Consider the following 65,285-nt stretch of genomic DNA (forward strand, 5'->3'; position numbering starts at 1 on the left):
ACCTGGCATCCTGACAATACCACCCACTTGTCCCTTCCACGCTTGACATCCTAACATCCACCGATTGACCCTCTTCTCCCTTTACCCACTTATGTTAATTCTGCATTCTCTCCACAAATGCTATCAGACCTGCTGAGTTTTTCCAGCAATTTCTATTTTATTTCAGGTCTGGATATTCATGCTGATTTGGGGTGAATGGTCAGATAAACAGTTGGAGTGGGAATGATGATTGTGGAGTTATCCAGCTACTAAACCAGGTGTTAAACCTTCTTAAATTTCCTGGTAGATATTCGGGGAAGTCATGTGTATATAGCCCAAGTCTCTGCCCCCATGTTCAAGGTCACAAGCATTTGCAGAGACGCAGCCGGGAAACAGCCCTACAGAACTGTAAACTTCCCACACAATTCCCATTAAGTCTGTGTGTCAGGAGGTCCATCAGGTCCTGGCATAAATCATCCATCACGTGTCTGGCGTCTGTTAATCCAGAGACTGTAATATTTGAAGTATTATCAATGAGACATTGTTCTGTAGACACAAAAATACAATAAAGAACTATGGTGCTGGAGATCTGAAACAAAAGCAGAAATTGCTGGTGAAATTCATCAGATCAGGCAGCATCTGTGGGAAGAAAGCAGGTCTGGTGAAGGATCATCTTTTGATATACACTTTCCAGTCTGCTGCCGGAGGATTAAAATGTGAAAGGTACACAGCCCATAATCATTTCCATCTTCCATGAGTTTATGTCTCCTCCTTTTACTGAATGATGGTTGAAAGATATTTCCCTCAGTTTCTGCAGAAGTCCCAAACCACCTAGCCGCTGTCACACCTGCTCCTTGGGCTTCCTTTCTCCCTGGCAAGTAAAGAACAAATCACCCAGCATCTTTAGATTGTCACAGAATATATCTCTTCAACCAGAGATTGTGTTCCCTTCAAAGATATACCTCACAGGTATGCTGCAATGTAGCTGTGACCTCATTAGTCATGTGAGACAATCTCTGTTAGAAGGGTGAATTAGAGGGGCTTAGGGCAAAAGATTGCTTACTGCAAGATCCAACTATATTTGATGGAAACAAATACTCTTTGGAGGGACACCTTGAGATCTGATTTTAATTTATCCAAATGGGCAAATCCAGATTGAAACATTGCTTCCTACATTCTGACTGGCTGTACAGAGAAGCACAGTACATTCCCCTTGCTGCAGCATGTTTTTCTCTTTGAAAGAAACCCCACCACCACCGTTTCTCTCTCTCGCTCCATCTCATTAACAAAATAATTCAGAGACAGGATGTCTGTCTACAGTTACCATAGCTACTCTTGCCTTTGTTTCAGAAATGAACATTTTGCACCTTGCACTTGGAAAGTCTCACCTTGGCCCTCTCTGTTCCCATGGTAACCATGCCATCCAAGCATGTTTTAAGATGAACTTAAAACTAAGCTTTCAACCACCTACCTTCCCCTAGTGTTTGACTTGGGTCAAACACTATTGTCTGCATGATATGGTCTGAGTGCTTCCCTACGTTATCATCTCTGCTATTATCAGACTTATGAACAGACCTCTCATTTATTAGAGTTGACCTTTCTCTGCACTTTCTGCATTCTGTTCCATTACCCTAATGTACGGCATAAGATATGATTTGTCTAGTTAGCACACTAAATAATATTTTTCACTGTATCTTGGTACATGTGACAATAGTAAATAAATCAAATCAAATGTGCCAGATCAGGGTTTTAGTTATAGCGAGAGGTTGAATAGGCTGGGGCTTTTCTCCCTGGAACCTCAGACTGCGGGTAACCTCACAGAGGTTTATAAAATCTTGTAGGGCATGGATAAGGTATTTTTTTCCCAGTGCAAGGGAGTTCAAAACTTAAGGGCATAGATTTAAGGTGAGAGGGGAAGATTTAACAAGGACCTAAGGGATAACATTTTCTGCACAGAGGATGGTGTGTGCATGGAATGAGCTGCCATATGAAGTAGTGGGTATAATTACAACATTTAAAAGGCATCTGGATGGGTACATGAATTAGAAAGGTTTAGAGGAATATTAGAGGGGTATTCAAATGCTGGCAAATGGGACTAGGTCAGATAGAGATGTCTGGTTAGTGTGGATGAGTTGGACCAAAGGATCTATTTCCATGGTATATGACTCACTGACTTGATATAACATTTACCCCAAATCCCTTCTCACCCTAAAAAAAGTCCTCTAGTTTTGAATTCCCCTAAGCTCATAAAATGACCTTTGCTATTCACTTTATCTATGCCCCTCATGATTTTATAAACCTCTGTAAGGTCACCCCTCAACCTCATATTCTCCAGGGAAAAAAATCCAGCCTGTGCAGCCTCTCCTTATAACTTAAAGCCTCCAGACCTGGTAACATCCTGGTAAATCTTTTCTGCACCCTTTAAAAAACAAAATTACTTGATCCATATCATTGTTCATGAGTCACTGAAAATAGCTTGCAGGTAGAGCAAACAATTAGGAAATAAAATGATATGTTGGCCTTTATTAAAGAGAATTTGAGTATAGGAGTAAAGATGTCTTATTGCAATTATATAGAGCCTTGCTGAGACAACACCTGGAGTATTCTGTATAGCCTAGGTCTCTTTACCCACGGAAAGGTGTACTTACTATAGAGGGTATGCAACAAAGGTTCATCCAACTAATTCCTGGGATGTAGGGATTGTCCTATGAGTAAAGAACTCTGGAGTTGAAAAGAATGAAAAGTGAGCTCATTCATACATATACAATTCTTACAGGGATTGCCAAGGTACATGCAGGAAGATGTGTCCCCTGGTTGGGAGAGGTGGTGGTCTAGAGCTAGGGGACCCAGTCTTAGAAAGAGGAAGACCATTAGAGATGAGGAGGAATTCCTTCACTTAGATGATGGTGAATCTTTGGAATTCTCTACTCCAGAGGGCTATGGAGATTCAATCGTCGAGTATGTTAAAGACTGGGATTGGCATTGACATGCTAAAAAAATTAATGGATTTGATATAGTAGAGGAAAATGGTGTTGAAGCAAAAGATCACATTGTGGGTAGTTGGACAGTCGAATCGTCAGATGGTAGATGCTGATTCGGGGGAGATGGGGGGGTTTGAGTCAGAAGTAATCGCTTGGTCAAGGTGGCAGTCAGTGAGTAGGAGTCAGTTGTGTAGTTAGTCAGATATTAAATTAGGTTTGTCTGTCTAATAATATCGAGTTTCTATCTGGGTAAGTACTACAGAACTGTCTGAAATCGATCTCTAACTCAAGAGTTGGAGACACCCATGGGCACGGGTGTGTGTGTGTGTAGTAAGTAGGGGAATTGCCCACCAGAAATTGAAATTTCCAGGAACATTTCTAAAAGATCAGCATGAGCAAATATCCAAAGAACCCCAATCCATAACTTCAGTCCTGCATCATTGTTCCAACAATATGGAAACCATAAGATTTCAGAAACTTTTTCATATCCCGTGACTTTTCTCCAGAAGATGAATCTTTAATTCCTGGAGTCTTCAAGACAATCCTGGATTGTTGCCAAGCCTAATTTGCCCATTACATCTGTAACAGTACTGGCTCCAGTCTAATCTGATTTCTCTGCTCTTTCCCCATATCCTTTAGATGTTATTTAATTTTTACTTAAATGTTCCAATAATCTGAACTTTCAAAAGCCACTTGTGGTAATGTATTTTATAGTCTAATAAGTACTTACATGAAAATCTTCTCCAATTCCACAATTCCATTCCCCTCCTACTTCTAATACTAATTCTAAATTCAGATGTAATTCCTAATGGTTTACTGCCCAATGGAAATAATTTTGTGCTGTAAACCTTCACAAACCTTTTCAAAGCATTGGACACTTCTACAGATCCCCTGTTAATATTCTGCTCTAATGAATACCATTTCATAGTTTACTCATTTTTTTTCTCGGATCATCTTGGTGAATCTGTCTTGCAATTTTTTTAATGTAATAGGATTCTAAAACCTCACTATTGGAAGGATATGTTTGCACTGGGGTTGGTGCAGAGAAGATACACCAGGATGTTGCCTGGGATGGAAAGTTTCAGTTATGAGGAGAGACGGGATAAGCTGTGTTTGTTTTCTTCTGAAGCAGAAGAGGCTGAAGGGGGATCTGATTGAGGTTTACAAAATTATGAGAGACACAGCTCGAGTAGATTGTGAGAATCTCTTCCCCATTACAGACGTATCTAAGACTGGAGGGTGTAAGTTAAGGTGAAGAGTAAGTGGTTTAGAGGAAAATATTTTTCACTCAGAGGGCGGTAGAAATATGGAACTCGTTACCTGAGAGGGTGGTGAGGCAGATACTCTTACAACATTTAAGAAGCATTGGGATGAGTACTTAAAATACCACGGTATTGTAGCCTATGGACCAAATGTGGGTAAATTGGATTAGTGTAGTTTGGTGCTTGTTGGTTAGCATAGGCATGGTGGGCCAAAGGGCCAGTTTCCTTGCTGTATGACTCTATGACCTTGTTTTCATACAATTCGTTCAATAGTTTCAATGTTGTTTTGTTATCTGAGTCAGAATCTTGGGGAGAATGCCAGAAGTTGAAATCCATATCACAGCTGAGCTCTATCAATGAGGGTCAGTGTGTAAAGTTACAGGACTGCAACTTACAATGCTGTGCACGCTGTGGCAAATTGTTGGGCTGTCATCCTAAATTATGATTGACTGAATTGAATTGGTCAGTATAATATATTGTGGAATTACTTCTTTGTTGTCCACTCTGTTTCTAGCTTAGAGGTGTAAATACCGTGGCTGAATCTCTCAATATGAACACCTAGAGGATCATAAATCTACAAATCAACCATCAGCCCACCACACCCAACTGCCCACCTCTCGACTTACCCACTCACCCATTCACTGCTCTCAATCATTCATTAAAGACTCAGGGTTTTAAAACCATCACTGGCTACAGCTGCAATGATAAGAGGACTAGTCCTCTCCTTCCTCCCTCTCTACTCCACTAATTGACATTAGAGAGGATGTGCTGCTTAGTCCACTTCTCTGTCAGCAGGCATTGGAAGATCCTTGAAGAATTGGATAGTAGTGTCAAGTCAGTAATTCAAAACCATTGCTTTTAGTTTTATTTTGTTACAATAAAAAGTCTTAAAACTTGAAATCCTGTTGTGAAATTCACTGAATAGGTCCCTGGAAATTCAAATATCTTTTTAAAAGTTATTGATCTCTGCAGGGATTGTATTAAGGTATTGTTTAAAGGTTGAGTATAACTTGCTTGCTTTTGTACTCTCTGTATCTACCAATAAAAACAAAAATTCAATCTGCCTTTAGCAGGTTTCTTAACTTACCTTTATATATTCAAAGATTTGTATTCATACACTCTCAGTTCTTTGTATTCCTGCATTCTCTTAAAAATTGCATTGTATAGTGTATCATGACTCTCCATACTCTCCTAACAAATGTATCACTTTATAGTTCTCCGTATTAAAGTTCATGTGTTGCAATTGGGATTTCTCAAATCTCATTCCAGAATTTGCTTCAACACACTAAACAAATACAAAGGACTCACTCCTATGTCAATTAAGCTTCCTAATATTTATTTAGTTTGTACATAGGACATCACAAGAAGTAAATCAAAAGTTGCCCCTTCTAGAAGTCTTGATTTCCCTAACTAATATCAGTTCTGAGGAAGTCACCAGATCTGAAACATTCATTTTGATTTCTCTGCACAGATGCTGCAAGACCTGCTGAACTTTTCCAGCAACTTCTGTTTTTATTTCTGATTTTTAGCATCCGCAGTTCTTTCAGTTTTTATTTAGTCTTGATTTTCAACTTGGTGTATACTATTCGCTCGTCCACTGTAAGTCATGGGCCCCGCAACCTTTCATGTTAGTCTGTTTGCTCTTGGAGCTACAACATTGGTTAGGACCGTAATCTGGTCATTTGGTAAAACAGAACTTTAGCATTGCTCAAAAAAACCACATTTTTTGAAGTTTGTTTTAGTAGTGCACTCATCCAGACAATTTACCAGAATAGAAATTCAAGGAAAAAAAATCAACATTTATATTGCTTGAGAGTATAGTACTGATTGATTAGCAAATGGACTCTGATTTATACAGGCATTGCCTTGAAGAATGCATCGATTATTGATGAAATCACGGGAGCTTTGTTTGGCTCTGTTTAGTCAGGGCATTGCCTTGAGCAATGAACCAGTGAATGTTTGACACCTATTTTGTTGCATGAAACAGACACAGTGTGTGTACATGTTCTGTCTATAGCAAAGAACAGGGCCCTGTGGATTAATTTATAAAGCACTACACTATCAGCCCAGCTGACAATCCTAAATTAATTGTCAGCATAATTATTTGAAGACTCGGGAATATCCAAAAAATGTTGTCCAATTTCAGAATTGCTACAATTGACTGTTCAGTGAGCTTTAAATTGGTCTGTGTGACCAATTGAAAACTTCGCAATAGGCCGCACCATAGTTCCTCACAGTATCTTTCAAACTGCCTGTTTCTCAAATGTTATAATATTCACATATTGCAGGCTTGCACAGTACAAAATGGATTTCATCATATGGTCAGTTACAAAACCAGAGGGATTCCCTGCATTGGTGAGATTTGGTCTCTGCGCCATAAGATTGTCAGCCACTGCTTTAATTCTACTATTCTAGCACTGTCTGCCACTATCTCTTGGATTAGAGCAATCTAGAGTTGCTTTTTGTACATTATATGTGGGGGACACTGGCCAGATCAGCATTTATTGCCCATTCCTAACTGCCTTTGAGAAGGTAGTGGTGAGCCTCCATCTTGAATCACTGCACTCTTTGTGTATAGAGAAATCTACAATGCTGTCAAGAAGGAAGTTCCAGGATTTTGATGAATCAACAGCGTGGAAACAGTGATCTGCTTTCAAGTCAGGATGGTGTGTGACATGGAAGGAAACTTGCAGAAGGTGTTATTCTCATGTATTTGATATCATTGCCCTTCAGATGGTAGAGGGTTTGGAAGGTGTTGTCAAAAGAGTTTTGGTGAGCTATTGCTGTGCATCTAATAGATGGTCCATGCTGCTGTCACTTTGCATTGGAACAAAGGGAATGAATATTGAAAGTGGTGGATGGGGTGCCAATCAAGCAGACTGCTTTGTTCCTGATGCTGACGAGCTTCTTGAGTGTGGAGAATGGTGCTGAATATTGTGCAATCATCAGTGACCTTATGCATCACTTCTGACCTTATGATGGAGGAATGGGTACTGATGAAGCAGTTGAAGATGGTTGGGCCAAGGACATTACTCTGAGGAACTCCTGCAGAGATAGCCCAGGACTGATACAATTGGTCTTCAAATATCACAATCATTTTCCTCTTTGTCAGGTATGACTCCAACCAGTGGAGACTTTGCTTCCCTGATTCCCATTGACTCCAGTTTTGCTAGATGTCCTTGATGTTACACTTAGTCAAATGTACCCTTGATGTCAAGGACAGTCACTCTCACCTCACCTCTGAAATTCAGCTTTTTGTTCATGTTTGAGCCAATGCTGTAATGAGGTCAGAAGCTGAGTGGCCGTGGCAGAACCCAAACTGGGTGTGACTGAGCAGGTTATTGCAGAGCACTGTTGATGACATCTCTTCTTAGTTTACTGATGATCGAGAGTAGACTGATGGGGCGGTAACTGGCCAAGTTGGATTTGTGCTGCTTTTGCAAAAAGGGCGTATATGAACAATTTTCCACATTGTCAGGAAGATACCTGTGCTGTAGCTGTTCTGGAACAGCTTTGCTAGGGGCACAGCTAGTTCTGGAGCACATTTTCATTACTATTGATGGAATGTTGTCAGAGCCCATAGCCTTTGCAATATCTACCATCTTTGGCTATCACTTAATATCATATCAAGTGTAACAAATTGGCTGAAGACTGGTACCGCTAATGCTGGAGATCTTTGGAGGATCAAGATGGATCATCTACTTGGTACTTCAGGCTGAAGATTCCTGCAAATACTTCAGTCTTATCTTTTGCAGTGATGGGCTGGGCTCCAGCACATTGATGATAGGGAATCTCCTCCTCGAGTGAATTGTTGAATTGTCCACGACCATTCATGATTGGATGTGACAGGACTGCGGAGTCTTGATCTGTGGAATTCCTTTGGTTGTAGAATCCCTTAGCTCTATCTATGGCATGCTGCTACTTCTGTATTCATGTGTTGCAGCTTCACTAGGTTGACACCTTACTTTTAGGTATGCCTGGTGTTACCCCGAGCATAGCTTCCTGAACACTTCATTAAACCATCTCTTGGCTTGATGGTGACAATGGACAGGGGGATAGACTGCACAATGAAGTTGCAGGTTGTGGCTAAATACAATTCTGTGGCTGAGATGGGCCCACAGTACCTCGTAGATGCCCAGTTTTGGGTTGTCTGATCTACTTGAAATTTGTCCCATTTCACAAAGTGATAATGCCACACATCATAATGGAGGGTACCATCAGCAAGAACACAGCACTGCAGATCCACAATGATTGTGTAGTCATCACTCCTACCGTACTGACCATGATCATATGTTTTGGTGACAGGTAGTTTGGTGAGAGCAAGGTCAAATAAGTTTTTGCCTTTTGTTCATTCTCATTGAGAATGCCTACATGGACCAGCTTTTAATTCCAGATTTTATTGAATGTGAATTTCCCCATCTGCTCGGCCATCATGGGATTTGACCAGGGCTTTGGATTTCTAGTCCAATGTCACTGTGCAACTGTGTACTAACTGTAACATCAGAGCAGTTTCTGGATTGCTCAGAGTGTATTTAACAGCTAACCAAGAAAATCAACAAAGAAACTAGCATTCACAATGCATCTATCACAACCACTGAACATTGCAAGTTGCTTCACCGCAAGTGAAGTGCTCTTGAAGTGTAGGCATTAATGCAGTCAATGAGCAAACCATTTGATACATTGCAAACTCTCGCAAATGGCAATGATCAAATAATTCTCCTGCTCCTCTTCAAAATAATGCCATGAAATCTTTCATATCCTCCTTGAGAGGGCAAAAAGAGCCTAAGTTAAATGTCTTATTCAATTGCCAGTACTTCTGATGACACAACATTGAACTGAAATACCAACCTTAATCTTTGTGCTCCTGTCCATGAGGTGCTGTGGGCTAGCAGCAGCAGAATCCTGAACATTCTAATACAGGGACAAGTGTGCTACCAACTCAGCCACAGCTAACACAGTGAACTTCTATTACATAAATTCATTTTTGTAACAAACTTCTAAAAAAAGTTCAAATGCACTGCTGCAGTGACTCCAAATCAAACTTATTTGTAAAGCCATTTGTAAGAAATATCTCTGTTAGTGCGCATTTTCCTGGTGTCAGCAAGCACAGCTTTTAAAAATTTATAGCTTTCAGCACCAAACGAAAACATTGTTTTAAGGCAAAAATAACTGTCCAACTGCACTTGAACGCTCATTGGTAGTTGAGATTAAACTCCAAACTCCTTCACACTCTGAGATTCAGCTACTGCTTTTCATGAATTCTGTCTGTGTCAATATATACAATGGCCCAATGGCACCAGAATAATTGTCAAGCAGACAATTGAACCTCATTGTACCAATTTAATTACCTATTACGAAAACAAATCAGCTCACATTTAAGACAGCAAATAGACATCAATAAACAGCCCCTTGTACTTTCTTTAAAAAAAACTTACCCCATATCAGTCAAATAATTATTTATCAAAAACAATTAACACACAAGAGGAATGGTTAGTAAGTTTGCAGATGACACCAAAATCGATGGTGTAGTAGACATTGAAGAAGTTTATCTCAGAGTACAACAGGACCTTGATCAGATTGGCCGAGGAGTAGCAGATGTAGTTTAATTTAGACAAGTGTGAGGTGTTGCATTTTGGTAAGGCAAATCAGGGCAGGACTAATGCTCTTCATGGTAAGGTCCTGGGAGTGTTGCTGAACAGAGACCTTGGGGTGCAGGTTCATAATTCCTTGAAAATAAAATCACATGGAGTTAAGATAATGAAGAAGATATTTGGCACAATTGTCTTTAATGGTCCGTGCATTGAACGTAGGAGTTGGGGAGTCATGTTGTACCTATACAGGACATTGGTTAGGCCACTTTTGGGATACTGTGTTCAATTCTGGTCGCCCAGCTATAGGAAAAGTGTTGTTAAACTTGAAAGGGTTCAGAAAAGATTTACAAGGATATTACTGGGGTTAGAGGGTTTGAGCTATAAGGAGATGCTGAATATGTTGAGGCTATTTTCCTTGAAGCATCAGATGCTGAGGGGTGACCTTATAGAGGTTTATAAAATCATGAAGGGCATGGATAGGATAAATAAACAAGGTCCTTTTCCCAGGTTAGGGAAGTCCAAACTACAGAGCGTAGGTTTAAGGTGAGAGAGGAAAGATTTAAAAGGGACCTAAAAAGCAACCTTTTCACACAGAGGGTAGTGTTGGAGGAAGTCGTGGAGGCTGGTACAATTACAACATTTAAAAAGCATTTGCAGTGTATTTGAATAGGAAGGGTTTAGAGGTATACGACCAAATGCATGCAAACAGGACTAGAATAATTTAGGATATCTGGTCAGCGATGAGCTGAATAGCCTGTTTCCGTGCTGTAGGATTCTATGATTGACCACTGGGAGCAGTAGCAATAAATGATTAAAATGAAAGTTAAATTTAAAACATGGTAAAACTTAATTGTGAACACTTCACGAATCCCCTCCCTCTCTCCCTCACCTTTGGCATTATTACATTGCTTTGAATATAAATTAATCAATTGGTACATGAGTGATTTAGTGGTGGTGGTTAATAGATAAAGAATACCATGATTGATTTGGTGACAGGAAAAAAACTATTTAGTTGTTCATGATATCATCTCTTGATAGAAAAATAAGAAAAAAATTATATCCCAAGAGATCACACTGAGGCCACAATCCACTCTTTCCTGGCTTGCCACATTCTTCACTGGCTTCTCAAATCTCGGGACTGCTATTACCATATACACAACTACAAACCTTTTTAGCAAAGAATCAGCTGACCATTCTCTTAACTCCAACTGGTGTCTTTGACTAGTTTGTTCTTTGTTTTCAAACTGTCTTACCTTCTGAGAACTTATTGAATTCTGCATTGTTGACATAGTGTTGTATGGATAATGGATACGCAAGGATTAATCTATGAGCTGAATTGAGGAGCTGATGAAGGGCTTATGCCTGCAATGTTGATTCTCCTGCTCCTCAGATGCTGCCTGACCTGCTGTGCTTTTCAAACACCATGCTCTCAACTCTGATCTCCAGCACCTGCAGTCTTCACTTTCTCCTGAGTTGAAGAGCTGCCTATTCTGAAATATAACACAGCTACTGGATGGAGTAACAGGCAGTTGGGGCAGACAATAGTTGGTCACAGTCTACTAATGGAGATGCATGAGTCTTTTCCATCTCTCGTTAGTAATAGTTAATATACCTCAGGATTAATATAATCATGTAACCTTGCCTTGTTATAAGAGATAGGTGACTCTTCTGCTGATACTTACATAAAGTCATCCCATTGCTGCCACTATTTTATAATATGATGTGATGATCAGGTATAAACCGCTGGTGGCTTGTGTTCGGTGCAGAGTGCTACCTCCTTCCTAAGCTTTTCCAAGTGGCTGTTTCAGTCACCTATGGTGGTAGACAGATTGAGTCTCTGCAGAAGAGGTAACTATCTTTTGATCAGTACCATATCAGAGCTTTTACATTTCAAAAAGGATATATATTTGTGAATATCTATCCAAATTGTTATAAGCAAATCCAGGGAAAATCACAGACAAATCCTGAGAGCAGAAAAGCTATGCCTTAGAATACCAGACTTGAAACGTTAACTCTATCTCTCTCCACAGGTGCTGAGAGACCTGCTGAGTTTGTACAGTATTCTCTATGCATATAACAGATTATAAGAGTCAGCATCAAAGTTGTGATATAAGAACACCTTACAAGCAAAAACAATGGCCAGCTATGTTTGAAGAATGTCACTTCTGTAATAAGACTTGCCATTTCCAAAAATATATATCGACATCAAAAACTGTTTGTGAACAGTAGCAATATGACTGAACATCACTGGAAGAAATATCCTTGTCTGATGGTAGCTCTCCTTTTGAGAAAATTCCAGAGGCCTTCATCAGAGAAATTGGTAAATCATCAGAAACAGATAATGACCAAACTTATTTATGTCATGGGCATCTCACTTGAGTTAGGCTTGCCACAGGAGCAAGTGTCACTTCTTTAGACAACCAAATATCTTCCTTAAAATGCACAAAATTACTGCTGACCAATCTAGAGATATATGGTGCAGATGGAATGTCAACTAATATTAAGGAAATGTTAGAGGTATCATGACAACATTAAGAATACCAGATGTTCAAGAATATGGATGGTATCTAGAACCAATGAACCTCACTCTTGACTAAAGAAGCACTCAACATCATGCATTTGTGAAAATTGGTCTGAAGCTTAGACTCATAGCGTCATACAGCATAGAAACATCACCTCATCTGCGCCAATCAGACATCCCAATCTCACCTAGTGCTTTTGCCAGCATTTGACCTATATCCCTCTAAACCCTTCCTGTTCATTTACCTATCCAGATGTCTTCTAAATGTTGTAATTGTATCAGACTCCGCCACTTCCTCTGGCAACTCATTTCATACATGCACCATCCTCTGCATGAAAAGGTTCCCATCAGGTTGTTATTAAATTTTTACCCTCTCACCTTAAACCTATGCCCTCTAGTTTTAGACACTCCAACCTTAGGAAAAAGACCTTGACTCTACACCTTATCCATGCTCCTCTTTATTTTACAAACTTCCATAAAGTCACTCAGTACTAGCCACTAACCTCAGCAAACACAACCAACAAAACAGAAGACTTTATAGACTTCCCAAGATTAATGGTTGAATCTCAGAAGAAGCTTCAACCAATGGAAATATATTTTACTGGAGTTTGAGAACTATTTCACACTATCAGCATAGGAGAAGTTCAGAATTCATGGACTACAGGAAGTTTTTCCATCCCTGTTACTATTAAATTTTTTCAAATGATAACCATCAGCATATATGGGAATAACCAAACAGTGAAACGGAACATATAGTCAACCTGTGATCATTGGTGAAATTTTAATTTATCAATTGTAACAGCACAGTATGTGCAACACACAGGGGTGGCATAACACAATCAATACCTTTGATGGCATGAGTGCAGAAATAATCTAATCCACCAAGCAAGAACATATATCCTGACAGAAGACATTCAACACAGCCACTGGCTTGAGAAAGTTCAGTCACATGGCCAGTACGTGGTAAAAAAGATGAAACTACTTCTTTCATCAGCTGTCTTCCATGATGGACGTTTGTGGAATCAAAGGTCATCTAGTGAAGGTGATGGACCACCACCAACATCATCAGTAAACAACCAAGTGCTCCGTGAAAGATATCCATGAGATAAAGGGTCCTTCAGAGGAGAAATAATCTAAAGATCAATATCAAGATCAACCACCCTCAAACTAATAGTTTATCAGTGTGGATGCTCCATATCTAATGAATTATATTCTTGAAGAATTGTCCGAACGCCAGTTTGTTTAAATTTGTGAATCAAAGAAGTCCTATAGCGCAGACACAGGCCATTCAGCCCACTGAATCCACACCAATCCTCCAACGAGCATCCCACCCAGATCCACACCTCCACCCTATCCCCATATTTCCCATGGGTAGCCCACCTGACCTGCAAATCCCTGACCACTATGGGGTAATTGAGCATGGCCAATCCATCCTAACCTGCACATCTTTGGACTGTTGGAGGAAACTCTAGCACTGGCAGAAACCCATGCAGACACGAGGACAATATGTAACCTCAACACAGATAGTTGCCCAAGGTCGGAATCAACCCGGGTCCCTGTGTCACCCATGTGAAGACAGAGAAGAAAAGGAGTCATGATAAATGGAATGTAGTGGCTTATACAATTGTTTCATAAGTTAACTAAGAGAGAAATAGCTTGGAAGGAGATGTTATATAAAGGTCATGGATACAAAAGGATCAACCTATAAGCTAACTTGGAGTCCACCCATTCAGGTATTTAACACACACTGATGGGAATATCTGTCAATTCAGGCAGATAATAGTTGGTCACAGTCTCCTCATGGAGTCATGTGTCTTCTTTACCTTTCACTGATAATAGTCAAATGCCTTAGCATTAGTGTAGTCTGCATATAGTTACTAGGATAAGGAGGTGGTGCCGGTGTTGGACTGGGGTGGACAAAGTTAAAAATCACACAGCACCAGCTTATAGTACAATAGGTTTATTTGGAAGTAACAAGCTTTTGGAGCACTGCTCCTTTGTTAGGTAGCTAATGGAGCAGGATCAAAAGACATAGAATTTATATCACAAGATCATAGTGTCACGCAACTGATACGATTTATTGAACAGAACTAGACTGCTGTTAAATCTTTCATCTTTTAGAATGGATTGCAGGTTTCAATCCATTCATATGTAAATCCCAGAACTTGTCTCAAGTCACATTCCTGAGATAACTTGAGGTTTTATTAAAAAAAAGCTACATCTCAGCTCAGACTATGTATTAAAGGTGTGTATTCCAATTTTGAGTCAGACTGGTTCTATTTCCAAAGTAGGAAATTATAAAATGTCAAAGTGGGCTGACTACCTACAGATTGTCTGCTTTTAAAATAGAATGTATCTGTAAATACAATTCTGCAAAAGCAAATTCACCCCATAGACTTATATGTGTGTGTGCATGCATGTGACGGAAAGAGAGAGAGAGAGACTGTGTGTGTGAAGGAGAGAGGGCAAGTGTGAGTGTGTGTGTACATGTGAGCATGGAAGCCTTGTCTTGTACTGAAAGGTAGGTGATTCTTTTGCTGATACTTACAGTCCATTCTCCACCATAGAGTACTGAACAGCCCAATTGACTCATAAACAAAGATAGATTTGTGCTAGCACTACACAATAAGCTGCCAGTAATTAGTACCCAAGGTTCACATTACATTATGACATGGTGTAAGGTATATACTACCTTATACTGGGTACTTTCACAGGGTTTCTTACCTTTCCTGCTCTTTGCTAATCATCTGGTGATATTCCATTGACTCGATTTCCCTCACCACTTAGCATCATATGACAGTGCTGTTCGAGTGTCCTGCTTTCCAACTCTAATCCCTAAGGGTTTGCTCTAGGGCTTCAATGCTATCCTGGCCTAACCCAAAACAGACAATGTTTGATCCCTGCACCCTTTTGGTTTTACTTTTATGTTCAATTCTGACAATGGTATCTCTCACATTTGAATTCTCTCAAATGCTCTGTTTTTAATAGATTACTTAATTAAGATACAGCCCTTTTATGATTTTGTTCAGTGATCACAGAATCCTCACAGTGTGGAAGCATTTGGCCCTTTGAGTCCACACCACCCCTCTGAACAGCATCCACCCCAGACCCACCTGCCTACTGTATCCCTTTAACACTGCATTTCCCATAGCCAATCCACCTAGCCTGTACATCTTTGGACAGTGGGAGGAAACCGGAGCACCTGGAGGAAACCCATGCAGACACGGGGAGAATGTGCAAACTCCACATACAGTCACCCGAGGGTGGAATCGAACTCGAGTCCCTGGTACTTTGAGGCAACAGTACTAATCACTAAGCCACTGTGAGCAGTTTTGCGTTGGTGCAGAAATTAACTTTGGAGCACAATGTAAAAAGGTTCCTAATTTTAAATTTTAATACCTGATATATTTTGAACCAAGAGCCTTGGGACATGATGATGTGCAGCATTAAAACCCTCCTGTAACTGTCAGCAAGTCTCCTCATATCAAATTCACTTACAACAGCTGTTAACTTAATCCTATTCAGTCAAACTAGCATTTCATATGAAATTTTAATGTACTGTCACGGCATATTGATCACACTGGATGGGTCACTAGATTTACTTTCTTCAACAAAACAATAGTTGAATTAAAGAATGTGTCATCCTTCTAATCCAATGCACAAGCTCAGTAATAAGCAAGGTCGACATATTGCTACACTGCATTCATTGGGACCTGCAAACTAACCATTTTACAATCAAATTAAAAAGATCCCACTCAAAACAAATGGTGCAGCCAAAATTACTGGGCAAATATGGGATTTAGGAAATGATACTCATTTCTTAAATATTTCCATCCTCATTCAGTTACTGCATCAATCCCTTAGTGAAATCATAGTTAAGCAGCCCACGCCTCTGTTTTTAACCAATATCATTCTTTGTCCCCCAAAATAGGGTTCACATGCATGGCACCTCCTCCTGGTAGAAATGGGGGGACATTGCAACAATAGACATGAGGCTGATTTTTAGGTCATATGAGGAATGGAGAGAGAAACAGGAGGGCTTTCCTGCACTAAAAGTTGGAAAATGAACGGTGACTTGAGATGGTATTGGGTGTAAACGGTGCATAATGGTTGAATCTAGAAAGTTACCATTAGATTTCAAGCTTCCTCTCAATATCTTTAAATCATCTTTACAGTAAAATGCAGTTTCTATAAGGAAACCTATGTCTCCCAGAAGCATAAACATACAATTGTTTGACTTGTTTCCCAGGTCAAAAATCTATTCGTTTGCCCAGTTTTCAGCAGAGACATGAAGGGTTTTCCACAACATAGTGCCTGCTCCAAAACAGAGAGAACACTTGGCTGCTTGGCCATAGTGTTGAGGCTATGATGTGTACTCCAATTACTCCACATAACAGGAACAAACAAGCAGCAGCCACTTATTTTCCAACAGCTAATACCCAATAAAGTTTATCCAGGTGGAAACTTTGCCATCTACATCATCATTTTCTTGACACAATAGCGGATGTCATCAGGATCTTTCAGTCATCTTCCTGCCATCAAATCTGAAGCTGTAAACTGAAGAGTTAACTGATGTCCATTTGGTATAAATGTTCTTCGGAATCTCAGCAACCAAGGTCACAAGTACGGATTTATTAGTTTTTGTTGTTGTTTGTTTTCTGGTTTAATATTCTTACTTTTTCTACAGTTCCTGAGAATAGCAAGTACTGTAACCTGCAAGGCTATGCACCAGGTGCTGGAAAGCAGGATTAGAATCGGTAGATAGTTTGTTTTTCACCTGACGCCAACATGATGGGGCTGAGTGGCTTGCTCTGGTCCTAAGGTAATCAATACTTTAAACAGGTGCATTTTAAAGACAATATGCTTTGTATTCAGAAGCATTAGCCCTTTAACAGTGTTTAGTGTGATAGTGAAGAAGGTCATCACTTAATTGCAGTTCATTTGACCTGCTCATGATTACTGTGGTGTAATTAAAACCCACGTTCTATTTTCCCATGAGAATAATGTATCAGAAAATAATTTAGTGTGTAAAGACAATACAGCAAAATGTAAACATGGGTACCAGCTGTTGGGAAAAATAGTCTTGTGTATTACCAGTCCAATGGTTTACAAGACCAAATGCATCTTTTAAAATATTTTCAATTTGCTAGCCTTTTTCCTCTTCTAAAAGGGTACCTTCATGTAAAATAATTCAACATGTTTTGGTAATTTAGTTTCCACATTATGGGGTATTGAAATTCATCTTCAAGTTATTAATATGAATTTTTAAATGAATCTTGTTTCTTTTTTGGCAAACATTTATTTTTATGAAGATGGGGTCCTCCTAGGTCTCCATCTGCCCCTCCCAGGCCTCCGGCAGAGCTGCTGGATGTTATATGAGAGCAGATCTGCATGGAAAGTATTCTGATTCATCCATAACCCTTGTGTACATCATGCTGCTAAAAGCAGTCATGTTGTATTAGCATCAAGCATTCACAAATCAGATCCAACTTATCGGATGCAGCATAAACAAAGAATGCCCATTCTGTACCCAGAGTGCATGGTAGGAGTATTTCAATGTTGGCTTCAGTCAGTGGTCAATTCGGGTTTTCCACAGATGAGGAGGACCCAATTGATCTGGTTTCTCTGACTGAGAGAATATCCTCAGGGAATTGTACATTGATTGAACTCAGAAGGAAGCTGTTCAGTTCATCATACTTGAGCCTGACAGACTATAACTGATATTACATTCACTCTGCCAAGTTGGCTCAGTGCCAGTCAGTGCTGAAGTTTGTCTTCATTTAGATGCACCAGTATCTTCCTCCTTGTGCTTCTAGTTAGTGTTGTTTTAACAGTGTGAGTTTGTAAACATACACTGTAATAGAAGGAAACACAGAACAAAAGCAACTATTGGTTGCATTTGCATTGACATATACACTAAATATTTTGCTTATAAAATGAACCTATTAAAAAATACAAGAGGATAGGACCAGAACAGGTTATTCAGTCCATCATTCACAGATTTTTCAGCTTATGGAGCTTCAGGTACAGGTATCTTTCACACAAGTTCAGGGTTTCTGCCTCCACCATCAAAATCAGGCAGTACATTCTCCTCATGTCCCATCCAATCACCTTACATCTGTGCTCCCTGGTAATTGACCTCTCCACTGGAGGAAGCAAGTTTTCCCTGCCCACTCTAACCATGCCTATTTTTATTTTGTACACTCCAACTAAATCAAATCTCAGCCTCCTCTGGTCGAGAGAAAATGATCCTTGCCTATGCAATCTGTTCTCATAGCTGTAACTTTCAAGTCCTGGCAACACTGGTGTAAATCTCTTCTGTATTCAAAGCAATTACTTCCTTCCTGTAATGGAGTGACAAGACCTGTATACAAAGTTCCAGCTGTGACCTAACCATCATTTTATGCAGTTCCAGCATCACATCCCTGTTTTGCATTGTATACCTCATCCAAAAAAGGATTTGCTAGCTTATCTACCTGTGCTGACACCTTCAGGAACCTGTGAGCATGCACTGCAAGGTCTCACACTTCCTTTACCATTCTCAATATAATCCCATTTATTGTACTTTCACCTGCTTTGTTTTGCTCACCAAATTCATTATTAAACACCTCACCTGACTGAATTCAATTTGTCACTTGTCACTCAACCAAAATGTTAACATAATTCTGGAGTCAACAGATACCTTCTTCATTATCAACAGACCAACTATTGTATCACCTGTGAAGTTCCCAATCATGCCTCCCACATTTATGACTTAAAAATTAATTTACAACTAATAGCAATCTTTCAGTCCTGGGGAACACTACAGAAAACAGTTTTGCATTACCTTTAGTGTTTGTTGCCAACTCACAACATTCTCCTGCATACCTGGGCTTTCATTTTTTTCTGACCAGTCTGCCATTTAGGGCCTTGTCAAATGACTTATTAAAATCCATGCAGACAACATCCACTGTATCACCCTCAATTGTACCTATTAATTCATCAAGGAATTCAACTCAGTTAGTAAGACATGACTATCCATTAACAAAACTATGGTTCGGCCACAGCTGGAACTTTGTGAACAACTCTTGTCACCGTATACAGGAAGAAAATAATTACTTTGAATACAGAGGGGATTTACACCAGTGTTGCCAGGACTTGAATACTACAGCCATGAGGACATGCCCACAGGTCCCTGAAGGTATCAGCACTGGTAAATTTATTAATCCATACCATACAAAGTGACAGTTCATCCATGTCTGTCAGAATTGATCTAAAAATTTGCCTACCACTGAAGTTAGACTGACTGGTCTGTAACTATTTGATGTATCCCTCACACCCTTTTTAACCAGGCCTCCAAATCCCTGTACCTGACCTATAACAGGTGGGGATTGAAAAATTATCCTCAGAGCAGACGTAAATTCCTCACAGACGTCTTCAACAGCCTGGGACACAATGCATCTATCCCTGGTGATTTATCCAACTTCAAAGAAGTCAGTCCCTCTAGTATTTCTTTCTGCATTATGCTTATTGTAGCTTATGCTTCCTTGTCCTCCTCATCCACTGGACTGTTTGTCATTCTTTGTAAAAACAGAGACAAAATACTCATTAAGAGCCCTGTCCACATCTTCTGCACAAGTTATATATTCTGATAAGCAATACCCTTCCTTACTTATCCTTTTAATACACTGATCTTTGAGTTTTCTTTGATTTTATCTGCCAATATTTTAAATCCTCTCTTTCCCTTTCTATTACGCCTCACTGTGGTAGTACGTTGGAAATTAAGGCCCGCTATTCCTGGAATGATTACAAAAATTAAAGATTTTATAAAAGTAGACAGAATTCACCACCTTACCAGCCTTTTACACCCAGGATGACGGCAAGCACAGACTATACTTCTGTACTTTAAAATGAAGTACTATTTATTACAGGTAAATAGAATCCAGCTTTAAAACCAACAATTATGAACTGTCAGCATTGAACTCTTAATTAAAGCTCTAGTACCCTTTTAAACTTCTCCCTACACAGCACACAGACAAAAAATGTGTCATGAGCAGAGGGAAAGGCTGGAATTGTCCCTGTCTACAGGGTTTGCTCAGATAGTCCTTTTGCTTTGTCAGAAGCTGCTGTGCCTCATTAATTTGTTTTGACAAGTGGTAGGAATGTTAAACTTACTCCTACAGCAGGTATTCGAGGCAAATAATCTAAAAAATTTTTAAACAAATCTAGATAAGCGCATGGGCAAGAAAGAATAAAGGTTATGCTGCTAGAGTGAAATGTTGTAGGGTTGGAAGATATAACAGCATAGAATAGTAGGGCTTCATGGTCTTTTCTGTTTTAAACTAAACAGTTCTATGTGCTGTAATGTAATATGGAACCTCAATATTTTCTCACTTCAACATATTATTTAATCTATTAATTTTAAGCTGCATACAGTCAGCATGGAGAGGAACATGACTGACATTCCACATGAGATCCAGTGATCAATAATGAAATGAGGGAGTAACTACGACACAATCCCAGATGTACCACTAACAATAGCTCAGGTTTTGGATTACAGGAAATGCATTAGTTTGTTCATAGAAACCACCCATTTGCTATTAGACAGAAATACTGCAAAAAACAAATGTTCAGAAATCAAGTTAATTCTCTTCAAGTAGCTTTCTCCTCACAGCCCACATGAAAAAAAACTGGTATCTAGTTTAAACATATAACATGGTGTGCAACACATAGTTAAAGAAATATAAGTGTGTACATTAAAAGCAGTGTTCCTCTGATTAGGTTTTCAGGCAGACATTTTTGTATTTATTTTGTTGAGATCATCTAAGAGATTTTATGTCCTAACAATCCTTCTCCACTTCTGACAGATAATATAACTCCTTGTGGATTCAAATTCTTCACATCACCTTCAGCACAGTTGACAACTCACAGATCACTTTGTGCATTTTTTGTCTCAATAAAGTCATTAAGTCCACGACTTAACTGCAAAAAACAATTTCTACCAGTTCAAGTTGTACAAATTGCTTTCAACTTGATGGAACTTTAACATACCAGCCAAAAGTGAAATTAACCGCAAGTAAAATTATTCTTTTACCAGTCTTTCTGCACAGAAGATACTTCATTCTTCCTCAGTCTCATCCTTTAATTTCACATCAATATGTCGGTAGAACCTCCAAGCCTTCAGGTTGCAGTTTTTCAACATGGTCCCAAGCTGGGTCCCTGGGCCTACCTCATAGGTATCTGGAAAATCAATCCCTTGTTCTCGTTCATACATAGCATGCATAGTTTGTTCCCATTTTACAGGCATCACCAGCTGTTTCACCAACAGTTGCCGAATGTGTTTACTGTTCACGTATTTTTTGGCATCCACATTGGAATAGACAGATATCAGTGGTTTCTCAATGTTGATTCCCTTCAAGATATCCTGGAGTGGCTGAGTTGCTGATGTCATGAGGCGAGTGTGGAAGGCACCGCTGACTGGTAGCAGTTTAGTTCGCAGAAAGTGGAACTTACGGCAATTCTGCTGCAAATATTTAAGAGCCTGTGTCAAAAGAAAAGTACTTTTTGAATCTCATCATTGCAGTTACTTCACCCAGAATGTATTTTTTACTGACCATGAAAGTGGTGATGAAGATCAATATCACGGAAACTTGGTTTGTCATTTGTGAATAAATCCTAGATTGTTAAAAGTAGCAAAGATGAAAATAACAGAAGTAAAAGTCACAACCTTTCAATCCTCTTTGCGAGAAGGTTCAGAGCATGAGGCGGGAAGGATTGTTTTAAATCACTATTAAAGAAAAGGAAGCAGGATTAAACAAGGAGAAAAAGATTGTCTATGGAGGAGGAATGGAAATTACAGCTGAGCACTGCCCCCACTCAATCTAATGTTCACAAATAAACTTTCAATTGGCAGTCACTGGATAGCCAGCAGTCACAAGAACCAAGAGTAGTTTTCCTCTTTCACTCATCATGGTCAAGATAAAATAACTCAACACTGGTTGCAGGCTGAATATGGGAGTTTTCAGCTCTCAATGACTTGCCTGTTTGTACTGCTTGAGGTAAACTTTAAAAAATCACATTAAACATGCAATCAAAACATTGAGTGTTGTGAGTGAGTTGAAATCCTGTAGTACAGATGAAGTGTAATAATATCAGAAAACCAAATACTGATGTTAATTCTGAAGCGATCTAGTCATCCTGGTAAAATGCAGGGTAGATTATTTTACATTTTGAAGCAGAGATCTGAAATACCACAGTTACAGAGATCACTGATAGGCTGGATTTTATGCACCTCCTTGGCTGGGTTTAAAGGTAGAGGGAAAATCCTAAAATTTAGGCGGTGGCCTTGCAGCCACTTTCCTACACCCCCGGGACTTAAACTTTTAAAGGGCTAAATGGCATCAGCCAGCCAAAAACCGCCTCCCCAAAAGTCTATCCATAAAGATTGAAAGATGAAGAAAACGAAGACAGAATGGCAACCTGCTTCTGAACTCCACTTTTGTGTAAATTCCCTCAATGCCAGCTCAGAGTGGCCATCACCAAAAGAGAACATGTTGTCAGTGCAGTCAAAACCATCAGCCCCATTACCCTCACTTTCCTGGGACCAGAACCTGGAGCCTCATCTTTATCACGCTGTAACTCTGCTGCTCAAATGAGGTTGCAAAGAAAGGTTCTACCAGTTAGCAATTTCTTGGAATATGATGATCATTTTCAGTTACTGCACATATATTTAAATGAGCAATTTATGTAAAACTTGAATTTTTTTTATAATCATATTTATTGTTGTAATAAACTTTATATTTCCTAAGTTTTCTCAATAGCCTGTGAGAGAGAAAACTCAAATGTGCTCCCCATGCAAGAAGGCTGGATCACACTGTTCTAAACATTTGAAACACAGTCAAGCATTCATAATAACCACAGCTGTGAAAACAGACCGTTCCAAATAAAACAATGCATTCTATTGTAACTGAAAAAAGAGATGCCCCTTGTTTTTTCCCCTTTACGTTTCACCAGATGGCCTGTCAAGGACTGCAGCCCGGAAGCAGTGTCTGCTTTTTCTAACGTGAAGTCACAAAATAGTTTTTGTCTTCCAAAATTTAAAGGACTTTTGGATTTTTAAATATTTTCAAATTATGAGATCAGAGTTCCCAAGCAATGTTTCCTTCAATATCAAATGCATTAAAGCACCTACCTCATTTGGAAAATATCCTATAACCTTTCAACATTTACAGAACACTGATCAATGGCAGTTCAGTGGTTAACACTGCTCTCTCATAGTGGCAGTGTCCCAGGTTCAATTCCATCATTAATTGACTGTCTGTGTGGAGTTGGCACATTCTCCCCATATTTGTATGGGTTTCCTCTAGGTGCTCTAGTTTCCTCCCATAGTCTAATTGCCCTCAGTGCCTGGGGATATGTAGGTAAGATGGGTTAACCATGGGAAAAGCAGTGTTACGGGAACAGGGTAGGGAGGTGGGTTTTGGTGGGACACTCTTCAGAGGATCAGTGTGGACTCGAATGGCCTGCTTCCACACTGTAGGGATTCTATGATTTGATGGTCAAGCTACTTTTGGAGGACACAGCCCTATAATTAACCACAGCCACAAAAACATATCTAACCTGTGATAGAGAATCCAACTACTGAAATGGAAAAATCTGAGTTTTTTTTCTACTTCAAAGCTTATCAAGCAAAGAATTGCAGATGAATGTTTTTGGTATCCTCACTTGGGACTAGGGCTCCTCCATGACTCAGAGCTCCTTTGAGAGGCCCTGACCTATGTGTTCTAATGGAAGTAGGGACTCTTCATACAAACTGCAAAGGAGTAGGTTTAACCTGCTCTGCCTTGGAATGGAAACAGAAAGGGCAGGAATGCTGCATGCAGACTTACTGTCGTATCCTTATCTTTCACCGGCAAACATTCCTGGAAACAGGAATAGGAATAGAAACGAGATTCCCACAATCGGGTCTGCTCATCAGTTTAAAAGAGCTCCCAAATCATTCAACCTCTTTGAAAATCCAGACCACCTGGTCACCGTTGAATAAAATGAATGCACTGAGCAAACCAAAATACTTCGTAATCATTTTAGATTCTGTCAAGTGTTTTCTGATGTAATAACATTTTGTGATCATCAGATGGCAACACTGCATCAAGAGTAGATTTAGATAACTTCTTTTTCCACAAAGAATAATGCCTTGTAGAATTTATTTGCTACGTTTTGATGAGGGCCTGAAATTACTTTGCCTCACATCCAAAGATAGGTGTTTAAAAAAAGCATTTTTGGGATGTGCTCCATTGCCCTCAAGATGAGCCATCTTCTTGAACCACTTCAGTCCATGTGGTGGGCACCAACCTTCTGTGGGTACTACCACTTTTCTCTGTCACTTGTTGAAACAACGGAGTGACTTGCTAGATCATTTCAAAGGGCAGTTAAGAATTGAATTCCTTGCTCTAGATTTGGAGTTACAAGGAGGCCAAATCAGGTGAATTCCTTCCCTGAAGGAAACCAGTGAACCAGGTGCATTTATGACAATTTCATCATGATGAAATAATCTGAATGTTAAATTCCCCCAGAGTTAAGATCTATACATTACCAGTGGCATTGCCACAACGTTGCTGTCCTCCTGTCAACGGCCAGATTAGTAACTGAGTTCCTTCCAGCAAGGAGGAAGGTGATCCTGCACCATTCAAGTGAAGAAACTAATAAATGATACTAACAGCAAAATATTGGACTACGACAATCAATACGATTGAACTGGGGAGTGAAAATGATGACAGCACTGTAAAAATTACTTTCAAAAGCCATAATTGTCAGCTATTGACTGAAATAGCTGGGCACCAATGTCATTCTTTGAAAGTTTGTGTGTGGCCATCTTCATATATCTGAAAGTCATCTGATGCTACATAGTACTTAAATACAGTTTTTCACTGTGAGTTAAAGATTTAAAATGTCTAACAATTTTTTCTCATACTTGTCATCAAATATGGTGAAATAATGATAAATTGCATAGCCATTTGCATCTTTAGTCCAAACAATATTATTTGGTCATGGCTTTATTTGACCTTAAAATCACACTGATATTTGAGGCGAAAGTGCTGAATTATGCTCTGATTCAACACTGTATGTGTGAATGTATGTGTGATTCATCCAGAAGACAAGCATTTCACATTTCCTCAACTTACCTGTAAATTTCCAGCAATCACACGTCCATTGGGAAAGAGGTAGTTAGCCACTTCACACACAGGATCCTCTATTCCCAATGTCTTGCAATGTTCGCGAGCCTCCAGGCAGGCATACTTGAATCTGGATCCAGCTTGCCCCACAACAGATAACATGCCACTAGGAATAGATTCTGATGCCTCCTGCATAGCCTCTGCCCGCACTTTCACAGCATAGAGAGCTGTAGTGGAGAACAGCACTGGTAAACACAACTTCAATTCCAAATTATTCATTTTCACCTACGTTCACAAATATATTTAACCAATTGGGAACACAGAAAAGTCTAAGTTGGGTGGTTGATAAAGCATTAAGGTTCATAGAAGAGAATTTACATTTACAGGGCTAATATTAAAAAGAAAATGAGAACCCCAAATACAGCAAAGTTACAAAAATAAAGATTAAAGGTTTAACAGGAAGTATTGAATAAAATTAAGCAAAATAAACACATGAATATATTTTCAAAAAACGCATTAATTAAATCCAAGTTAGGCCATTCAGAGGTTAAATACACTATTGCCTCAATTTTAAAGGCATGGTGACTGAGATGTTAAATCAAAAGTGGGTGTAAAACAAGCAGTGCAGGGTACTATTTAAAGAGAAGTGGTTTAAGTAAATTACTTAAACTACATACAGACAAATGACATGGATATAGATTATATCCAAAGATTATGGTGTAGTAAGGCAGGTAATAGTGTAGGATCTGACTACAATGTTCCAAAATTCTAAGCTTGTATTTACATAGTACCACTCATGAGTCCCGAGCTATAAAGGGGTGGTGAACTGTGCATATTTGTTACAATGTTGGAAAATGCAGTAGCCAATTTCCACACAATAAAAGGTTCCCATACAGCAATGAGAAAAATGATGAATTAAAGTGTCGTTGGAGGGATAGATATTATCTAACACATTAGAAAGATCAACTTACTCTTCTTTGAATAACGTCATGGAATTTATTTGCATCCACTTGAAAGGAGAGGTGGTACCTGTGCTGTTAAAGTGCAACACCAGTATGATGGTGGGGAGTCAGTCTGCATTACTTACTTAAATGTCGAGGATGAGTTTGAATCTACAAAACTTTTGATTGCAGGCCTCCTGGCTCAGAGATAAGGAAACTACCACTGGACCACAAGAGCCCTTTCAAACTCAAGAATGAGAATGCTTCCAACTGAGCAGAAGTGACACATAATTTGGGTAATTTCACTGTTTACAAACTACCAAAGTCCAAATCAAAGACTGCAATTCCTGACCAAATGGAGAAATAACAGTTAGTTAGTTCAGATTTCTGAAAAAAATAACTTTGGCTTGACTAATCGTAGAAAACTTTCAAGAAATCAGAGTAAATAAAGGAAATATCATGGTTGTGGTCAATGTGATTTCTTTTTCAAAAACCCATTTACCAATGCATAGACAAAGAATCAGCACAGATTACCCAATAATCCCACCCTCATTTTCTTCAGTCCTGTTAAGGGCCTCTCTTTTCTACGTGTTTCAGGCTCTGTTGAAGGGTTCACACCTGTAACTTTTCTCAGTGCAGCTAGCGATAGGTCTCATATGTATTTCCAACTTTTCCATTTTCTTATATTTCCAATTTTTGTTGGATTAGCTTATATTCACAGAACACAATTTAAAATGATTTATTGAATCTGCTCTTCAGCACTGATCTGTATTTTGAATTTCTGAGCTCAGGTAGGACTCATCCTGAATGTTGTAAATGGGAATCTCATTTATGCACTACTCATATAGTCTCACCTTCAGCAAAGTCCATTGCTCCTGCAAAGACCAAGGCAGCAAACTCTCCCACACTGAATCCTGCTGCTCCAACACATTTCTCAATGGCCTATAGACATAAAAAGACAGTTAGAACTTAGCAACATGAAAAATACAAATCCACAATAGGTAGTGCACTGTCCACTAGTTATCTTCACAGTTCCAAACCCAAAATTAACTTTTAGATAGATTAGATTACTTACAGTGTTGAAACAGGCCCTTCGGCCCAACAAGTCCACACCGACCCGTCGAAGCACAACCCACCCATACCCCTACATCTACCCCTTACCTAATACTACAGGCAATTTAGCATGGCCAATTCACCTGACCTGCACATCTTTGGAGTGTGGGAGGAAACCGGAGCACCCGGAGGAAACCCACGCAGAAACGGGGAGAATGTGCAAACTCCACACAGAGAGTCGCCTGAGGCGGGAAATGAACCCGGGTCTCTGGCGCTGTAAGGCAGCAGTGCTAACCACTGTGCCACCGTGCCGCCCACTTTTACCTTAGATTATGGTGGCAACAATATTGTTAGAGTTCACAAGTGTCTGCGTTTATAATAAACCACAAATTAACAACAAAGCAAAAGGAAAATTAAGTTAATTCCAATCCCTTCAACGTCTATCAGAAATGAAAGGCTACAAAGTGTACCAACACCAAAATTAGCTACTGTCTCCCTCACAAAGCAAAGGAAATGAATACCTCTTCCTATCACCATCACCCACAACTCCAAAGTCATAAACTAACACCACTTTATTCTCACCTGCCTAAATACCACGGATGCACACAGACCAGCATGATCCAGGATAAACCTCCAGTTCTATGTTCACTTAGTAAGCTTAGCAAAAAGGTAGGAATAGAAATGTTTTTTTACTGACATTAGTGACTTTGAAAAGGAGAAATAATGAGCTTGAGTTTGTGTTCCTAATAGAGCTTCAGTAATGTTGTTGAACATGGGTATCAAACATGTGCTTGTCTGGTTTAGTTCTGATATTCATTACAATCAAATAGCCCAGGTGGTATTTATAATCTGGGCTCATAAACAAAGGATGAAGTAAAATACCTCAGGAAACATATGGGAGTATGCTCAGTTACATATACTGCTGGCTGCGCAACATTCTAAAGAGCTGCAGTAAGAATGTCCACCTAAATAGACAGCACGGAGTTGTTGATTGCAGCCAGATTAACATGCTGTACAATATGAGGAGGAGGAAGAGCTATAAGATGGATGAGTTATCAAACATTATTTTTAATGAACCTACTGACCTACTGCCACCTGAGCATGCGCTTACACCAAATGCAAAAACAGAATTTCCAAAACGTGGAGATTGGAAAACCACCCAATATTGAATTTTCTGCATTTAGTCTGTCTGCCTCTGACCTGAATCTCTGTACAACTACCACACCTTTCGTTTATACAGCACATTTAATGTAGTAAAACATTCTTTACAATGTTTCCTCCAAAATGTCATAAACAAAAGCAAACTCTAATAAGGGGCAGGTCTGAGCATTAGATCTAAAGAGCAAAAGTACGAGAAATTGGAGAAAACTTGAGGTAATGTGGAGCTGTGAATTTAGGAGAAGTAAGTGCAGTAAAGAATAATGAAAGCTGAATGTGAATGGGACAGGTATATTGGAATGTACATGAACAGAAAGAGAATGGAACAAGTGAGTAGAGAAATAAAGTGAGTCAAGTGTGTCAGAGTAGAAATAGATTGGTCTTGGTGGGTAAAAGGCCAGAAATGGAGGACAATAGTGATGAAATTACGGAGTTTATACAGATACGGAGGGGGAAAAGCAGGAGAGAGCTAAAAACAGTGGAGGCTTCATCACACTGCAGGATAATGTAGGGCGGTAAGTAAGGTACAAGAAGAGAATGGGGATTGATGCGAGTTAAGACAGGAGCCACATAGATTTGGATACGTTCAACTTTACAGGCGGTGCACAGTGAGAGTCTAGTTATGGGAGCAATGGAATAGTTTGGTCTGAGAGGTCATAAAGGTATCAGTGAGGGTTTCAGTAGCAGATAGCATCAAGGCAGACAGTGTTATCGAGGTTGAAATTGACAGCCTTGGTGTTTAAGCAGAAATGGGACCAAATGTATGGCACAGAGACAAGCAGAAAATTGCCAAAATTCCAAACAATCTAGTTTTTTTTTCGTGAAGGTACTGACTATTGTTTTCAGTCTTAGACTCAGAGGTGGTGTGAGAGGACAAGGGAATTGCAAATGTTACAATCTTGTTGAAAAAAGGCTGTAAAGATCAGCCCAGAACTACAGGCCAGTCAGTTTAACTTTAGTGTGGGGAAACTTATAGAAAGAATATTCAGAACAAAATTATACTCATGTAGTCAGTTAATTAAGGAAAGCCAGCATGGATTTATAAGGGAAAATTATTTTTAATTAACTAGTTGAGAGCTTTTTCAAAGAAATATGGTGTCTGATACAGTGCCACACAGATTTGTGAAGAAAGTTACAGCTCATGGAATAAAGTGGATATTAACAACGAGGATTTGCTGAGTGACAGGAAGAAGATAGTAACAGTTAATGGATAATTTTCAGACTGGAGGAACATCTGTAATGGAGTTCCCAGATTCAGTGTCGAGACTCTTACTTTTCTTGATAATATATTAATAGCCTAAAGTTTATTGCAAAAGATATAATTTCACACTTTGTGATTGGTAGCACTGTGAAATGTAAGGAAGATAGTGTAGAACATCAAACAGGACGTAGACAATTTGACGAAGTGGATGGATAGATGGAGATGAAGTTCAATGTGGAGAAGTGATTCATTTTGTTAGGTAGAACATGAAAAGAAAATGTAAAGAATGTAACCATCTAGGGGGCACAGAAGCAGAGGGGTCCTGGGTGCAAACGTACATAAAACATTAGAGGTGGCAGGATTGATCCTGAGCGAATAATAAAATATACAGCATCCCTGGCTTTGTTAATAGCAGCAAACTGTACAAATGAAGTTATGTTCGAATCTGTATAAGTCACTAATTCAGCCTCAGCTGCAGTATTAGGAGGTGCATTTTAGGAAGGATGTGAAAACATTGGAGACAGTAGAGAAAAGATTCTCAAAGAGCCAGAAACTTCAGTTATGTTGACAGGTTGTAGAAGTTGGGACTCCTTTCCTTTGAGGCGCTTTAATGTAATTATTCAAAATCATGAAGGGCCTAGACAGAGCAGATAGGGAGATATTGTTCCTGTTTGGAAAAGTATCAATTGAAAGCAAAGTACTATGGATGCTGGAGATCCAACATTAGAAACAGAAACTTCAGAACCAGAGTTACATTGGACTCAAAGCAGATGCTGCCAAATCTGCTGATTTCTCCAGCATTTTCTCAACAGATTTATTGGGAAAAGAAGCAAGACTGCAAAGAAAAAAAACACCCTCTACTTCAACAAGTGGTTAAGATCTAGAATGCACTGCCAGATAATGTCGTGAAAACAAATTCAATTGAAGCATTAAAATTGAGTTATAAAAGGAAATGCCATAGTCATAGAGATGTATAACACAGAAACAGACCTTTTGGTCCAACTTGTCCATGCTGACCAGATATCCTAACCTAATCTAGTTCCATTTGCCAGCACTTGGCCCATATCCCTCCAAAACCTTCCTATGCATATACCCATCCAAATGGCTTTTAAATGTTGTGATTGTACCAACTTCCACAACTTCCTCTGGCAGCTCATTCCATACATGTACGTGGAAATGTTGCCCCTTAGGTCCTTATATCTTTCCCACATCACGCTAAACCTATGCCCTCGAGTTCTGACTCCCCCACCCCAGGGAAAAGATCTTGTCTATTTATCCTATCCATGCCCCTCATGACTTTATAAACCCCTATAAGGTCACCTCTCAGTCTCTGATGCTCCAGGGAAAACAGCCCCAGCCTATTCAACCTTTCCCTATAGCTCAAATCCTCCAACCCTGCAATATCCTTGTAAATCTTTTCTGAACCCTTTCAAGTTTCAGAACATCCTTCCAATAGGAAGGCAACCAGAATTGCATGCAACATTCCAGAATTGGCCAATCAATGTCCTGTGCAGCCGCAACATGACCTCCCAACTCCTATACTCAAAGCTCCATCCAATAAAGGAAAGCATACCAAACATTTTCTTCACTATCCTATCTACTTGTGACTCTACTTTCAAGGAACTATGAACCTGCACTCCAAGGTCTCTTTGTTCATCAACATTCCCCAGGACCTTACCTTTAAGTGTATAAGTCCTGCCCTGAGTTGTCTTTCCAAAACGAAGCACCTCGCATTTATCTAAATTAAACTCCATCTGCCACTCCTCCGCCCATTAGCCCATCTGATCAAGATCCTATTGTACTCTGAGGCAATCTTCTTTGCTGTCCACTACACATCCAATTTTGGTGTCATCTGCAAATTTACTAACTATACCTCCTATGTTCACAGCCAAATCATTTATATAATGATGAAAAGCAGTGGACCCAGCACCGATCCTTGTGGCAGGCACTCTACTGGTCACAGGCCTCCAGTCTGAAAAGCAGCCCTCCACCACTACCCTCTGTCTACTACCTTCAAGCCAGTTCTGTATCCAAATGGCTAGTTCTCCCTGCATTCCATGAGATCTAACCTGGCCAACCAGTCTCCCATGAAGAACCTTGTTGAACACCTTACTGAAGATAGCACAGATCATGTTTAACCTCACCAATCCTCTGTTACTTCTTCACAATTCTAAATCAAGTTTGTGAGATATGATTTCCCATGCACAAAGCCATGCTGACTATCCCTAATCGGTCCTTACCTTTCCAAATACATGTAATTCCTGTTCTTCAGGATTCCCTCCAAAAACTTGCCCACCGCCAAAGTTAGGTTCACTGGTCTATAGTTCCCTGGCTTTTCCTTACCACATTTCTTAAATAGTGGCACCACGTTAGCCAATCTCCAGTCTTCTAGCACCTCACCTGTGACTGTCGATGATACAAATATCTCAGCAAGAGCCCAGCAATCACTTCCCTAGCTTCCCACAGAGTTCTAGGGTACACCTGATCAGGTCCTAGTGATTTATCAAATCACCTCCTCCTCTGTAATACGGACATTATTCGAGATGTCGCCATTTATTTCCCCACATTCTCTATCTTCCATATCCTTCTCCACAGTCAACACTGATGCAAAATACTTGTTTAGTATCTCCCCCATCTCCTATAGCTCCACACATAGGCTGCCTTGCTGATCTTTGAGATGCCCTATTGTCTCCCAAGTTACCCTTTTGTCCTTAATGTATTTATAAAATCCCTTTGGATTCTCCTTAACCCTGTTTGCCAAAGCTATCTCATGTCACTTTTTGCGCTCCTTATTTCCCCCTTAAGTATACTCCTATTGCCTTTATCGTCTTCTAAGGATTCATTTAATCTCTCCTGTCTATACCTGACCTATGCTTCCTTCTTTTTCTTAGCCAAAACATCAATTTCTCTAGTCATCTAGCTTTCCCTACACCTACCAGCCTTTCCTTTCACTCTCACAGGAATATACTGTCTCTGGACTCTCGTTGTCTCATTTCTGAAGGCTTCCCATTTCCAGCCATCCCTTTATCTGCGAACTTCTGCCCCCAATCAGTTTTTGAAAGTTCATGCCTAATTCTATCAAAATTAGCTTTCTTCCGACTTAAAACTTGTACACACTTTACAAATTCCTCTCCAGCTAAACCCTTAACACTATGGCAGTCCCAGTCTATGTTTGGAAAGTTAAAATCTCCTACCATAACCACCCTATTATTCTTACAGATAACTGAGATCTCCTTATAAATCTGTTTCTCAATTTCCTGCTGACTATTAGGGGGTTTATAATACAATCTCAATAAGGTGACCATTCCTTTCATATTTCTCAGTTCCACCCAAATAACTTCCCTGGATGTATTCCCAGGAATATCTTCCCTAAGTACAGCAGTAATGCTATCCCTCATCAAAAAGGCCACTCTCCTTCCTCTCTTGTCCCCCCTTTCTGCCCTTCCTTTAGCATTTGTATCCTGGAACATTAAGCTGCCAGTCCTGTCCATCCCTGAGCCATGTTTCTGTAATTGCTATGATATCCCAGTCCCTGTTCCTAACCATGCCCAGAGTTCATCTGCATTCCCTGTTAGACCTCTTGCATTGAAGTAAATACAGTCTAATTTATCAGTCCTACCTTGTTCTCTGCTTTGTTGCTGCCTGTCCTGACTGTTTGAGTCACTCTTTTCCCAACTGTTCCAGTCTCAGACTATCTCTTTCCTCTCCATCTCCTTGGGTCCCACACCACCCCCTCCACCTTCCTAGTTTAAATCCTCCCAAACAGCTAGCAAATCTCTCTGCCAGCATATTAGTCCCCTTCCAATTCAAATGCAACCCATCCTTCTTGTACAGGTCACCTGTACCGTAGGATAGCAGGGAGAAGGCAGGAGAATAACACCAATTGAAGTGTTTATGCAGAGTCAGTGTAGACAGGACGGGTTAAATGGCCTCCTCCTCTGCTATGACTATTCTGTGATTCTATTTCAGACTGTGGGCAGGGAAATGAACAATGTTCATTGGTAAAGAATAGGGTCTGTGGTGGAGAACCAATATTTAATTGGTGAGCATGTGTGCTCAGCCAATGCTTCAAGTTGGACAAACATTGTGACAGAAGAGGGGGTGGTTCTCCAAAGTGGTGTTCAACCACTATGCAATCTATTTTATTTATTAATTCATGTCCATAGAGAGTTGAGTTTTTACAGCACAAAAAGAAACCCCACAGCCCATAGCTTCCATGCAGGTCATCAAGTATTAACCTTTCTTCATCCCATTTTCAAACACTTGGCCCACAGCTGTATATACCATGGTATTTCAAGTGTTTGTCTAAGTAGTTCTTCAATATCTTGAGGGTTTCTGCCTCTATCAATATATCCATCATTTTAGGCAGTGAGCTCCAGATATCCACCTGTCAGTGAAAATGTTTTTGCTCAACTCCACTCTAAACCTCCTGCATCTTATCTTAAAACTGTGCCACCAGGTTGCTGATCCCTCTACTATTGGGAAAAGCTTCTCTGAAACTCCCCTGTCTATGCCCCTCATCATTTTGTTCACTTCAATAAAGATCCCACCTGCTTCAGCCTTCACTGCTTTGAAAAATCAACCTTAGCCTGGCTAGTTTCTCTCCAGTCCAGGTAATATTCTGGTGAATCTCTTCCACTAGAATCGCAAATGCTATTCCAGCTGTGGCCTAACTAACAATATACACAGCTCCATCATAACCTCCTTGCTCTCATTTTCAGAATATTGACTAATAAAGATGTTTCCTCTATGCCTTCTTAACTATCTTATCTACCTGCTCTGCTGGCTTGAGGATCTATAGATGAGCAAACCAATGTCCCCATGATGCTCTTTACTTCCGAGGGTGCTACCATTGAATGTGTACTTTCTTGCCTTGATAATCCTCCCAAAGTGCTTTTCAAGATTAAATTCCACTTGCCACTGTTCAGCCAATCCAACGAGCCTGTCAGTATCATCCTGCAGTCTAAGGCTTTAACAGTCATCAGGATTTATTACATCACCAATTTTCATGTCATCTGCAAAATGAATGATAATATCTCCTATGTCCATGTCTAGATCATTAAATGTGCATTACAAACAGCAAAGGGCCCAACACCAAACGCTGTGGTACATCACTGTTTTGCCACTCTTCAACCAGCACCATTTGCTTCCTGCCACTAAGTCATCCGGAATCCTGATGAAGGGCTTATTCCTGAAACGCTGACTCTCCTGCTCCTTGGATGCTGCCTGACGTGTTGTGCTTTTCCAGCACCACACTTTTCAACATCTTAATCAGTCTGCCATGTAACCATACTGAAGTGTATATCGACTAGATCAACTGCACTACCCTCATCTACACGCCTAGTGAACTCCTCGAAAAATTCAATCAAATTTATTAGATAAGATCTCCCCCTTACAAAGTCATGTTGATGATCCTTAATTAATTCTTACCTCTCTAAAAATGGGGATTAATTCCCTCAGACTTTTTTTCTTAATAGCTTCCTTACCACAGATGTTCGATTTATTGACCTGTACTTCTAGATTTATAGAACTCCTACAGTATGGAAGAAGGCTATTCGGCCCATCAAGTCCACCTCGACTCTCCAAAGATTATCCGACCCAGACCCATCCCATACCTTATCCCTATAACCTGCAAATCCCAAGGCTTATCCACCTAGCCTGCATATCCCTGGACCCAACAGGCAATTTAGTATGGCCAATCCATCTAAGCTACACATCTCTGGACTTTCCAGAGTATCCTTACTACTCTTCTTGAGTAATGACAGTACATTATGTGTCCTCTAGTCCTCTGTCACCCTTCCTGCAGCCAGAGAGGATTTGAAGACAAACAAGAGACAGAGCCGCTGGAATCTCCTCCCTTGCTTCCCACCACAGTCTGAGATACACCTCATCTAGCCCTGGGGAAATTATCCCCTTTCAAGTCTGCTAATGCCTCCTCTCTCTTTCAATGGCAATTCATTCAAGTCTATCTCTGTTCTAACGAACCCCCCAACACACACACACACACACACACACGATGTGAGCATTGCTGGCATGGCCATCAGCTGTTGCCCTAATTGCCCTTGGAATGTTTTTGTGAACTGCAGTCTATCTAGTGTTAGTATCAACCATAGTGCTGTTAGGAACAGAGTTCTACAATTTTGACTCAGTGACAGTGAATAAGAGGATGACGTGTGGCTTGGAGGGTAACTCCAAGGTGGTCATTTTCCTATGGATCTGCTGCTCTTACTGTTCTAGTTAGTAGAGGCTATAGGTTTGGAAATTGCTGTTGAAGGAGCCTGAATGATTTGCTGCAGTGAATCATGTGGATGGTAGATACTGCTACCGATGTGTGTCAGTGGTGAAGGCGTAAATGTTGAAGGTAATGGATGCAGTGGCAATCAAGTGGGTAAAAACAATGACTGCAGATGCTGAAAACCAAATACTGTATTAGTGGTGCTGGAACAGCACAGCAGTTCAGGCAGCATCCAACGAGCAGTGAAATCAACGTTTCGGGCAAAAGCCCTTCATCAGGAATAAAGGCAATGAGCCTGCAGCATGGAGAGATAAGCTAGAGGAGGGTGGGGGTGGGGAGAGAGTAGCATAGAGTACAATGGGTGAGTGGGGGAGGAGATGAAGGTGATAGGACAAGGAGGAGAGGGTGGAGTGGATAGGTGGAAAAGGAGATAGGCAGGTCGGACAAGTCAAGGAGTTGGAAGTTTGAAACTAGGATGAGGTGGGGGAAGGGGAAATGAGGAAGCTGTTGAAGTCCACATTGATGCCCTGGGGTTGAAGTGTTCCGAGGCGGAAGATGAGGCGTTCTTCCTCCAGGCGTCTGGTGGTGAGGGAGCAGCGGTGAAGGAGGCCCAGGACCTCCATGTCCTCGGCAGAGTGGGAGGGGGAGTTGAAATGTTGGGCCACGGGGCGGTTTGGTTGATTGGTGCGGGTGTCTCGGAGATGTTCCCTAAAGCACTCTGCTAGGAGGCGCCCAGTCTCCCCAATGTAGAGGAGACCACATCGGGAGCAACGGATACAATAAATGATATTGGTGGATGTGCAGGTGAAACTTTGATGGATGTGGAAGGCTCCTTTAGGGCCTTGGATAGAGGTGAGGGAGGAGGTGTGGGCACAGGTTTTACAGTTCCTGCGGTGGCAGGGGAAAGTGCCAGAATGGGAGGGTGGGTCGTAGGGGGGTGTGGACCTGACCAGGTAGTCACGGAGGGAACGGTCTTTGCGGAAGGCGGAAAGGGGTGGGGAGGGAAATATATCCCTGGTGGTGGGGTCTTTTTGGAGGTGGCGGAAATGTCGGTGGATGATTTGGTTGATGCGAAGGTTTGTAGGGTGGAAGGTGAGCACCAGGGGCGTTCTGTCCTTGTTACGGTTGGAGGGGTGGGGTCTGAGGGCAGAGGTGCGGGATGTGGACGAGATGCGTTGGAGGGCATCTTTAACCAGTGGGAAGGGAAATTGCGGTCTCTAAAGAAGGAGGCCATCTGGTGTGTCCTATGGTGGAACTGGTCCTCCTGGGTGCAGATACGATCAAGTGTCCTACTTTGTCCTGGATGGTGTCAAGTTACTAAGTACTGCTAGAACTGTAGTTACCCAGGTAAGTGGAGAGTATTCCATCCCAATCCTGACTGGTGCCTTATGGAAGATGGACAGGCATTGAGGAGACAGGTGGCGAGTCACTCACTGAACAGTTCCAAGCCTCTTGTAGTCCCAGTATTTATATGGCCAGTTCAGTTCAGTTCAATTTTCAGTTCATATTACCATCCTGTAAATGTCACACTGTCTACAGAAATATAATGTTAGTGTGAAAACTAATGTAGCACTTTTCTTTAAATTTTAAATGGACTTCAGGTGTAATCAACTTGTTTGTGATCCTTGGGTTTTCTTGAAACATTTTTTAAAAAAAGCTTTTGTCAAACAGGACAGGGATTTGAAACGTGGGTAGCTAACCCAAGTTGTACTTACTTCAGGGTTTTCAAGATGCAGCCTTTCCACTGCAGCTAAGGACGTGACAAAAACTGCTGGCTGGCAGTGAACAGTTTTATTTAGCTCTCCCTCCGGTCCATTCATACACAAAGACAGCAGGTCATAGCCCAGGATCTTCTGGGCTGCTGCGAACATTTGCCTGGCGTTGTGGTATTTCTGGAGCCCTTCGCCCATTCCCACAAACTGGGTGCCCTGGCCGGGGAACAGCAGCAGCGAGCTCTGCCGGGGCTGCCTCCTGCTCAGCTCTTTCAGCCGAGCTTCACTCGGCTCCGGCCCTAACATTGCCGAGATGTCCACGGAAGGGCCTGGAGGGCTCTGGGGCCGGGAGGGAGCCAGCTGCCTGCACTGGGTGAGGTTTGACAGCGGGGTTTGCAGCCAGTGTCCCGATCTGCAGCCAAACGCAGCCAGTCTCATGGCCACAGAGGGAGGGAGCATTTTAAATGCGCCTTCTCCTGGGGTGGGACACGAGGAGGAAGTAAACAGCCTTCCTGCAAACCCTTCTCTAACTCCCTCAAGTGCAGGCAGGCAGTAACCAACAGCACTATCTGCTCAGAGACAAACCAGGCACATGCTTCAGTCTCCTACCAGTGTCACGCTGCTCAGCACAGGGGAAACCAGGCTCAGTACAGCTCAGTTCCTACATATCAATACACACCGCTGCTCTGCACCCTTTGGAGGAAATTACCTCTGCTGACTGAATAAATCCAGCTCAATTTTAAGTCTGCTTAAAAACCCTAGTCAGCTTCAGCCTGAATTATTTCGACACCGTTTATTCGGCATTGCCCTCTAGTTCACATTGCCTGTCCTCAAATTGTATTCACTGCACATTTCCTGCATCAGCCAAATGCATGGTGCTCACTCTTTCCACCCTCCTGCTCGCCTGTTTTGGGTTTATCGCTACCTGCCTCACAATTCACAATACTTCCAAGTTTTGGGTTACTTGCAATTTTGAAATTATCCAGTGCACACTTGAGTCTTGGTCGTTCATATGATTTTTTTAAAAAGCACAGTTGTCCTGACCTCTGGGGAACTCCACTGTAAACCTTGTTCCTGTGAGAAAAGGAATCATTCACCATCATTTCCTCGTGTCAATCAGCCAACTTTCTACCCCGGGTACCATCCTGTCATTGTCCCCATTATTCGAATGGGCCTTAACCAACAGCGTTATACAACAGAATGCTTTCTTAACCGATTTCAGAGGGCAATTAAGAGTCAATCATGCTGCTGTGAATCTGGAGACAGACTGGGTCCATATTTCCTGCCCTGACAGTCCTGGAGAATTTGATGGGTGTTTTTAATAATCCAATCATTTCATGGTTATTTTTAATGATGAATTAATTGATTGAATATTAAATACTCCTAGTTGCTACTGTGGGATTAATATGTCCAGTCTCATGGTTATCTGCTCCATCATCATTAAACTACCATCACCAACCTTTACATTTCCCATTTGTGGAAATGTACCTCAACTGTACTTGAAATATCTGCTTGTTAAAGACAAATTATTTTTCCAGTACAGTTTTGTCTGTCTTTTTTTAATCCAATTTATCTACACCAGATTTATTCTCAACTGAAGTTGACCCTTTGTCAATTAATATTTCTATTCTTGATTTCCCCTTGGCTAATCTAAACTTTACGACTCTATAATCACTGATCTTTTTATTTGTTCATCAAAAATGTTCTCTGACACTCGATCCATTTGGCTCTCTAGCCTTCTTCTTGAATTACTGAAAAATGCTAACTCCAGGACGCCTAAGTTGACAGGCAGGAGGCTGTAAGAACACAGCAAGCCAGGTAGCATCAGGAGGTGGAGAGGTCGTTGATTTGGACCTGAAACATCCACTTCTTCAACTCCTGATGCTGCCTGGCTTGCTGTGTTCTTCCAGCCTCCTGCCTGTCAACTTTGGATTCCAGCATCTGCAGGTTTTTTGCCCCCAACTCCAGGACTCCTGACCTCCCAGCGTGGATTAAAAAAAGACAGACAAAACTGTACTGGAAAAATAATTTGTCTTTAACATGCTTTTATATTATTTTTCTCTTTTAAAAAGGTTCAGAAAAAAATGACAAGGATGTTGCCATGGTTGGAGGGTTTGAGTTATAGGGACAGGCTTAATAGGCTGAGGCTGTTTTCCCTGGAGTGTCAGAGGCAGAGGGCTGACCTTATAGATGTTTATAAAATCATGAGGGGCATGGATAGGGTAAATAGACAAGGTATTTTCCCTGAGGTGGGTAAGTCCAGAATTAGAGGGCATAGGTTTAGGGTGAGAGGGGGAAAGTATAAAAAGGACCAAAGGGGCACTTTTTTCACACAGAGGATAGTGTGTGTATGGCCTGAGCTGCCAGAGGAAGTGATGGAGGCTGGTGCAATTACAGCATTTAAAAGGCACCTGGATGGGTAGGTGAAGAGGAAGGCTTCGGAGGGATATGGGCCAAGTGCTCGCAAATGGGACTAGGTTAGGTTAGGATATCTGATTGGCATGGATGAGTTTGATTGAAAGGTCTGTTTCTGGGCTGTACATCTCTATGACCCTGATATAGAAGGTCTGTAATCCTGAACTTTTAATTTTATTTTTCCCATTTATACTAAAGATTTTGTACCTGGACACCATAGTTCCCATAGAATCCCTACAGTGTGGAAACAGGCCCTCTGACCCAACAAGCCCACATTGACCCTCTAAAGAGTAACCCACCCAGACCCATTCCCCTACTACTCTACATTTACCCCAGACTAATGCACCTAACCTGCATATCCCTGAATACTATGGGCAATTTAGCATGGCCAATTCACCTAAAGTGTACATTGTTGGACTGGGGGAGGAAACCAGAGCAACAGGAGGAAATCTACACAGACACAGCTAGAATGTGCAAACTCCACACAGACATTCACCTAAAGTTAGAATTGAACTACATCCCTGGTTCTGTGAGGCAATAGTGCTAATCACTGAGCCACTGTGCCTTTGCAGTTAAGATATCGCTAGAAATGGTGACTTTGTACACTCTTCATTGTACTCATGTATCCCTGTACTTTAGTATACATGACAATAAAACATAACACGGCAATAAATTCTAACTTCTAAAAGCTCTTCTTCCCCTCAAGGTTTTTAGACTGTTAGTATCTCAGTTTAGATTTGGACAATTAAAGTCGAACACCCGCCTTATTACAATAAGCAGTAATAACAGAAATTGCTGGAAAACATCAGCAAGCCTGGCAGCATTTGTGGAGAGAAATCAGAGTTAACGTTCCAGGTGAAGTAACCCTTCCTCAGAACTAAGGAGATCTCTTGAGAACTCAGAGCTTTTCCAGCAATTTCTATCTTTGTTTCTGATTTACACATCTGCAGTTCTTTCGGTTTACATTATAATTAGTATCGCTTTTGCACTTTTTTGTAACTTGTTGTTTTATGTCTTTCCAAAACTGACAGAATAGACCCAATATGGTAAACACTTCCTCCTATGTATCTGAGCTTTGACAAATGGACATTCAGTGTTGATCAATGTGTTGCTATGACTCTCATTTTTGATTCGCTACCAATTATTTTTAATACCATAGAATTCATAAAAAAATTGCCATCAACTATTTTCACTTTCTGCTTTTCTTACAGAAATGTGTTTGGGTTGTTCACCGAGGACTGTGTTTACAGTAACACTCTCTATTGACACTTCCACAGGAAGTGGTCTCTGGAAACCACTTCATTCAGATCAACGGAGGGGGCGGGCGGAACCAGCTCTGGGACTGGGGATTGGCAGCCGCGTTATGCTTGACAGTTGATTGGCGGAGTCTGGTGATTGACAGTGAGTGGGCGGGGTCTGGTGATGGCAAGGGAACGCAAAAGGTTCCTTGGAGGGGCGGAGTCTGGTGATTGTCAGTTGGAGGGGTTGGACTGGAGATTGACAGCAGATGGGTGGAGTATGAAGCGTTACGAACGGTGGGTGGAGTCTGGTGATTGACAACTGGAGGGCGGAGTCTAGTGAATAGATTGGTGGGTTTGGTACTAAAGGCTGACTGCCGGTAGGTGGAGTCTGGAACGTAACTGCCGTTGGATGGTGTCTGGTGATTGACTGTTGCAGGGCGGAGTCTGGTGATTGACTGTTGGCGGTGTGGTACTGGCGGGGCTGTCTGCCGGTGGGCGGAGTCTGGAGATTGACAGTGGGTGGGCGGAGTCTGGAGATTGACAGGCGGCGAGTCAAGCGGACAGTGTGGAGGTAAATGTCCAGAATTTGAGTTGCAGGTTTAGGAGCTAGGTCACAGCACTAGGCTGTGGAGTGAGAAGGTGTAGAGAAAGTGTGCTTCACATCTCCGGTAAGAGCAAAACATGCTGAATTTTACATTTAGATCTTTATTTACTGTGTTGTCTTCATCACGCCTTATTCTTTATTTCTTGATATTTTAAGTCAGTTTATACAACTAAACTGTTGAGAATTAGTTCCCCCCAGGGTCTAACAATGTAAAACCCTCTGTCTAATGAATGGAACTTTTAGATATTTATGCTGATTTTGAAGTTGCATAACTTTCTGCCTGGTGTAGCCTGTGATTGGTCAAGCTGATTACACCAGCCTTGTGTAACACAAGATTTGGTATGTGGCAACTCCTTTTGTTCATTTGTTATAACAAAAGCTCAGTCCACGCCATCTGCGTTGTAGTCACTTCACATAGCTTATGGGAGTACTTCTGTGTAGAATCACAGAAATATTGCAGTGTGAGTTATGGCACCTGGGTAATGGTAACGATCCTAACTCTTATTGTAGTGTGTGCATTGCAGTCCCAGAAATGAACCACCGTCCCAAGCTTTGAAAGCTAATTTAAAAAGTTCTTAGGTATAGAGTTTTAATAAATGATCCATGTAGGTCTTGCACCTTAGTTTTAATGAATTCCCAGAGTTATACCCTGTTCCATTATTAGAAATAATTTATTTGGACTTTCAGCATCTACTAAATTTTACTTATATTTAATATTATATTCATTTATTTATGTTGCCTCTGCGAGATGAAATATGTTCACACTTCTCTGCAGTAAATTCCATCTGACTTGTGTCTGCCATTTTCACAAATCTGTCTATCCTCTTGACTGATCAGTGTTCATCACCTCCTCCCACCATGTTAGCCTTACCGCCTGGCTTGGCTGCTGAGGAGCTACTGGACTGAACATGACCCACTTCTCAGACTGCATAGAGGCACAGGGCCCCTGACCACTGTCACCCCAATAGACTGGCCAATCGCCTGACAGGTGATTCCATGGACTATGGTGAGAACTGTTCCCCTAAGACTTTGAGAGGTGCTGCTTGCTTGCAGCATGTGCAGTGTGTTTGCCACATAAACTACTGGTACATGCGTATTTGTAAGAGTGATATATCACACTGCTACACAGCAATATGCCCACCTTCTTGTCTGAGGACTGCTGACCACCTTGTGGCTACTCTAATTTCCACAACAAGGCAAACTGAGGCTTCGATGCTGTGGGCATGCAGATAGGTGCTGACTGAGCACAGAGAGAGCAGGTGAGCACTCTGAAAACCAACCTGGTCCAAGTGTGAACTGGCTGCCTGATCAGTGTATCAGGGTACACATGACAGTGCAAATCTGTGCTTCCAGAGCTCCCTACAAGTGGAACATGGTATGACGTAATGATAGTGTGAGGGGTTGGCAAATGTCAGAAGAGGGATGAATGTGGCTGGAGCCCATGAATCATGCCCTGAGAGGCTGTTTGCTCCTGAGCAACATGGAGTCCCCTTGCAGCCAGCGGTGAGCTGAAGTCGCCTGGTACCCGCTCAGATTTCCATGTTGCGAATTCTCAACATTGAATTTTTTCAGCACATTGGGTAAAATAGGAAGCTGAATATTTGATGCAAAACTTGTCCCACCACTTAGTAAACGCATAAAACATAATGCAACATGCTCCTAAGGTAAAGATAGGCCTCACCAAACTTTTCACATGATTCTGCCACAAATCTTGCCATAACCCAGCTTAGATGCTGCCTTTAGAAACTGCTTTACATGCTACTCTGAGTAAATCTATGTATCAGTTGTAGTATTGTACAAATACAGCTTCTTTTTCCCTAAAAGTAAAGACTCTGTCTATTTCCTTTGCTCAACGATATTCTTCTCTTCTGTCCTTACCAAAGGTCAGTTCCACCCATGTGAATTCATATTCATACCTGGATGATGAATGTCAGCAGGCCATCTAACAGCAGATGAAGAGAATAGCCAGCTAAAATAGATAGTCATTAGTGGCAACAGCTCTGAAGCTAAATGGTTATCTTAGCTTCAAAATTGAAAAACCAACTTCACAGGAAAAGGAAAAACTCACTGCTGTGCACTTTAGAAGGGTATCAGCTGGAGCACCAGTGATCAGCACGACTCCTCTGCATCAGTCAGTATCTTTGTGATGAATAAAATAGGAATTTAGCTTATATTTTATAGAAACTGAATTGTGAAGCAGAGGTTTACACAAGCAATTAAGAAGTCAGATTCCATCTCTCTCCCAAACCGCTATTTTAGTTGTTCTATTTCAGCAAGTTGAGCTTTTGACAACACCACCTCTCCATCACATACACCACTTACTCCTTCCATTACATCAACCACATTCAATCTACATAACATTAAAATGTACCTGTATGCTTATGTCACCTCCAGATTCAGTTTCTCCAATGCAGCCTCCCAGTTCCATTCTACATAAACCTCAGTAATTGAAAACCCTGCTGTCCATATTCCAGCCGTTGCAAGGCCTGTCACTCATCATCAAATTCTTGCTGTTGGCTCCTGGGCCTCTAATGCCCATCCTTGCAAATAAATTCCTCACATCCTCATCCCTGAACACATTGCAAACTTCTTCAGCCCTTCGGTGACCTTGTTTGCATCCTTTTTTTTTTTGCAAAACTGTTTCAGCCATTCCTCTTGCCACCTAAGCCCTAAACATTCAAATTCCCCCTCCCCTCAATGCTTCTGTCTCTGCCCTTCTCTCCCTTTTAAAATACTTTCTGAAAGCTGTCCCTGATTAAAACCTTAGTAAACCCCTTAATATATCTTCCTATGGTTTGGCAGTAATTTTGATTATGCTTCTAAGAAGGGACAAGGGACATTTTATTCTATATTAAAGATGCTGTATAAATGTAAGTTATTGTCTCTCCTGCAGAAGTGGTTCTGGTCTGATCTTCACAGCCTTATTTGTTCAACTATTCTCCTGTCTGTGTCTGAACAGCAGCTTCAGAGTCCATCCAATTCTGACTTTGACTGACTAACTGAGACTAGAAATATATTGGACAGGTGTGGTGCTCCTCAGAATGGGATACAAATTCAGCCTGGATTATCCAGAAACCTGACTAATTTGTTTTCCCATATTTCCCCTTAGCCAAAGGGAAAGATCAACAAGGACTTCAGCCAGTGGGCTAAGGAGTGGCAGATGGAGTTTAATTTAGATAAATGTGAGGTGCTGCATTTTGGAAAAGCAAATCAGAGCATGATGTAAAAGATCCTAGGGATTCTTGCTGAACAAAGAGACCTTGGAGTGCAGGTTCATACTTCCTTGAAAGTATAGTCATGGGTAGATAGGATAGTAAAGAAGGTATTTGGTATGCTGTCCTTTATTGATCAGAGCATTAAGTATAGGATTTAGGAGGTCACATTGGTTAGACCACATTTGGAATATTGTGTGCAATTCTAGTCTGGGGCTGTTTTCCCTGGAGAGTCGGAGGCTTCGCAGTGACCTTTACAGAGGTTTATAAAATCATAGGGGCACGGATAGGATAAATAGACAAAGTCTTTTTCATGGGGTGGGTGAGTCCAGAACCAGAGGGAATAGGTTTAGGGTGAGAGGTGAAATATATAAAAGGGACCTAAGGTATAGCTTTTTCATGTAGAGGTGGTGCGTGCATGGAACGAGCTGCCAGAGCAAGTGGTGCAGGCTGGTACAATTGCAGCACTTAAAAGACATATGGATGGGTATATGAATAAGAAGGGTTTAGAGGGATGTGGGGCAAGTACTGGCAAATTGGGACTGGATTAGGTTAGGATATTTGGTTAGCATGGACGAGTTGGACTGAAGGGTATGTTTCTATGCTGTACATCTCTATGACTCAATGACTCGAACTTAAGCTTCTATTTTTGAGATCTGTCAATTAAATACATCAGAAATCCAAGTTGGTGTTTTCCCTTTACACATCACACAATTTCAAGCAAATGGAGTTTATTACTTTTAACCTTTTTATTAATATGTTTATTAACAAAGTCACTGGGGATCACATTTTAAACCAAATCCTTTTTAACGCGTGTGATTAAATTATTTCTGTGGCCTCTTTTTCCTTCATGCACCTTTGTTGAATAATGGTGTTAGAGTCATACAGCAAGGAAACAGACTCTTTGGTCTCATCTTGGAGATATTTTCTAATCAACCTATTCAAAGATGTTATGATAAACTTGTGGAGCAGGTGGGATTTGAACCGGCCCCCACAGGCTCAGAGATAGGGACAATATCACTAGACAACAAGAGATCCCTAATAATGGTTTTGCATCCTGCAAATACATTTGTAGTACTGGAAACATTGATTGAACATATGTCATGTATTCAAAGATACATTAGCATAATTGGAAAAATAATTGAAGAAACTATTCAGTTTACTGTAGAAACTGACCTTCAGCTGGTCCATTTTGCAACTTAAAGGAAATTTGCTATATTGTTGCATGTAATGTTGAATTGTTAGAATGGAACATGGTTACAAAATGTATTCATGAAGTTCTGAGCCCTCTGAAAGATTCTATTAGATATGTGTTCAATATAACTGAGTTCAAATTCTTCATTTAATAATTCCTGTTGCTAAATGGAAAGATATAGAAAAACACAGATCAGCAATCAAATTCTTCTTTGAAGAATAGAGATCATAGATGCACACTATGAACAAAGTAATTTTCATTAAACATTAATATTAATTAATATAGCATTTTAATATTGCTTTTATGATTTACCTGCCAAGAGCATCAGCTGTAAACACAAAACCTACATTTGTAAAGAAAAACATGAATTTAGTCCAAGATTTGAAGACGTTAAAACAAAACATTTAAAATCATTACATCTGTTTGTCTCACTTAGATTAACAACATGCCATCAACTTGGGTACATGCTTTTGGTTTCACTTTATTGCCAAACGTGGGAGGAATTTTTGGTTCTCGGATAACACGGAAAGAAATTGCTGGTTGGTATGCAACTCTCAAAAAACCATCTTGGTGCCCCCCTAACTGGGTTTTTGGTCCCGTATGGACAACTTTATACACAAGCATGGGGTATGTATCTACTTAATTATGTAATCCATTAGCTGTTACTTTCTTTTGTAGAATAAGTTTCTCCTTGGCCTGTTCCAAAATATGCAGTATCTAATATTCTTGAAGAATGGTTAACTGAGTTGAAACTCTTCCACAATGAACTAAGACATGTATGGTGTGTGAATGTACTTTCTTTGGTTATGCTGATTTAACCCTGTTTTAAGTACAGTTAACGAGATTCTGATAAGGATCTTGTATGTAACCTAGGCAAAGTCAATCAAAAGTTAGATTTTAATGAACATTTCAAAAGGTGGAGAGAAAGGTAAGGGGAGTTGAAGAGGTTTTAAAGGGACTTTCAGGGTTTAGGCTGAGTGAGACCATGAAAAATCTTTTTCAAATAATAATCTTTAGCATATCCATGCAAAACAACATAACTGCACTTCATGATAACTTAATTGCTGTGAATATTTTTGGTATGTCATGAAACTGTCATTGTCTTTAAAATTGTGTCAGAAATTCCTTTTTTAGTCTGTACAGTTGATGATCCCATAGGGTTTTGCAGATTATTTATTCTTCAGAAAGTGTTCATCAGCCATAGTCATCGAGTCATACAGCGTGGAAACAGACCATTTGGTCCAACCAATCCATGCTGACCATGTTCCCAAACTAAACTAATCCCTCCTTGCATTTGGCCCACAGCACCCCAAATCTTTCCTATTCATGTACTTATCCAAATGTTTTTAAATGTTGTAACTGTGCCTGTAAATTGTTGTAACCACCAATTTCTCTAGCAGTTCATTCCACATACGAACCACTCTTTATAAAATGGTTGTCCCTTAGAACATAGAACATAGAACAGTACAGCACAGAACAGGTCCTTCAGCCCACGATGTTGTGCCAACCACTGATCCTCATGTATGCACCTTCAAATTTCTGTGATCATATGCATGTCCAGCAGTCTCTTAAATATCCCCAATGACCTTGCCTCCACAACTGCTGCTGGCAACACATTCCATGCTCTCTCAACTCTCTGTGTAAAGAACCCACCTCTGACATCCCCTCTATAGTTTCCTCCAACCACCTTAAAACTATGACCCCTCGTGTTAGTCATTTCTGCCCTGGGAAATAGTCTCTGGCTATTGACTCTATCTATGCCTCTCATTATCTTGTATACCTCAATTAGGTCCCCTCTTCTCCTCCTTTTCTCTAATGAAAGAAGTCCGAGCTCAGTCAACCTCTCCTCATAAGATAAGTCCTCCAGTCCAGGCAGCATCCTGGTAAACCTCCTCTGAACCCTCTCCAAAGTATCCACATCTTTCTTATAATAGGGTGACCAGTATTCCAAGTGCTGTCTAACCAAAGTTTTATAGAGCTGCAACAAGATCTCACGACTCTTAAACTCAATCCCCCTGTTAATGAAAGCCAATACACCATATGCTTTCTTAACAACCCTGTCCACTTGGGTGGCCATTTTAAGGGACCTATGTATCTGCATACCAAGATCCCTCTGCTCCTCCGTACTGCCAAGAATCCTATCCTTAATCCTGTACTCAGCTTTCAAATTTGACCTTCCAAAAAGCATCACCTCGCATTTATCCAGGTTGAACTCCATCTGCCACCTCTCAGTCCATCTCTGTATCCTGTCAATGTCCCGCTGCAGCCTACAACAGCCCTCTACACTGCCAACAACAACTCCAACCTTTGTGTCATCTGCAAACTTGCTGACCCCCTTCAATCCCCTCATCCAAGTCATTAAAAAAAATTACAAACAATAGAGGGCCAAGGACAGAGCCCTGTGGAACACCACTCACCACAGACTTCCAGGCAGAATATTTTCCTTCTACTACCACTCGCTGTCTTCTGTTGGCCAGCCAATTCTCTATCCAGACAGCTATGTTCCCCTGAATCCCATTCCTCCTGACCTTCTGAATAAGCCTACCATGGAGAACCTTATCAAATGCCTTGCTGAAGTCCATATACACCACATCCACAGCTCAACCCTCATCAACTTTTTCTAGTCATATCCTCAAAGAACTTGATAAGGGTTGTGAGGCATGACCTGCCCCTCACAAAGCCATGTTGACTGCATTTAATCAAGCCATGTTCTTCCAGATGGTCATAAATCCTATGCCTCAGAATCCTTTCTAACACCTTGCAGATGACAGATGTGAGACTTACTGGTCCGTAATTGCCGAGGATTTCCCTATTTCCTTTCTTGAAGAGAGGAATTACATTTGCCTCTCTCCAGTCCTCAGGTATGACTTCAGTGGAGAGGGAGGATGCAAAGATCTTCACAAGTGGCGAAGCAATTGCATTTCTCATTTCCCAAAGCAGCCGAGGACAAATCTGGTCCGGGCCTGGCAACTTGTCAATCTTAATGTTTGACAAAATTTTCAGCACATCAGCTTCCTCTATCTCTATCCATTTCGGCATGCACACCTGCTCTTCAAAGGTTTCATTCACTACAAAGTTAATTTCTTTCGTAAAGACAGAAGCAAAAAACTCATTTAGGGCTTCCCCTACCTCCTCAGACTCCACACACAAATTCCCTATGCTATCCCTGATCAGCCCTACTCTTTCTTTGACCATTCTCTTATTCCGCACATAAGTGTAAAATGCCTTTGTGTTCTCCCTAATCCGTTCTGCCAAGCCTTTCTCATGTCCCCTCCTGGCTCTCCTTAGACCATTTTTAAGCTCCTTCCTCGCCTGCCTGTAATCCTGTAGAGCTGAACTTGACCCTAGCTTCCTCCACCTTATGTAAGTTACCTTCTTCCTTTTGACGAGAAGCTCCACCGCTCTCGTCATCCAAGGTTCCTTTATCTTACCACTTCTTGCCTGTCTCAGAGGGACATATTTATTCATCACTTGCAACAACTGTTCCTTAAACATGTCTTGTGTCCTTTTAAATCTTTCTCCTGTCACCTTACAACTATGCCCCCTATTGAAACCTTAGGGAAAAGACTCTTGTCATTCACATTATCTATGCCCCTCATGATTTTGCAAATGTTTCTCAGGTCATCCAACACAATACCTCACATTTAATCTCCATCTGCCACACCTCAACCCATTGACCCAATGGATCATCTCATTCAGGTTGGCAAATTGATTTTTTTTTGAAAAATTAATATTTATGATATCTGGAGATGACAAAGTGCAAACATTATAGAAGCCACCTCTTTCACAACATGTAATTGCAGCTTGCATGACTGTATGTACAATTCCATGACACTAGCCATCTTGTTATAGAGTCATAAAGATGTATAACACGGAAACAGACCCTTCGGTCTAACTTATCCATCTCGACCAGATATCCCAACCCAATCTAGTCCCTCTGCCAGCACCAACCCATATCCCTCCAACCCTTCCTATTCATATACCCATCCAGATGCCTTTTAAATGCTGCAATTGTACCAGCCTCTACCACATCCTCTGGCAGCTTATTCCATACATAAATCACCCTCTGCATGAAAAAGTTGCCCTTTAGGTCTCCCTTTAGGGTGAGAGGGGAAAGATATAACTTTGCCCTCTAGTTCGGGACTCACCCACACCACGGAAAATACTTTGTCTATTTATCTTATCTATGCCCCTCATGATTTTATAAACCTCTATAAGGTCTCCTTTCAGCCTCTGACATTCCAGGGAAAACAGCCCTAGCCTATTCAACCTCTCCCTATCGCTCAAATCCTCCAACCCTGGCAACATCCTTGTAAATCTTTTCTGAGCCCTTTCAAGTTTCACGACATTTTCCGATAGGAAGGAGACCAGAATTGCATGCAATATTCCAACAGTGGCCTGACCAATGTCCTGTACAGCCACAACAAGACCTCCCAACTTCTGTACTCAATACTCTGACCAATAAAGGAAAGCATACCAAACACCTTCTTCACTATCCTATCAACTCCTCCACTTTCAAGGAGCTATGAACCTGCACTCCAAGGTCTCTTTGTTCAGCAACACTCCCTAGGACCTTACCATTAAGTGTATAAGTCCTGCTAAGATTTGCTTTCCCAAAATGCAGCACCTCGCATTTATCTAAATTAAACTCCATCTGCCACTTCTCAGCCCATTGGCCCAGCTGATTAAGATCCCGTTGTAAACTGAGGTAACCTTCTTCACTGTCCACTACATCTCCAATTTTGGTGTCATCTGTAAACTTACTAACTGTACCTCTTATGCTCGCATCCAAATCATTGTTGCTGAGAACAAATTAGCTCCTGGAAAGTGTATATATTGTTTCACATCTTGCTTTGTAAAAGACAAATCCATGCTGCAATTTTATAGTTGAAAGAAATTTCTGCTTCAAATGTTAACACTAAACATGTGCCCTTAGCATTCAGTAAAAATAACTTATTGTGATCTGCTGGCTGTAAAATTATAAACATATAACTTATGCAATTGAATTTTTAGTTTATATATTCTACTTTTCTTGGATCTGCACCAGTCTCACAAACCCTACTGTGTCTGTGTGTGTGTCTGTAGTCCTTGAGCATACTTCATTTCTTAGTAATACACTCTGAGACGCTGTACAATTGGACCATACTGGAAGGGCATTGCCATGTTATTTGCAGTAGGAAAACAAATAGCTAATTGATGCACAGGATATGTAGATGTTCTGGACTGAATTATTCAATTGTTATTGTGTGAGGCAAGAAATATGTGGATTTGTGATTTATCAATGTGGTCAACAGTGGCCTCCGCATAAATAGAACATAGAAACACAGAAAATAGGAGCAGGAGTAGGCCACTGCTCCCTTTGAGCCTGTTCTACCATTCAATAAGATCATGCTGATCATCCAACTCAGTATCCTGTTGCCACTTTCTCCTCATATCCTTGAGAGTGAACCCACAGTAAGTAACTGGCCCTGATGGAATCCCCGGCTATGCACTCAGATCCTGGATGGACCAACTGGTGGGAGTATTTGCAGACATTTTTAACCTCTCCTTACTCTGATCTGAAGTTCCCACCTGCTTCAAGAATACCACTATCATCTGGTGGCTCTAACTTTCATCATTATGAAGTGCTTCAAGAGGCTGGTAATGGCACATATCAACAGTAGCCTCCCAAATTGCCTTGATATACTACAATTCCCCTATTATTCTAATAGGTCCACGGAAGATACCATCTCTCTGGCCTGACACTCCACTCCTCTCTGGAGCATCTGGATATCAAAAACACCTATATCAGACTCCTGTGTGACAGTGCGGAAACAGGCTCTTCGGCCCAACCAGTCTACACTGACCCTTTGAAGAGTAACCCACCCAAATCCATTTTCCTCTGACTACTGCACCTAGCACTATGGGCAATTTAGCATATCGACTTTATCTCCATCTCCAACACCATAATTTGAACCAAATTCATCTCCAAACTCCAAGACCTAGGTCTCTGCTCCCCACTCTGTAACTGGATGCTTGATCTCAGACCGATATCATTCAGGATAGACAACAAAGCTCCTCGACAATAATCCTCAACATCAGTGTCCCACAAGGCTATGCACTCAACCCCTTATGCACACGTGACTATGTGGCCAAATTCTGCTCTAACTCCATTTACAAATTTGCTGCTGACGCTATCGTAGTGGGTTGGATCTCAAACAATGACACGACCGAATATAGGAAAGGGATTGAGTGCATAGTGGCATAGGACAAAGACGACAATCTCTCCTTCAATGTCAGCAAAATGTAGGAGCTGGTGATTGACTTCAGGAAGCGGAGTAGAGGGCACACCCCTGTAATTATCAGTGCTGCTGAGGTGGAGGTGGTCAACAGCATCAAGTTCTTAGGAGTAAATATTACTGTCAATCTGTCCCGGTTCATTCACATTGATGCTACGGTCAAGAAAGTGCACCAATGCCTCTACTTCCTCAGAAGGCTAAGGAAATTCAGCATGTCCACAACGAATCTTACCCATTTTTGTAGATGCACCACAGAAAGCATCCTATCCAACTGCTGTACCCAAGAGCACAAGAAATGAGAGAGCAACCTATTCCATCATGCAAGCCAGCCTTCCTTCCATTGATTCTGTCTATATTTCCTACTTCCTCAGGAAAGCAACCAACATGAAGACCCCTCCCACCCCAGTTATACTGTCTTCCATTGGCCAGAGATATAAATGTTTGAAAACATGTACCAACAGATTCAAGAACGACTCCTTCCCCGCTGTTATCAGGCTTATGAACGGATCTCTCCTATATTAGAGTTAATCTTCCTCTGCACCTTCTCTGTAGCTGTAACACTGCATTCTCCATTCTGTCCTATTAGCCTGATGTACTTAAGGTATGATGTGTCTGTATAACCTGCAAAACAGTACTTTTCACCTAATCTCGGTGTATGTGATAATAAGAAATCAAATCAAATACCCTTTCATCCCTTTAGCTCCAGTAACTATATCTAAATTCTTCTCAAAACATTCAATGGTTGGGCCTTAACTGCTTTCCGTGGCAGAGAATCCCACAGGTTCGCCACTGACTGGATGAAGAAATTTCTGCTTATCTCAGCACTGAATAATCTTCCTCCTATCCTTAGACTGTGACTCCTGGTTCAAGACTTTTGTTCCCAAGAAAAACAAAACAATGTGAGGCAGTATGTTATCATTGATTTTCCATTTAAGTAACACAAACAAATGTAATCATGATTTCCCCAGGTCAGACTTCAAAATTAATGTGTCCAATTCTTTGAAGGACCTTCCATCAGATGGGAAAGATTGAGCATTGATTGGTCACTTAATGATGCAATCACAAGCCCTTTTTGATTTTGGGTGTGCAAGGAAAAATGGTAACAAAATACCTGACAAACCCAGTCAACATGAAGCACAATTAGAACAATATTTGGTAGATGTGTCTAACAGAAGTTATCCTTCTCCTCCTTTCTCCCTCCCCTGGCCATTTCCCCAGTCTTGTCATTTACAACTGACTTGTCCAATGGCAGGTTAGTGTGGTACATTATAAATTAGCAGTTCAAGTTCAGTTGTTAAAAATCAATTGTAATAGTCATTGTTGTGAGCTGTCATTCATATTTTGGACTAATTTTATAAGATTTTGTTCTCAGCTATGGCTCCTACCTGGTGTGGAAGGAATTGGATGGATTCACTGATAAAGCATTGATCCCACTTGGTTTATATGGAACTCAACTTGTCCTTAATTGGGCATGGACTCCTATTTTCTTCGGGGCACACAAGAAGGGACTGGTAGGTGTATGGATCCTGTGGGGAGAAGGAGATTTGTTTGGTGGGGACTATAATATTTTCAATATGTTAACTATTTAATCTTGCTAGAAGTTGCCTTTCCTTTTCTGAAGGCATTAACTCCCTGACATGGTACAGTCCGTGTCACTTTTGATGCTGTGGTACTTGGCTCACGTTTTATTTATTGTAGAACCTAAGCAGTGTTGGTAGGAAATTTGACTAAAGGGAGCATTATAGTAAGATCCAATCTTGTTATCCATTCAACATTTCCAGACAGGGACACTGAGGCCAATTCAAGCAGCCTTTGTTCTTTAGTTAGGGCTATAGAAAACCATAGAGCCATACAAAAGTTACAACACAGAAAGAAGTCATTCAGTCCACCATGTGTGCTGTAGCTGTATAAACTGGCTGACAACTTTAATCCATTTCCAGCATCTGGTCTGTAGCCTCAGAAATTGCAGTGCTTGAGGTGCAGATCGAAACTCCTTTTAAACAGCTTGAGAATTTCTGTCTCAACCATCGAATTAGGTAGTGAATTCCAGACGCCACCCTGTGTTTTTTTTAAAAAATCACACAACACCAGGTTATAGTCCAACAGGTTTAATCGGAAGCACACTGGTGTGCTTCCAATTAAACCTGTTGGACTCTAACCTGGTGTTGTGATTTTTAGCTTTGTACACCCCAGTCGAACACCAGCATCTCCAAATCATGACTTTTTTTTTTCTCATGTCTCCTTGAATCCTTCTACCAATCATCTTAAATATGTGTACCCTGGTGACTAACCTCTGCAAGGAGAAACAGGCCTTCCCTGTCCACTGATCAAAGCTCTTTTTTTAAATTTTGTCCGCCTCAATTAGATAACCCCTCAGCCTCTACTGTTATAAGGAAACAGCCTTAGCCTATCCACTTTGTTCCTCATTGTTGCAATTTTCAAGCCCTGGCAACATTCATATGAATCTCCTCTCTCTACGGCAATAATGTCCTTCCAGTAATGTGATGAGCAGGACTTCAAATAAAATTCCAGCTGTGGCCTAACCAGTGTCTTTTATAATTCCAGCATTACATCCTTGCTTTTGTATTCAATACCTCACACAATGAAGGAAAGCATTCCATATTCTTTCTTTACCATATTATCTACTCGTCCCACCAAGTACATGAATCTGTGGAGGTGCAGTCCAAGTTCTCTCATGTCCTCTATCCCTCTCAAAACCTGTTTTTCCTGTATACTCTCACTTTGCCCACTCCAAATGCATTACCTCACAATTCTCCATTTGCCATTAGTGTGTTTTGAGAAGATTTGTAGCTCAGGTTGAGGTTCTGAATGCAAGTTTGCTCACTGAGCCACCGTACAAGATAACATCATCAATGAGGCTCTGGTGAAGTGCTGATGTTATGTCCTGCTTTCTATTTGTGTATTTTGGGTTTCCTTGGGTTGGATATGTCATTTCTGGTTGTTTTTCTCAGAGGGTGGTAGATGGGGTCCAAATCAATGTTTGTTGACAGTGTTCCAGTTGGAATGCCATGCTTCTAGGAATTCTCGTGCGTGTCTTTAGTTGGCTTGTCCTAAGATGGATGTGTTGTCCCAGTCAGTGGTGTCCTTCCTCATCTGTATGTAAGGATACTAGTCATCACGTCTTTTGGTGGTGAGTTGATGTTCATGTATCCTGGTGGCTAGTTTTCTGCCTGTTTGTCCAATGTCGTGCTTGTTACAGTTCTTGCAAGGTATTTTGTAAATGACAATAGTTTCGCTTGTTGTCTGAACAGGGTCTTTCAAGTTCATTAGCTGCTGTTTTAGTGTGTTGGTGGGTTTGGGGACTACCATGATGCCAAGGGGTCTGAGTAGTCTGGCAGTCATTTCCAAGATGTCTTTGAGGTAAGGGAGGGTGGCTAGGGTTCCTGGACATATTTTGTTCTCTTGTTTGGGACAAAATGTCCATCCTAGGACAAGCCGACCAGAGACATGCACAAGAATTCCTTGAAGCATGGCATTCCAACCAGAACTCTATCAACAAACACATTGATTTGGACCCCATTTACCACCCTCTAAGAAAAAGATCCGGAAATGATGTCACCAACCCAAGGAAACCCAAAACACATAGAAAAAGCAGGACATAACACCAATGCTTCAGAGGAGGCTCATTGATGATGCCTAGTATGGTGATGAAACGTCTGAAAACCAACCTTCCAGCTCAGCGAGCAAACTTACATCCAGAATCCATTTGCCATTTTTCCACCCAAACTATTGTATTACCCTGCAGTTGACATCCAACCACTTCATAGTCAACTGCATGGCTATTTTTTGTCATCTACAAAGTTACCAAACATTTAAGTTTAAATCATTAGTAACATAATTTTTAAAAAAAATTACAAACCTCTCTCTGTTCGCTAAAACAATAACTGACCATTACATTATGTTGTCTGTCACTGAGCCAATTTGGGATTCAACTTGCAGTATTCACTCTTTCATTTTTATGACCAGTCTGCCCAATGGGACCTTGCCAAATACTTTACTGGAGTCCATGCTGACAACAGCCACTGCACTACCCTCATCAATTCTCTAAAAATTCAATTAAGTTTTGAAGACCCAATCTTCCCTTAACAAAACCATGTTGACTATCCCTGATTAATCCACGCCTTTCCAAGTAATAGTTAATCCTACTCTATGTTGATTCCAGCAATTTGCCGACCACCTGAGGTCAGACTGAGCGGCCCATAATTATTTTGCCTGCCCTTCACACCCTTCTTGAATAGGGGTACAACATTTGCAGAATTTCAGTCATCTGGTACTTCTCCCATATTTAATGAAGATTGAAAATGATCCTCAGAGTATCCATTATTTCCTCCCTGGCTTCCTTTAACAGCCTAAGGTATAATCCATCTGGCTCTGGTGATTTATCAACTTCAAAATGGTCAGTCCTATCCTTCTTATGTTTAGTTTAACTATTATTTCACACTCCTACTCTTCAAGAATATCTGTTTCATCTCTATCTTTTGTGAAGATGGCACAGTGGCTGAGTGGTTAGCACTGCTGCCTCACAGTGCCAGGGACCCGGGTTCGATTCCAGCCTCGGCAAATGTCTGTGTAGAGTTTGCATATTCTCCCTGTGTCTGCGTGGATTTCCTCCGGGTGCTCTGGTTTCCTCCCACAATCACAATGATGTGCAGATTACAATGATGTGCAGATTAGGGTGAATTGGCCATGCTATATTGCCCATGGTGTTTCAGGGATGCATAGGCTAGGTGCATTGGTCAGGGTAGATATGAGATGGGGGGATGGGTCTGCATGGGTTGCTCTTCAGAGGGTCGCTGTGGACTTGTTGAGCTGAAGGGCCTATTTCCACACATGATTCAGAGGTAGAATACTCATCAAGAACCCTGCCAACATTCTACACACAAGTTTCATTTTTAACAGGCCAGCCCTTTCCTTAGGTAAAATCAAGGACTGCAGATGCTGGAAACCAGAGTCTAGATTAGAGTGATGCTGGAAAAGCACAGCAGGTCAGGCAGCATCCAAGGAGCAGGAAAATCGACATGTTGGGCAAAAGCCCTTCATCAGGAATCCTTAGCCATCCTCCTGCTCTTAACATACTAATAAAATATCTTTGCATTTTCCTGATTTTTACCAGCTAAAGCTTTTTGTATTCTTTGTTTTCCTAGTTTTCTTTCTTGCCAGTCCTATAAATTCTATACACTTCTAACCTTCATAGAGTATTACTTTTTAAATTGTTATAAGCTCTATTTTCTGCTTAATCTTATCCTGAATGCTTTTGGATAACCAAGGAACTTGTAGGCTGCTATCCATACTGTTCCTGTAGGATCTTGCTATTGAGTGTCTTCCACTGATATTTTTTTCAAATAACTGTAGTGAGTCCACTTTTTTTCCAGAAGCCAGATCTCTTAGTTTTGAAAAGTTTGCCTTTTCCAATTTAGAAGTTTTACTCCTGTTCTTTGTCCTTTTCCATAATTATGCTAAATCTAAGTATATTATGCTCAACATAAGGGTCATCCATGTCTGCTTCATCCAGCTGTCTAGCCTCGTTTCCTCAGATAAAATCAAGAATTGCACCCTCTCTCATTGGGCTTGTCATGTGCTAGCTAACAAAAGTTTCCCTTGAATACAGTTCAATAATTTTGTTTTCTGTGTATCTTTCACACTTAGTTGATATTTGACTAAGTGAAGTCCACAACTGTTGTTGCCCTATTTGGCACTACTTGCTCCACTAATTCTCACCATTTGGGAGTCTACTAATATATATATATAAAATAGAGCACTATGTACCTAACACTGCCTCTCTTCTGTTTCTGAGCTCAACCCATGTGGTCTAATTTGATTCATTTGGTATACTGCCCCTTTTTATTCTTTAATAATGCTACACCTTTAATAATATGTTCTTATTTGATCCCTTTCTTTACCTTGTTTGAATAGTGACTGTAAAAGCTTCTATTATATTTTTATCACATTGCTGACCATGGGTCTCACCAGCTCTTTCTGCTTGCAATTAGGGTAGATTGGAAGGATCTACAAGTTTTATAATCAACTGTTTAGCCATGTTATAAACACACCTTCCTTGATCAAAATTTGGACTGGGACTGAAACCCAAAGTTTCTTACACAGACGCAGGAACAAGACCCACTGCACAAGACCACCAGCTCCCCTAAACGCAAATATAAATTAGTAAAGATGAGAAAATCACTCTAGTCTGGCTGTATTACTACCAGATAAATACTCCGCCAACTGCTCCCATATCTTAATTAGTATGAGCTTTGCACTAAAGCGCCCACTAGTCTTGCATCCTCACAACCTCCATTCCTTTCATGGGTGGTTGCAAGGTGCTAACATTTATTTTCTTGGAAGTGAGGCAGATATTTTAGGTGGAAATTGGAATTGTCAAATTGTCATAGCCTTCGTTTACCTCCCCATCACATCCAAAAAATGTAAAAGTCAAAATAATTTTCCTCCGCTTAGCTGTTTGTCTGACAGGCACATGAGTGGAGAACTGGGAATGAAGTTATAACAAGTGTTCAGTTATGTAGCTTTTAGAACAACAGTCTGTACTACTATTACTGGGCTTCAGCCTTTCCACTTCATGGAATGCTTGGGAATAAATGCAACAAGTCCCAATTTTTGGTTCAAGCTTTGTAAATTACCAAAGCTTATTCCTGGACAAACAGCTATGTAATATTAAAAAACAGAAATTACTTCAAAAAGATTTTGTTCAGATCTGACAAACTGTTTGCTTTCTATGATGTAAAAAAGATTTATATTGGTTTAAAAAAAGCTTGGACACACTGTTGGAAAATTTCATTCTTTATCGAAAAATAGAGAAAGTGTAGTTAAATAATAGTAACTGATTTATGCTCTAAAACACATCTATTACCCTAATAGTGGGTTAATAATTATATTGTATTATGGGCTTTGTGTCAACTCACTTTAGTCAAAGCATTTAGTGTCTCGAACATCCTCCACAGTTACTTGGAATGCATGGAATGCCTTTTGCACATTGGAGATAGTGACGTGGCTCAGTGGAACTTGAGGGCAGACACAATAATTCAATAGAATGGCATTATGGTGTTTCAAAATTGTTTAGCCTACATGTATTGGACTGCCCTAAATTATTTTAGGGCTGAAACTGAGTTACAGGAATAATTCTATCGCAGAGCAGTGTTGCAGGCACAGCCATTTTCTTGACAATTCCATTTTTGTTGCAGGCTTTTATTGAACTAGTCTGCGTTTATGCTACAGCAGCAGCTACAACTGTGACTTGGTACCCCATCAACAAAACAGCTGCTTATCTAATGGTTCCTTATTTGGCCTGGTTGACTTTGGCTTCAGCTCTTAATTACTGCGTCTGGAGGGACAACAAGGATAAGGACGATTAGAACTACTAATTACGGTGGAGCATCTGGAATCCAACTATACTGGCAAATTGAAGAATGTTGATTATGTCTACAGAATTCAAGATTATAATTAAACCTTCGGCTTATACTTAATTCTTTGTTTCGGTGGTTTTCTTTAGCATTTCTCATAAAGAAAGTCGACTGAATAACAACAATGCACTTACAGTAAACCGTGAAGCTGCAATGACAAGGAAGTCTTCACATTTCCAGCCATTCTCATACATTGGGCTTTACTTAACGGTACGAAGCAAGGCAGATGTCCTTGTGGGAGAAGTCCTGCTTCAATTTCCTTGTGGTGGCTTGATAACAAGGATTGTGTCCTGATTATTGACGGCTGTATGGCATTCAAGAGGAATAGGAAGCTGGATAAAGCTGGAAGGTGGCACTGTTAGTCAAATGGCATTTGTGCCATTGTTAGAGATGACCTTGATTCAAGAGATGAGGAGATCAGTTTGGATGGAGATAAGGAATAATAAGGGAAAAGAGTCCATTAGTGGGAGTGGTCGACAAGCCTCCCAACAGTCACTACAATATAGGATGAGATATACAAGAATTACTGGGTTCTTGTGATCGATGCATCACAATAATATGTGAATCTAATCTGTGTATAAATTAGTGTGACTGGCAATGCTAGCCTGGAAGCAGAGTTCATAGAATACTGTTGGAACGATATGATTGCACTGAAGAGGGTGCAAAAGAGATTCGGTTATGATGAGAGAGTGGATAGGCTGGGTTTGTTTTCCTTGGAGCAGATGTGGCAAAGGGGTGATCTGATTGAAGTTTAAAATTATGATGGCATAGGGTAAATTATGCGAGTCCTTTCCCCATGACTGATATGCACTTTGATCTTAGACATAAGTCTAAGGTGAGGAGTAAGTGAGGGGATCTGAGGAAAATGTTTTCACTCAGAGGGTGGTAGAAACGTGGAACATGCTACCTCCGAGGGTGGTGAGGCAGGTACACTCATAACATCCATAAGGATCTGGATGAGCACAAGCATAATAGACTATGAATCAAGTACAAGTAAATGGGATTGGTTTGGTTGGAATTTGTTGGTCAACATAGACAGGGTGGGCTGAAGGGCCTGTTTCTATGCTGAACGACTCTATTATACTACAATACTTCTGAGAGATGTTTTTAGAACAGTGTTCTGGAACGAAGCAGAAAGCACATTATTTTAGACTTGCTATTGTGTAATATGACAATTAATTAATGGCCTCAGATTTAAGGCAGCCTTTGACAACAGCAACCATAATGTGATTGCATTTTGTGTTGAGTTTGAAAGGGAGGAGAGTGGATCTCCTAGACTAGTATTTCAAACTTAAGTATGGGTGAATACATGAGTATGAAGTCTGAAGTAGCTAGAATAGACTGAATACTAGCCATGAGAAGTGGATGTTTAAGGATACACTTCAGAATACTCATAATAAGTATATTTTATTTTAAAGAACATTTTTTAAGGAAAGGACCCATCATGGTTAACTGAAGCATTTAAGGAAAACATTTAAACTGAAGGAAAAGGTATTTGTTTGTGCAGAGCTGAGTGACCAGTCAGCTGATAGGACAGAATATAAAGAGCAGAGTGACTAAAAGCTTAATCAGCCACAAGAAGATAAAGTATAAGAGGAACCTTACTAGGAATGTAAAAGTGGATAATTAATCTCTACAGGTATTTTAATTGCGAATGAGTTGTCCATTTAAAGTGTAAGAATTGGGCATTAACAGGAGACATGAAAATAGTGGACAAACAAATACTTTGTGCTCTCTTCACTACCAAGGATACAAATAAAAATTCTAGAAGTGTATGTGAAAGAGGAACTGAGTGAAATTCCAATCACCAAGAAAGTGGTGTTGAGCAGACTAATAGCGCTATGGGCTATCAAGTCCCTGGGTTGGGACAGAGTTCATTTTGTGATCTTAAAGGTTGCTGCTGAGGAAATAGATTTGTTATGCTTTGAAAAGTTTCCATCATGTTAGAAAATAGCAACAAAGCTCTCCTATTCAAGAAGTAGGGGAGCAGAAAAGAAGGGAACTATGAACCAGTTCCTTGACCCCTATTAGATTTGATCATTAAGGAAGTTATAACTGGGCACTTGCAAAAGCTGAAGATAATTGGGAAGAGTTGGCATAGTTTGTGAAATGGAAGTCATGTTTGATCATGTTAGGCTTGAATCTGCTAGTGTTTGGAAGAGTAAGAGGATTGAAACATTGAAGATCCTGAGGGGTCTTGACAATTTGGAGGTGGACGGGATGTCTGCTCTTATGGGAGAATCAAGAACAAGGCATCATGATTTGAAAATAAGAAGCCATCCAGTTAATATAGAGAAGGAGAAATTTTAGAAGATCATGAATCTTTAAAACAGTCTCCTTTAAATAGGTGGTGGAAACACAGCCTTTGAGTAATTTTAATGTCAAGAGTCTGTCACCCTTTCCTGCTAAGGTGTAAAAATAAGGTGTAAGACACAGTATAAGCAAAAAGTTTACAACTTTAAGACCAGCTGCCCTTGTTGAATCTTTTAATGAATTAGGAGGTAGATGCTGATTAAAATGCAAAATCCAGATTCCTTTCACGCCTTTGTCCCTAGATAACTAAAAGGTTTTATCAATGTACAAGAGGTGATATCTCAGGTTGTACAATACACTTTAGGTGTGAAATCCTGCTTCGAATCTGCCCGTGTTTTAAGCTGAGGTCTGGTTTTACTTTGCCAGAAAGGAATCCTGAATGAAACAGTTCCTGTTGTGCGCGTGTGTGAGAGAGAGAGAGTATGTGCGAGTGTGCATGTCTTGTCCCAGTTGCATCTTCAGGGTGTTCCATTATTCCTATCGGCTTTTCCACAGACCTGGAGCCGTTAACTGAACTGTGATGAACTTTGTCTTAATTTTACATTTTTCTTCTTATTATGTAGGATTTCTGTCATTGATGTAGGCCTGTTGGGGCAACTTACGAAACTTTTCACTGCATTTTTCATGTAAAAGTACACGTGACAATAAACTCCTGTTCTATTCTAGAAAAGTACTGAGTTCAATTTAAAGTGCAAGTTGTAACATTTGTCAAAAGAAAATGGATAATTGCATGGTAGCAAGAGAGAAAATGTTATAGAGCATGGAGAAGGGTGTCCATTAAACTTGAAAGAATGCTGGAAAACCAGGGCAGTGAAGGAAGTCGCAGAATGGGCTTATGATTGTCAGCAAATGGCTATCATTTCAACTGCAGGCCACCTGACGCAACAACACCCCTTAGGGAAAGAAGCATGAAAAGGCATGACTAAGTGCTCCATCAGAAACGATAAATTGCAGTGCCTGCCAGCTGAGCATGATGATTTAAAATCCACATTCATCTAACTTGTTATTTAACATGATCACTAAAACCTTCTCTTGCCATCCACTATATAAAAATATCATAAACCTCCTGCATCTCCATGTGGTTGAAAGACAAGTATCCTGAACGATAACATGTTATTCAAACACACATGCTCAACAATCAAAATTCTATGGGCTCATCATAAGGCTAGCGTATATGAAAGTGATAAATTGCTAGTGCGATCAGTTACAATTGATAAATTACAGGATTAAGTTAATATAAAGGAAGAGAAACATCAATTACTGTAACATCTGACTGACCATTTCCTAACAAGTATTATTCAGTAGAGCCAGAAGTCAGATACATGTACACCAAAAGTAGAGAATGGAATTATATGCTACCATAATATCCATAATTGTACAGATATAATTCAAAATCAGGTTTGCAAGTTACTTGGTAAGACAGCTGCCTTGAACAAGATGGTTGAGTTCAAGATTCAGGGCAATCTGCCATTCCAATCTACCAACTGCATTTTGATTGCGTTCTGACCTGTGTAAGCTGTATAACAGCTGGGTATCTTGTCTCTATGAGAAAAGTGAAGAAAACAAAATCTTCAGTGCTTGGCAACCCATGAGGATTTGGTCCCTGTCCTGGGGCTGGTTTTGGGATGATGCTCCTTGCTGGATGTATGCTTGAATTTATGAGCATATGGGTCAGTCCTACCTTGGGGCAGAAAACTGAAGAGGAAAAACAGGGCAGGGTCAGAATATTGAATAATTACTTTTTTGTCATGATCATACACTTCACTAGATGAGATTAAAAGGAATATTAACACCATTGAGATGGAAAAGAATAATGGACAAAATAGAAAAATTGGAAGAGGATAACATTCCAAGTCCAGATGGTAAGTGCCCATATATACGCAAGAAGACAACTCAAAGGAGAAGAAAATGTTGGAGAAAAAGGATATAGTTCGAGGTAGCCATATAGAGCTTTAAAATCCTGAATGGATCAAGAGTGTAAATGTGAGAGAATGTTTTCATTTGTGAGAGAATTCAGACATGACTACATAGAGATACCTATTGTGGTAAATTCAGGGGACAAATTCAGTCAAGTTCAGGGGACAACACTACTATTATAGGACAAGCCAAACAGAGAACAGCCAGGGAATTCCTAGAGGCATGGCACTCATCCACAGATTCAAATCAATAAGCACATCGATCTGGACTCAATATACCGGCCACTGCAACGGACAGCTGGAACTGACAACTGGAAGCGGCAGATTCAAATCACTATAAATGCCGGAGGAAACATCACAGAAGCGCTTCAAAGGAGGGTCTCAAGCACTGAGGATGTCACCTAGACAGGGGACGAAACGACTGCAACATAAATTCCCAGCTCGGCGAACAGAACCACAACAATGAGCACCCGAGCTACAAATCTTCTCACAAACTTTGAATAGAGATACCTAGTCTAGATTGTGTGTAATATTTCTTACTACTATGCAGACCTCCCCAAATCTGTGCACAGCACCAACCTCTGGAATTGGATGTCAATACATGAGCACACGATTGGTGTCCATGGAAACCTCAAGTGGCGACATTGCCACTCAATTTTGAGGGAACATTATTGCTAATTAACCTAAAAGGCAAATAAGGAAACTTGTCTTCATTCAGAGAATGGTCAGAATTTTGAAACTGATTAGAGCAGGTTTTGCTTAAGGCAAGTAGCTTGGATGCCTGTAAAAAGAAAATAGACAGGTAAATGAGGTAAAAACAATAACTGCAGATGCTGGAAACCAGATTTTGAATTAGTGGTACTGGAAGAGCACAGCAGTTCAGGCAGCAT

At 40.7% G+C, this 65,285-nt stretch overlaps 2 protein-coding genes across 3 annotated transcripts; one reads left to right on the top strand and one right to left on the bottom strand.

Moving 5' to 3' along the window:
- Positions 1-21,095: 21,095 nt before the first annotated feature.
- mcat (malonyl CoA:ACP acyltransferase (mitochondrial)) lies at positions 21,096-38,408 on the bottom strand. The gene is made up of 4 exons (XM_072552179.1): positions 37,789-38,408; positions 27,281-27,368; positions 25,495-25,712; positions 21,096-21,854 (listed from the first exon to the last, which is right to left on the bottom strand). The coding sequence occupies exons 1-4, from the start codon at positions 38,242-38,244 to the stop codon at positions 21,432-21,434; spliced, it is 1,185 nt and encodes a 394-aa protein (XP_072408280.1). The 5' UTR covers positions 38,245-38,408; the 3' UTR covers positions 21,096-21,431.
- A 3,535-nt stretch (positions 38,409-41,943) lies between these two features.
- Positions 41,944-60,229, top strand: LOC140458105 (translocator protein-like). Of its 2 annotated transcripts, none has more exons than XM_072552181.1 (4): positions 41,944-42,012; positions 46,889-47,079; positions 54,103-54,241; positions 59,948-60,229. In XM_072552181.1, the coding sequence occupies exons 2-4, from the start codon at positions 46,898-46,900 to the stop codon at positions 60,116-60,118; spliced, it is 492 nt and encodes a 163-aa protein (XP_072408282.1). In that variant the 5' UTR covers positions 41,944-42,012; positions 46,889-46,897; the 3' UTR covers positions 60,119-60,229. The 2 variants fall into 2 exon arrangements, with proteins under 2 accessions (XP_072408282.1, XP_072408281.1); XM_072552180.1 differs by having other exon boundaries at positions 41,985-42,109.
- Positions 60,230-65,285: the final 5,056 nt, after the last annotated feature.

The sequence above is a fragment of the Chiloscyllium punctatum genome, chromosome 32, assembly GCF_047496795.1.
Source record: "Chiloscyllium punctatum isolate Juve2018m chromosome 32, sChiPun1.3, whole genome shotgun sequence".
Lineage (NCBI taxonomy): Eukaryota > Metazoa > Chordata > Chondrichthyes > Orectolobiformes > Hemiscylliidae > Chiloscyllium > Chiloscyllium punctatum.

Excerpts from the sequence above, each read along its gene's own strand:
- mcat (XM_072552179.1), bottom strand. The coding sequence starts at position 38,244 with ATGCTCCCTCCCTCTGTGGCCATGAGACTGGCTGCGTTTGGCTGCAGA. Across the intron at positions 27,369-37,788 it reads TGCATCTTGAAAACCCTGAA|GCCATTGAGAAATGTGTTGG; the intron begins GTAAGTACAACT and ends TTATGTCTATAG. Across the intron at positions 21,855-25,494 it reads TGATTGCTGGAAATTTACAG|GCTCTTAAATATTTGCAGCA; the intron begins GTAAGTTGAGGA and ends CTTTTGACACAG.
- LOC140458105 (XM_072552181.1), top strand. The coding sequence starts at position 46,898 with ATGCCATCAACTTGGGTACATGCTTTTGGTTTCACTTTATTGCCAAAC. Across the intron at positions 47,080-54,102 it reads ACTTTATACACAAGCATGGG|CTATGGCTCCTACCTGGTGT; the intron begins GTATGTATCTAC and ends TTTTGTTCTCAG. Across the intron at positions 54,242-59,947 it reads GGGCACACAAGAAGGGACTG|GCTTTTATTGAACTAGTCTG; the intron begins GTAGGTGTATGG and ends TTTTTGTTGCAG.